The following is a 72,089-nucleotide window of genomic DNA, read 5'->3' as shown; positions in this document are numbered from 1 at the left end:
TTATCCAAAGCGATTTACAGTCATGAATTTATATTTTTGAGTAGGACTAGGCACAGACAAGTCAAATACAAGTACTGCTGTAATAGTATCCCAAACATACGTATGTTTATATTGTAATGACCTATGGTTAACTGGACTGTAGCTAATTTAAATAGAGTTACTGTTGTCACTGTATATAACAGACTTTCACAGTTTGATTATATTGTGTAAAATCCTGCATGTGTCAATATTTGATGAGTTTACTTGCTCATAGTATTGTTTAGCCTACTACATTCTTATAAAAAAAGGGTTCCAAAAGGTATCTTCGGTTGTCCACATAGGAGAACCCTTTTTGGTTCCAGATAGAACCCTTTTGGGTTCCATGTAGAACCCTCTATGGATAGGGTTCTACATGGATCTCAAAAAGGTTCTACCTGCAACCAAAAAGAGTTCTTCAAAGGGTTCTCGTATGGGAACAGCCGGAGATCCCTTTTAGGTTCTAGATAGCACCTTTTTTTCTAAGAGTCTAGTCCCTGAACAAACAATGTAATCCATTGGTGGTGTGGACCGGCACTCTGAACCATAACGTTATAAAGTCTTGGTAAACGGCCCTTCCAACAGGATTCTGATCAACATAACCATCACAATATCATACCTATGGGACCTGTGCCAGATTTAAAATGACTCCATAGAGGTTGGTAACGTCATTTTAGTCAGTTGAGTGCCACGTTAGCTTCCACACAGGGTACAGTGAAGAGCTGGTCTGGGGTGGGTGATGATGGTGGCGGGGTTAGTATACAGGCCTGTCTCCCAGTATTTGCACTGTAAGCATAGAGAGCAGTGTGATAACATCTAAACCGAGCCTCAGCAAAACACGTCCTCAACTCATCCTGATCCATGTGCCCTGGCCTAGTCATCATGTTTGTATGCTGCAACTCTCTGTGTTATGTCCCCCTGGCAAAACATGCAGTCGTGTATGGGGATATTGTGCATAGATGACTAATATGGTTCACTTGAACAGCTTTTCCTCCCTGTGTTTTATCTAATTTTACGTGCATGTGTTTCCTCCCTGTGTTTTATATAATTCTACCTGCATGTGTTTCCTCCCTGTGTTTTATCTAATTCTATGTGCATGTGTTTCCTCCCTGTGTTTTATCTAATTCTATGTGCATGTGTTTCCACCCTGTGTTTTATCTAATTCTACGTGCATGTGTTTCCACCCTGTGTTTTATCTAATTCTACCTGCATGTGTTTCCTCCCTGTGTTTTATCTAATTATACCTGCATGTGTTTCCTCCCTGTGTTTTATCTAATTCTATGTGCATGTGTTTCCACCCTGTGTTTTATCTAATTATACCTGCATGTGTTTCCTCCCTGTGTTTTATCTAATTCTATGTGCATGTGTTTCCTCCCTGTGTTTTATCTAATTATACCTGCATGTGTTTCCTCCCTGTGTTTTATCTAATTCTATGTGCATGTGTTTCCTCCCTGTGTTTTATCTAATTCTATGTGCATGTGTTTCCTCCCTGTGTTTTATCTAATTCTATGTGCATGTGTTTCCTCCCTGTGTTTTATCTAATTCTATGTGCATGTGTTTCCACCCTGTGTTTTATCTAATTCTACGTGCATGTGTTTCCACCCTGTGTTTTATCTAATTCTACGTGCATGTGTTTCCACCCTGTGTTTTATCTAATTCTACCTGCATGTGTTTCCTCCCTGTGTTTTATCTAATTATACCTGCATGTGTTTCCTCCCTGTGTTTTATCTAATTATACCTGCATGTGTTTCCTCCCTGTGTTTTATATAATTCTACGTGCATGTGTTTCCTCCCTGTGTTTTATATAATTCTACGTGCATGTGTTTCCTCCCTGTGTTTTATATAATTCTACGTGCATGTGTTTCCACCCTGTGTTTTATATAATTATACCTGCATGTGTTTCCACCCTGTGTTTTATCTAATTATACCTGCATGTGTTTCCTCCCTGTGTTTTATCTAATTCTATGTGCATGTGTTTCCTCCCTGTGTTTCATCTAATTCTACGTGCATGTGTTTCCTCCCTGTGTTTTATCTAATTATACCTGCATGTGTTTCCTCCCTGTGTTTTATATAATTCTACCTGCATGTGTTTCCACCCTGTGTTTTATCTAATTCTACCTGCATGTGTTTCCACCCTGTGTTTTATATAATTATACCTGCATGTGTTTCCACCCTGTGTTTTATCTAATTATACCTGCATGTGTTTCCTCCCTGTGTTTTATCTAATTCTACCTGCATGTGTTTCCACCCTGTGTTTTATCTAATTCTACCTGCATGTGTTTCCACCCTGTGTTTTATCTAATTCTACCTGCATGTGTTTCCTCCCTGTGTTTTATCTAATTATACCTGCATGTGTTTCCACCCTGTGTTTTATCTAATTCTACCTGCATGTGTTTCCTCCCTGTGTTTTATCTAATTATACCTGCATGTGTTTCCACCCTGTGTTTTATCTAATTCTACCTGCATGTGTTTCCACCCTGTGTTTTATCTAATTCTATGTGCATGTGTTTCCACCCTGTGTTTTATATAATTATACCTGCATGTGTTTCCTCCCTGTGTTTTATCTAATTCTACCTGCATGTGTTTCCACCCTGTGTTTTATCTAATTCTACCTGCATGTGTTTCCACCCTGTGTTTTATCTAATTCTACCTGCATGTGTTTCCACCCTGTGTTTTATATAATTCTACCTGCATGTGTTTCCACCCTGTGTTTTATCTAATTATACCTGCATGTGTTTCCTCCCTGTGTTTTATCTAATTATACCTGCATGTGTTTCCACCCTGTGTTTTATCTAATTATACCTGCATGTGTTTCCACCCTGTGTTTTATCTAATTCTACCTGCATGTGTTTCCTCCCTGTGTTTTATCTAATTCTACCTGCATGTGTTTCCTCCCTGTGTTTTATCTAATTATACCTGCATGTGTTTCCACCCTGTGTTTTATATAATTATACCTGCATGTGTTTCCTCCCTGTGTTTTATCTAATTATACCTGCATGTGTTTCCTCCCTGTGTTTTATCTAATTCTATGTGCATGTGTTTCCTCCCTGTGTTTTATCTAATTCTATGTGCATGTGTTTCCTCCCTGTGTTTTATCTAATTCTATGTGCATGTGTTTCCTCCCTGTGTTTTATCTAATTCTATGTGCATGTGTTTCCACCCTGTGTTTTATCTAATTATACCTGCATGTGTTTCCACCCTGTGTTTTATATAATTATACCTGCATGTGTTTCCTCCCTGTGTTTTATCTAATTATACCTGCATGTGTTTCCTCCCTGTGTTTTATCTAATTATACCTGCATGTGTTTCCACCCTGTGTTTTATATAATTCTACCTGCATGTGTTTCCACCCTGTGTTTTATATAATTATACCTGCATGTGTTTCCACCCTGTGTTTTATATAATTCTACCTGCATGTGTTTCCACCCTGTGTTTTATATAATTCTACGTGCATGTGTTTCCTCCCTGTGTTTTATCTAATTATACCTGCATGTGTTTCCACCCTGTGTTTTATATAATTATACCTGCATGTGTTTCCACCCTGTGTTTTATATAATTCTACCTGCATGTGTTTCCACCCTGTGTTTTATCTAATTATACCTGCATGTGTTTCCACCCTGTGTTTTATATAATTATACCTGCATGTGTTTCCTCCCTGTGTTTTATCTAATTATACCTGCATGTGTTTCCACCCTGTGTTTTATATAATTATACCTGCATGTGTTTCCACCCTGTGTTTTATCTAATTATACCTGCATGTGTTTCCACCCTGTGTTTTATATAATTATACCTGCATGTGTTTCCTCCCTGTGTTTTATCTAATTCTATGTGCATGTGTTTCCTCCCTGTGTTTTATATAATTCTACGTGCATGTGTTTCCTCCCTGTGTTTTATCTAATTATACCTGCATGTGTTTCCTCCCTGTGTTTTATATAATTCTACGTGCATGTGTTTCCTCCCTGTGTTTTATCTAATTATACCTGCATGTGTTTCCACCCTGTGTTTTATCTAATTCTACGTGCATGTGTTTCCTCCCTGTGTTTTATCTAATTATACCTGCATGTGTTTCCTCCCTGTGTTTCATCTAATTCTACCTGCATGTGTTTCCTCCCTGTGTTTTATCTAATTCTATGTGCATGTGTTTCCTCCCTGTGTTTTATATAATTCTACCTGCATGTGTTTCCTCCCTGTGTTTTATATAATTCTACGTGCATGTGTTTCCTCCCTGTGTTTTATATAATTCTACGTGCATGTGTTTCCACCCTGTGTTTTATCTAATTCTACGTGCATGTGTTTCCTCCCTGTGTTTTATCTAATTATACCTGCATGTGTTTCCACCCTGTGTTTTATATAATTCTACCTGCATGTGTTTCCACCCTGTGTTTTATATAATTCTACGTGCATGTGTTTCCTCCCTGTGTTTTATATAATTCTACGTGCATGTGTTTCCTCCCTGTGTTTTATATAATTCAACGTGCATGTGCTTGGCGTTCCTTTATGCTTTTCCTATCTATTATCGGCTACCCTCAGTCTTCAGGCTATTGGATACATACCATGTGCCATTATTTGTGTGTGTGTTTGTCTTAAGAATAGAGTATGTTAACAAAAAAGTCATTTTTGGAAGAGGGTGTTTTAATTTGTCATCTTTACCTTACTACTTTGTCATCTTTACCTCGCTTGACTGTTTCTATGAGGACTGCTGGTCTGATAGAAACCTTCAAATAGGCGTACCGTTGCTTGGTTCAAATAGGATATAAAGGATACCTCTTCAAACAGTATCTCCTCCTCACCTCGAAAAAAAACCCACTTCACCAGCACTTGCACTTGGAAATAAGCATTTTCTATGCCTGTGATATGTGGTTGTCCCACTTAGCTATCTTCAGATGAATGCAGTAACTGTAAGTCGCTTTGGATAGAGCGTCTGCTAAATGACTCAAATGTACAATGTAAGAAACTCCATTAAATACTCATATTCATGTTTACTTAGTTTCATCAAGGTATTACAAGAAAAGTGACATCCACAATCATGTGCGCGGGACAACATAACCTAATTCACTCACCACGGAATAAGGCTCAGCTGAGACATGCGCTAACAAGCCTGGATAAGAGGATTCATTTGCATGTCATTTTCATGAGATCCTGGTTAGTTGGAGAGTGCCTGGAGTGTAGAGCAGGCTGTTAGTACCAACTGTCAGGGATTCCAGGATGAACCAACGGAAAAGGGGATGTGAGAGTGAACAGGATAAGAGGCTTTGCCAGTACAAAACAGACATATTATTCCAAACCCACTAAATATATAGACAGTTTGGAACAGTTAGAGATCTGGAGATCAGGAAGAGTAGCTAACCTGTTGGAAACCACAGACAAATGCTTGAGGAGCTGATGTTATTGCTGATTTCACAAAGACCACACTGACTGAGCTTTGTTGCTTAGACAGACTCAAGTCCAGGCAATTCCCAATGAGACACTGAAAGCTTATAATCTATGTCAATGCTTTATGTTTTAAACAAAACTATATGTTCCTAGTTGAAGCTTTGAATGGATTGTAAGTTATCCTCAGTATTTAGAGCTCTTTCAGAATGCATGGTAATATAATACAGAAATTAATATCAGGTTGATTTGGTAGTGGTCATAAAACAAGTAATCAGCCACAGATCTGGTGATTTTGATTTGGTCTGTATGTTCAACACACATTATGTATTGTAATCATAGGAAACAGAAAAAGAGCCTTGTAGCTCACCACGTGTCTCTCTTCACCAAACAAGATGGCATCATACATCCTGATGGTTCAGTTGTTTTGCTCAAAGCATGCTTTATCAAAGCTTGCCAAGACTTAGTCCTTGGAAACTATTTGAAAGTCTTGAAAAGAAAGAGACAACCAGTTGAACGCTCTCTGTCACTTCCTGGTTATAGCCTAGTAACTAGTAGTACTATATACTAAGCAATATTCAGGGAGACGTGAGTTGTTCCTCACCACAGTCATGTCATTTTGGGGAAAACTCAGGGCCCAAGTTCTAATGAACGCATTGTGTCTGATGCTCAACGGAATTTAGGCTAAGATATGTCATCGAAATCATTCTTCATTGGTGTTGGTCTTCATTGGTGTTGGAAACAGTAGGGTAATAGTCGGATTCTATAGTTCAAATATAATGTCGCAAGGTAAGATCACCTTATAGGTAACCATACTCTCTTGAAGAGTCCTATAGGTTGATCCCATGGGTTTGTCCTGCCTATTTGCTGCATACGTACTTCCAGTCTAGTCTACATGCTATACTATTTAGTCAACACCCAGTGTATTTTCGGCCTAATCTCCAGACCTGGCTGCATGGCGAGTACTCCCAACTCCCTCCCTGCCTGTATCCCTACCCTCTGGCTCTGCATGTCCCGAGTGCAAACAAAAACACGTCTCTCAGGAGAAGCAGGCCAGGTGCCCTTCCAACGGGATAGATCAACAATAAAACAGGACGTGTGTGTGCTTGTGGGTGTTGGTGTGTGGGTGTGTGTGTGCATGTGTGTGTGTGTGTGTGTGTGTGTGGGGGGGGGGGGGGGGGTTGCCTCTATCAGCATGTTTTGATAAACTTTGCATCTTGCTGATAGCATCTCCAAAGCTCCTCAGACTAAGAACTGCTGTTTATTTTCCCCTTGTGTGTTTCTTTTTCATTTGATCTGCGTTAAAGCTGGGTATTAAAGATTAGCGGTCCATGTAAATGCCATACTGCATGGAGCCAACTGCATGGACTTGGTCTTTTACCAAATAGGGCTCTCCTCTGTATACCAACCCTACCTTGTCACAATGCAACTGATTGGCTCAAACGCATTAAAAATGAAATAAATTTCACAAATTAACTTTTAACAAGGCCCACCTGTTAATTGAAATGCATTCCAGGTGACTACCTCATAATGCTGGTTGAGAGAATGCCAAGAGTGTGCAAAGCTGTCATCAAGGCAAAGGGTGCTACTTAGAAGAATCTAAAATCTAAAAAATATTTGGATTTGTTTAACACTTTTTTGGTTACTACATGATTCCATATGTGGTATTTCATGGTTTTCATGTCCTCACTATTATTCTACAATGTAGTAAAAATAAAGAAACACTCTTGAATGAGTAGGTGTCCAAACTTTTGACTGGTACTGTATGTTTAAGCAATAAAGTCAGAGGAGGTGTGGTATATGGCCAATATACCACGGCAAGGGCTGTTCTTATGCACAACACAATGCGGAGTGCTAGGACACAGCCCTTAGCCGTATATTGGCCATATATCACAAACTCCCAAGGTACCTAATCGCTATTATACACTGTTTACCAACGTAATTAGAGCAGTAAAGACATTTTTTTGTCATACCCATGGTATACAGTCTGATATACCACGACTTTCAGACAATCAGCATTCAGCGCTCAAACCACCCAGGTTATAATGACATTTACATTTTTTACAAACATTGGACTAATACCAGCTTATATTTTGGGTTCTGATGGGGTACAACAATTGAACTAAGCTCCTGTGGCATTTATCCATAGCCTATTATAATATGCTAAGCATTCTGAGTTGTGGGAGGATCTTTCTTAATTTTAGGCTCAAAAGAAGTGTATCATTGTCTTACATCAGACTGGCCACTTTATATTCCACTGTTTTGTCTTTTGTACCCATAATGCTCATTGACTTGACATTCCAAAGTATTATTAAATAAAGCCCTGAGTGATTACTTCTACCAGGTTTCATTTGCTAAATCAAAAATATCATCCTGCCAACGCTACTATGACCTCAATGAAGACAATAGTTTAAACAATTATTTCATTATTGTGTCATAATTTATCCCATGATGACGTCACTCCCGCACCCCTCCAGCCATATGAAAGGGACGCTTCTAAAAAGTCATTCATAGTCCGCAGGAGGGGTTAGACTGGCCGGGTAACATACCTGACCTAACTGCCCCGTTCCGGTTCTCCCGACGGACCCCTGCTTAAATAAAAGATGGGCTTTCAACTACGACTGTTATGACTTTGACTTTTTATTGTTAGATGTTTTATAAGAGTTTTAGGCAGTTGAGTTAATAATAAATAAGTAGATAATAGCCTAATCGGTTAGGGACATACATATACAATTTTAAATAATGAATAATTGTATGCCTATCTTTTCCTTACAAATAAATAAATACATTAAAACAATTTTATATTTAAAACATTGACACATTCAATCATCAACAGTCAAGTCAGATGGATTGCACCATAATGATTTAGTTTGCGCTCATTTACAGTATAAGTCCATCATTTGGGGCGGCAGGGTGGTTAGAGCGTTGGACTAGTAACTGGAAGGTTGCAAGTTCAAATCCCCGAGTTGACAAGGTACAAAACTGTTGTTCTGCCCCTGAACAGGCAGTTAACCCACTGTTCCTAGGCTGTCATTGAAAATAAGAGTTTGTTCTCAACTGACTTGCCTAGTTAAATAAAGGTGAAATAAAAAATGATTGGTCCAACCGTTATAGGCAAATCACTATAGCTATGATATTGCACAACATTAACAGACACGGGAATATAAATGAAATAGGCTATTAGTTGATAGAGGATAATTTAGTAAGTAGTAAGGTTCTCAGTCAGCTGTCTGAATTGACCTAGAAGCACCAAAACAAACACATTCATCAGTAGTAAGGTTCTCAGTCAGCTGTCTGAATTGACCTAGAAGCACCAAAACAAACACATTCATCAGTAGTAAGGTCCTCAGTCAGCTGTCTGAATTGACCTAGAAGCACCAAAACAAACACATTCATCAGTAGTAAGGTTCTCAGTCAGCTGTCTGAATTGACCTAGAAGCACCAAAACAAACACATTCATCAGTAGTAAGGTTCTCAGTCAGCTGTCTGAATTGACCTAGAAGCACCAAAACAAACACATTCATCAGTAGTAAGGTTCTCAGTCAGCTGTCTGAATTGACCTAGAAGCACCAAAACAAACACATTCATCAGTAGTAAGGTTCTCAGTCAGCTGTCTGAATTGACCTAGAAGCACCAAAACAAACACATTCATCAGTAGTAAGGTTCTCAGTCAGCTGTCTGAATTGACCTAGAAGCACCAAAACAAACACATTCATCAGTAGTAAGGTTCTCAGTCAGCTGTCTGAATTGACCTAGAAGCACCAAAACAAACACATTCATCAGTAGTAAGGTTCTCAGTCAGCTGTCTGAATTGACCTAGAAGCACCAAAACAAACACATTCATCAGTAGTAAGGTTCTCAGTCAGCTGTCTGAATTGACCTAGAAGCACCAAAACAAACACATTCATCAGTAGTAAGGTTCTCAGTCAGCTGTCTGAATTGACCTAGAAGCACCAAAACAAACACATTCATCAGTAGTAAGGTCCTCAGTCAGCTGTCTGAATTGACCTAGAAGCACCAAAACAAACACATTCATCAGTAGTAAGGTTCTCAGTCAGCTGTCTGAATTGACCTAGAAGCACCAAAACATCACATTCATCAGTAGTAAGGTTCTCAGTTAGCTGTCTGAATTGACCTAGAAGCACCAAAACAAACACATTCAACAGTAGTAAGGTTCTCAGTCAGCTGTCTGAATTGACCTAGAAGCACCAAAACAAACACATTCATCAGTAGTAAGGTTCTCAGTCAGCTGTCTGAATTGACCTAGAAGCACCAAAACAAACACATTCATCAGTAGTAAGGTTCTCAGTCAGCTGTCTGAATTGACCTAGAAGCACCAAAACAAACACATTCATCAGTAGTAAGGTTCTCAGTCAGCTGTCTGAATTGACCTAGAAGCACCAAAACAAACACATTCAACAGTAGTAAGGTTCTCAGTCAGCTGTCTGAATTGACCTAGAAGCACCAAAACATCACATTCATCAGTAGTAAGGTTCTCAGTCAGCTGTCTGAATTGACCTAGAAGCACCAAAACAAACACATTCATCAGTAGTAAGGTTCTCAGTCAGCTGTCTGAATTGACCTAGAAGCACCAAAACAAACACATTCATCAGTAGTAAGGTTCTCAGTCAGCTGTCTGAATTGACCTAGAAGCACCAAAACAAACACATTCATCAGTAGTAAGGTTCTCAGTCAGCTGTCTGAATTGACCTAGAAGCACCAAAACAAACACATTCATCAGTAGTAAGGTTCTCAGTCAGCTGTCTGAATTGACCTAGAAGCACCAAAACATCACATTCATCAGTAGTAAGGTCCTCAGTCAGCTGTCTGAATTGACCTAGAAGCACCAAAACAAACACATTCATCAGTAGTAAGGTCCTCAGTCAGCTGTCTGAATTGACCTAGAAGCACCAAAACAAACACATTCATCAGTAGTAAGGTTCTCAGTCAGCTGTCTGAATTGACCTAGAAGCACCAAAACAAACACATTCATCAGTAGTAAGGTTCTCAGTCAGCTGTCTGAATTGACCTAGAAGCACCAAAACAAACACATTCATCAGTAGTAAGGTTCTCAGTCAGCTGTCTGAATTGACCTAGAAGCACCAAAACAAACACATTCATCAGTAGTAAGGTTCTCAGTCAGCTGTCTGAATTGACCTAGAAGCACCAAAACAAACACATTCAACAGTAGTAAGGTTCTCAGTCAGCTGTCTGAATTGACCTAGAAGCACCAAAACAAACACATTCATCAGTAGTAAGGTCCTCAGTCAGCTGTCTGAATTGACCTAGAAGCACCAAAACAAACACATTCAACAGTAGTAAGGTCCTCAGTCAGCTGTCTGAATTGACCTAGAAGCACCAAAACAAACACATTCAACAGTAGTAAGGTTCTCAGTCAGCTGTCTGAATTGACCTAGAAGCACCAAAACAAACACATTCATCAGTAGTAAGGTCCTCAGTCAGCTGTCTGAATTGACCTAGAAGCACCAAAACAAACACATTCATCAGTAGTAAGGTTCTCAGTCAGCTGTCTGAATTGACCTAGAAGCACCAAAACAAACACATTCAACAGTAGTAAGGTTCTCAGTCAGCTGTCTGAATTGACCTAGAAGCACCAAAACAAACACATTCATCAGTAGTAAGGTCCTCAGTCAGCTGTCTGAATTGACCTAGAAGCACCAAAACAAACACATTCATCAGTAGTAAGGTTCTCAGTCAGCTGTCTGAATTGACCTAGAAGCACCAAAACATCACATTCATCAGTAGTAAGGTTCTCAGTCAGCTGTCTGAATTGACCTAGAAGCACCAAAACAAACACATTCATCAGTAGTAAGGTCCTCAGTCAGCTGTCTGAATTGACCTAGAAGCACCAAAACAAACACATTCATCAGTAGTAAGGTTCTCAGTCAGCTGTCTGAATTGACCTAGAAGCACCAAAACAAACACATTCATCAGTAGTAAGGTTCTCAGTCAGCTGTCTGAATTGACCTAGAAGCACCAAAACAAACACATTCATCAGTAGTAAGGTCCTCAGTCAGCTGTCTGAATTGACCTAGAAGCACCAAAACAAACACATTCATCAGTAGTAAGGTTCTCAGTCAGCTGTCTGAATTGACCTAGAAGCACCAAAACAAACACATTCATCAGTAGTAAGGTTCTCAGTCAGCTGTCTGAATTGACTTAGAAGCACCAAAACAAACACATTCATCAGTAGTAAGGTTCTCAGTCAGCTGTCTGAATTGACCTAGAAGCACCAAAACAAACACATTCATCAGTAGTAAGGTCCTCAGTCAGCTGTCTGAATTGACCTAGAAGCACCAAAACATCACATTCATCAGTAGTAAGGTTCTCAGTCAGCTGTCTGAATTGACCTAGAAGCACCAAAACAAACACATTCATCAGTAGTAAGGTTCTCAGTCAGCTGTCTGAATTGACCTAGAAGCACCAAAACAAACACATTCATCAGTAGTAAGGTTCTCAGTCAGCTGTCTGAATTGACCTAGAAGCACCAAAACAAACACATTCATCAGTAGTAAGGTTCTCAGTCAGCTGTCTGAATTGACCTAGAAGCACCAAAACAAACACATTCATCAGTAGTAAGGTCCTCAGTCAGCTGTCTGAATTGACCTAGAAGCACCAAAACAAACACATTCATCAGTAGTAAGGTTCTCAGTCAGCTGTCTGAATTGACCTAGAAGCACCAAAACAAACACATTCATCAGTAGTAAGGTTCTCAGTCAGCTGTCTGAATTGACCTAGAAGCACCAAAACAAACACATTCATCAGTAGTAAGGTTCTCAGTCAGCTGTCTGAATTGACCTAGAAGCACCAAAACAAACACATTCATCAGTAGTAAGGTCCTCAGTCAGCTGTCTGAATTGACCTAGAAGCACCAAAACAAACACATTCAACAGTAGTAAGGTTCTCAGTCAGCTGTCTGAATTGACCTAGAAGCACCAAAACAAACACATTCATCAGTAGTAAGGTTCTCAGTCAGCTGTCTGAATTGACCTAGAAGCACCAAAACAAACACATTCATCAGTAGTAAGGTTCTCAGTCAGCTGTCTGAATTGACCTAGAAGCACCAAAACATCACATTCATCAGTAGTAAGGTTCTCAGTCAGCTGTCTGAATTGACCTAGAAGCACCAAAACAAACACATTCATCAGTAGTAAGGTTCTCAGTCAGCTGTCTGAATTGACCTAGAAGCACCAAAACAAACACATTCATCAGTAGTAAGGTTCTCAGTCAGCTGTCTGAATTGACCTAGAAGCACCAAAACAAACACATTCAACAGTAGTAAGGTCCTCAGTCAGCTGTCTGAATTGACCTAGAAGCACCAAAACAAACACATTCATCAGTAGTAAGGTTCTCAGTCAGCTGTCTGAATTGACCTAGAAGCACCAAAACAAACACATTCAACAGTAGTAAGGTTCTCAGTCAGCTGTCTGAATTGACCTAGAAGCACCAAAACAAACACATTCATCAGTAGTAAGGTCCTCAGTCAGCTGTCTGAATTGACCTAGAAGCACCAAAACAAACACATTCATCAGTAGTAAGGTCCTCAGTCAGCTGTCTGAATTGACCTAGAAGCACCAAAACAAACACATTCATCAGTAGTAAGGTTCTCAGTTAGCTGTCTGAATTGACCTAGAAGCACCAAAACAAACACATTCATCAGTAGTAAGGTTCTCAGTCAGCTGTCTGAATTGACCTAGAAGCACCAAAACAAACACATTCATCAGTAGTAAGGTTCTCAGTCAGCTGTCTGAATTGACCTAGAAGCACCAAAACAAACACATTCAACAGTAGTAAGGTTCTCAGTCAGCTGTCTGAATTGACCTAGAAGCACCAAAACAAACACATTCATCAGTAGTAAGGTCCTCAGTCAGCTGTCTGAATTGACCTAGAAGCACCAAAACAAACACATTCATCAGTAGTAAGGTTCTCAGTCAGCTGTCTGAATTGACCTAGAAGCACCAAAACAAACACATTCATCAGTAGTAAGGTTCTCAGTCAGCTGTCTGAATTGACCTAGAAGCACCAAAACAAACACATTCATCAGTAGTAAGGTTCTCAGTCAGCTGTCTGAATTGACCTAGAAGCACCAAAACAAACACATTCATCAGTAGTAAGGTTCTCAGTCAGCTGTCTGAATTGACCTAGAAGCACCAAAACAAACACATTCATCAGTAGTAAGGTTCTCAGTCAGCTGTCTGAATTGACCTAGAAGCACCAAAACAAACACATTCATCAGTAGTAAGGTTCTCAGTCAGCTGTCTGAATTGACCTAGAAGCACCAAAACAAACACATTCATCAGTAGTAAGGTCCTCAGTCAGCTGTCTGAATTGACCTAGAAGCACCAAAACAAACACATTCATCAGTAGTAAGGTTCTCAGTCAGCTGTCTGAATTGACCTAGAAGCACCAAAACAAACACATTCATCAGTAGTAAGGTTCTCAGTCAGCTGTCTGAATTGACCTAGAAGCACCAAAACAAACACATTCATCAGTAGTAAGGTTCTCAGTCAGCTGTCTGAATTGACCTAGAAGCACCAAAACAAACACATTCATCAGTAGTAAGGTCCTCAGTCAGCTGTCTGAATTGACCTAGAAGCACCAAAACAAACACATTCAACAGTAGTAAGGTTCTCAGTCAGCTGTCTGAATTGACCTAGAAGCACCAAAACAAACACATTCATCAGTAGTAAGGTTCTCAGTCAGCTGTCTGAATTGACCTAGAAGCACCAAAACAAACACATTCATCAGTAGTAAGGTTCTCAGTCAGCTGTCTGAATTGACCTAGAAGCACCAAAACATCACATTCATCAGTAGTAAGGTTCTCAGTCAGCTGTCTGAATTGACCTAGAAGCACCAAAACAAACACATTCATCAGTAGTAAGGTTCTCAGTCAGCTGTCTGAATTGACCTAGAAGCACCAAAACAAACACATTCATCAGTAGTAAGGTTCTCAGTCAGCTGTCTGAATTGACCTAGAAGCACCAAAACAAACACATTCAACAGTAGTAAGGTCCTCAGTCAGCTGTCTGAATTGACCTAGAAGCACCAAAACAAACACATTCATCAGTAGTAAGGTTCTCAGTCAGCTGTCTGAATTGACCTAGAAGCACCAAAACAAACACATTCAACAGTAGTAAGGTTCTCAGTCAGCTGTCTGAATTGACCTAGAAGCACCAAAACAAACACATTCATCAGTAGTAAGGTCCTCAGTCAGCTGTCTGAATTGACCTAGAAGCACCAAAACAAACACATTCATCAGTAGTAAGGTCCTCAGTCAGCTGTCTGAATTGACCTAGAAGCACCAAAACAAACACATTCATCAGTAGTAAGGTTCTCAGTCAGCTGTCTGAATTGACCTAGAAGCACCAAAACAAACACATTCATCAGTAGTAAGGTTCTCAGTCAGCTGTCTGAATTGACCTAGAAGCACCAAAACAAACACATTCAACAGTAGTAAGGTTCTCAGTCAGCTGTCTGAATTGACCTAGAAGCACCAAAACAAACACATTCATCAGTAGTAAGGTCCTCAGTCAGCTGTCTGAATTGACCTAGAAGCACCAAAACAAACACATTCATCAGTAGTAAGGTTCTCAGTCAGCTGTCTGAATTGACCTAGAAGCACCAAAACAAACACATTCATCAGTAGTAAGGTTCTCAGTCAGCTGTCTGAATTGACCTAGAAGCACCAAAACAAACACATTCATCAGTAGTAAGGTTCTCAGTCAGCTGTCTGAATTGACCTAGAAGCACCAAAACAAACACATTCATCAGTAGTAAGGTTCTCAGTCAGCTGTCTGAATTGACCTAGAAGCACCAAAACAAACACATTCAACAGTAGTAAGGTTCTCAGTCAGCTGTCTGAATTGACCTAGAAGCACCAAAACAAACACATTCATCAGTAGTAAGGTTCTCAGTCAGCTGTCTGAATTGACCTAGAAGCACCAAAACAAACACATTCATCAGTAGTAAGGTTCTCAGTCAGCTGTCTGAATTGACCTAGAAGCACCAAAACAAACACATTCAACAGTAGTAAGGTTCTCAGTCAGCTGTCTGAATTGACCTAGAAGCACCAAAACAAACACATTCATCAGTAGTAAGGTTCTCAGTCAGCTGTCTGAATTGACCTAGAAGCACCAAAACAAACACATTCATCAGTAGTAAGGTTCTCAGTCAGCTGTCTGAATTGACCTAGAAGCACCAAAACAAACACATTCAACAGTAGTAAGGTTCTCAGTCAGCTGTCTGAATTGACCTAGAAGCACCAAAACAAACACATTCATCAGTAGTAAGGTTCTCAGTCAGCTGTCTGAATTGACCTAGAAGCACCAAAACAAACACATTCATCAGTAGTAAGGTCCTCAGTCAGCTGTCTGAATTGACCTAGAAGCACCAAAACAAACACATTCATCAGTAGTAAGGTTCTCAGTCAGCTGTCTGAATTGACCTAGAAGCACCAAAACAAACACATTCAACAGTAGTAAGGTTCTCAGTCAGCTGTCTGAATTGACCTAGAAGCACCAAAACAAACACATTCATCAGTAGTAAGGTTCTCAGTCAGCTGTCTGAATTGACCTAGAAGCACCAAAACAAACACATTCAACAGTAGTAAGGTTCTCAGTCAGCTGTCTGAATTGACCTAGAAGCACCAAAACAAACACATTCATCAGTAGTAAGGTTCTCAGTCAGCTGTCTGAATTGACCTAGAAGCACCAAAACAAACACATTCAACAGTAGTAAGGTCCTCAGTCAGCTGTCTGAATTGACCTAGAAGCACCAAAACAAACACATTCATCAGTAGTAAGGTTCTCAGTCAGCTGTCTGAATTGACCTAGAAGCACCAAAACAAACACATTCATCAGTAGTAAGGTCCTCAGTCAGCTGTCTGAATTGACCTAGAAGCACCAAAACATCACATTCATCAGTAGTAAGGTCCTCAGTCAGCTGTCTGAATTGACCTAGAAGCACCAAAACATCACATTCATCAGTAGTAAGGTTCTCAGTCAGCTGTCTGAATTGACCTAGAAGCACCAAAACAAACACATTCAACAGTAGTAAGGTCCTCAGTCAGCTGTCTGAATTGACCTAGAAGCACCAAAACATCACATTCATCAGTAGTAAGGTTCTCAGTCAGCTGTCTGAATTGACCTAGAAGCACCAAAACAAACACATTCATCAGTAGTAAGGTTCTCAGTCAGCTGTCTGAATTGACCTAGAAGCACCAAAACAAACACATTCATCAGTAGTAAGGTCCTCAGTCAGCTGTCTGAATTGACCTAGAAGCACCAAAACAAACACATTCATCAGTAGTAAGGTTCTCAGTCAGCTGTCTGAATTGACCTAGAAGCACCAAAACAAACACATTCATCAGTAGTAAGGTCCTCAGTCAGCTGTCTGAATTGACCTAGAAGCACCAAAACATCACATTCAACAGTAGTAAGGTTCTCAGTCAGCTGTCTGAATTGACCTAGAAGCACCAAAACAAACACATTCAACAGTAGTAAGGTTCTCAGTCAGCTGTCTGAATTGACCTAGAAGCACCAAAACATCACATTCAACAGTAGTAAGGTTCTCAGTCAGCTGTCTGAATTGACCTAGAAGCACCAAAACAAACACATTTAACGTTTAAGAACATTTTGGAGATTGTTCCACAGATAAGGTGCAGGAAAACTAAAAACGGATTCACCTAACTCCGTAGAGAAATGTTCCTGGATTAACCATCCCTGAGACCGGGTGTGGTAACTCGTATGTCTTTAAGGTACAGTGGGACTTGTTGTAAAAAGGCTTTATAAATGAAAACATATAGCAATGTAGCAACCTAGTAACATGAAAGAGGGCCAACTAACTTTCTGCTAGAGAACGCAGTGATGAGTTTTGGAATCAAAAGAAGGGCATCGTCCTCTTACACATCGCTGCCCACTTTATATTCTGCTGTGTTTTGTATATTTGTTCATTTTCCCGGTTCTTGTTTTTGGAATGGCACGTTTACTGTGGCAGATTCAGCTGTCTTAATGCAAACATTTATAGGCCCATTTTGAATCTGTAGAATGACTGCTACCATAACCAATTGACTGAACATTCCAAATTACCATGGTAATTATGCATCACAAACGTTGTTATATTTATTTCTATGGTGAAGGGCCTTCTAAGGTCTAGGACAAGCCAGTCATTTTTGCAACCAAATTATTTTACTGTGCCTGGTCACACACAGACTTTTATGGTCACACAAAGTGCAACAGGTGTATTCAAAATGAGTACACTAATAATTATTTCATGGCCCCAGTTGCATTTGCAAAAAAAATGTTTCTGTATGAAATCAGTGAGCAAAATAACCATAGATAACCATAGTTGGCAATGGCTTTTACTAGGCAAAAATACATTGTATTTCTATGGTTGCAGTCCTCAAAGATGGAATTGCATTGAATCAAATTAATCAGATCCAATGATTTACCGCCCATAGTAGGCCTAAGTTATATTCTTCAAGAATAAATGAGTGCATATTATTAATTTATAAATCCCCAAATTTCAGCGATGTAGCAACTAATGATTCTAGTTTATGCAAAGCACATACAAATTAGAATTGCTGGCAATCATGTTGCTTGTCTTATATTTGACATTTTTGTTATTTAACAGACAGTCTATCCAGAGTGAGTTACAGGAGATAAGTGCCTTGCTCAAGGCAGGTGTTTCAGCCTAGCTCAGTGCTTTCTGTGGTTGTGGGGCAAGCCAGCAGAAGATAGGAGCATTGCACCGTGATTATGCAGTGTTCTGTCACTCATGGGTACACTACTTCCTGTTCAAGTGAGCACATCACAAAAAGGTGAGCCCAAAAATGTCTTACATGCTGCTACATAAATGATGCAATATGCCAGGGAGACATGTATACAGTAGGTAAGAAAGTAATACTAAGTGTATGATGTATGTAGTAAGCTGTTAGTAGCCCATGTGCCTCACCCTAAAAATTTGGTCTATTTTCACCTCGTAATTTTACCTAATGTTACTGTTCTGACTTGGTGGTGCACATGGAGTCAATAACCTGTTTTTGAGAAATGTCATAATCTAATATTGTAAGAGCTTTCATTGTCTGCTTACATGCCTCATTTATTTATCTAATGGTTCTGACTTGGTGTACAGGGAAATACTTTAAGAGCAGCCCATGTTCTGCATTCTGTCGCTGTACATTTCAAAAGTGCTGAACACATATTATATTACAGTTATATTGACCACGTCGGTTTTAGCTCGCTCATTAATGTCGTAATCGAATTTACAGAATGCCTCTTATCTGCTCATCATTCCCTTATGCCATAGTTTGTACATCTCAATTGTAATCCAATTGTCAGTAGAAACCACATTTGTTTAAGAAAGTCAGCCATATCAGCTATGTGTTTTAAAAAGGCAGTAATCGAGGCAGAATGAATTGTTTCGCTGCCAGACGTGGCTCCGCTGATAGCCAGGTGTAGCAGTGGTATAGTGCATTTTATGTATTGTTTAGTGTTGTGTTGTGTAGTGGCTTTGCTGGCATGCGTCCCACTTTCTTTCTTTTTTTGCCCCACCAAGGTTTACATGCTAAAATCACCACTGTCTAGAACTACACAATTACTAAACATTTACTTACTTTGAAATATAATAAACCATTTAAAAAAATATATATTGTTTGCCCCACCAAGATTTACATACAAAAGTCGCCACTGAGTGTGAGACGATTATTTACGCCTGCTACATTAGGTTACCCTTCATTCTGTCACAGTCCCATGTCACTGTCATCCTCATTGGCTCATGCTCTGGCTTCTAACCAAGCCCACAGGTAGACCAACACAAAGTACCAACACATGTTATTGACTATTGGGCTCCGCCCCTTACCTCGTTGTAGCCTAATCCAATCCCATGCCCTGTCACAGGTAAAACCGGCCACATATTCTCACACTACACTCCAAAAGCGAGAAAAGCCGACAAAACCCGTTCGTTCAGAGACACCTTTGCCGTGGCCCTCATCGTGCTTGAGTTTTTCTGGTGAAAGTAGACCGATCGGATTTACAGTACCAACTAGAAAGTCCAGTTCCACCAACCGAGATGTCACAGGATCATGACAAGTAAGTGTTTTTAGTCACCACTGCAAGTCCAGCAGAACCAACGTGTTGAGCTCTAACAGTTTATTGAACTTTGGTGCAAAATGACCAATGGATATTTTTTTAGGTGGTTTACCCGCGCAGGTGGATTCTAACGGAGTTTCCTGGACTGTGGGGAAGTTAACTTTTGTCCTGCCAGGCAAAACGAGTATGATTCAATCTCCTTATTTATTGTGCTTAGTGATTCAATCTCTATTTATCGTGTTTAGGATCCGTGTGAGCGCCGTTTGGGGTTCATAGCTACAAGCGCTGTTTCTCTGGTCGGGTTCCAGCCTGCACAGCACAGGTGTATATCTCGCCACCTGTCGTGCTAGTTCAGGCGCCTGTTCCGAGTAACGTTCTGCCAACCCGTGTGTTATTGATGGGCGGTTCATTATTTGATTTGGCTCACAGTTATGTGGTTAGACTTTATTTTGTTTGTCGAAAATATTCGTCTTAACCCCCCCATATTATTTTCCTAGTTGAGGTTTGAAATGTGTTATCTGATGTCCTAATCTATGGTTGTAATGGCATATCTAATCGAACATGGTACTTGAATCGAAAGAATATCATACTTTTTTGTAGGATTTTTATCTTTGCTCCAGAGTGATAATGTGTGAATGTATTTTGTCCGTTTTTGAGGGCAATGACAAGGAGACTGTTGACTCCAGTGAAATCGTACACCTTTTAGGCGTTGGCCCCTTTAGTCAGAGGAACAATGTAAGCAAGATTTTCTCCGTTGTGTTGTAGACACAGTCACTGGACGAATAATTCATGTTGACATAATTATTTAATTGATTGAGATAGTCAATACGAAAATATTGTATTAAGAAAATTGATTATAATATTCACAAATAGGCCCTTGTTAAAGAAAAATGATACAATGATAAAGACGGGCTTTTTCGTTTTCTTTTCTTAATCTCATAATTTTAAAACGTTTAATGTAGGCCTTACTGCATAGGCCAGCCTGTTTCACGTGATATCAAAATACGGTGTGAGGCACATGGGTTTCTCTCTCTTCAACCTTTCAGGAAAAACTATTTAGGCTGTTTTTATTCAGTATCCAATTTAATGATTTTTTCCACAGTGAAAACTTTTAGCTATCCTCTTTTGTTTTACAGTGGATTACATATCATCCAATTTTTCTTGGGGGGTGCGGGAATGCGGTGAATAACGGATCTATCGGGTTGCAAATCCCTAACGCCCCAATTCGACATTTTGTGAATGAAACAATTAGATATTGGATTACTAATAATACGTTTGCCTTGACCATACCGAAAAAAATTATCTGCTGTAGCAACTATAGCTTGGAAACCATCCTTACATTCTGTTTGTGCCACTCTGGAGACGCTTTTGTGTGAATTGAGGACAGAAAATGTACATGTCTCTTATCACACACTAGCCTCTATAGCATTTTGTTTGTTCATTTACGAGAGTAGATTTAAGGAATTAAACAAATAAGGCGTGTCTTTATGTCTAAGATGTCATCATTGTTTGCACTTTAAATATTGTGCTAAAAATGAAACCTCAAAGGTTCTGTTTGTGATTCAGTTAAAAACAAAGGCAAACTATTTATTAAAACAGTATTTGTGTGATCATCATACACATGTATATAACATGCCTGTTAGCCTACATTCAAATCACTGAAATAATACAATCTAATTGTTCAATAATGTAGTGCTTGTGGGCTATGTAACACCCTCTCACATTCTATGCAATAAATCTTGATAAAAATTCATTATAGGTACCAAAAATGTTGTTATTGTAATAATGGACCCTTTCTCTAATACGTAGAATCACCAATCCTGTATGCTCACTCCTATGTTCTCAAGGTAGATACAGTTTTGTTCCTTGTACGTAATCGACCATGACTGACTGACTGTCTGATACAGTACAGAGAGGATGACTGATTCTCTTTGGCATTGAGTCAGTTAAGGGCCTATGATTATGATGATGACGATGATTGTTCCAAACAGGTTCTTTAAAAATAAAACAACAACCCAGTCATATAAACTCTGGAATGTTTTACTAGATCCCTCCCTGGAGACAACAGACAGGTAACCAATAGGAAACACTTAACAGTAGACAGGTAACCAATAGGAAACGCTTAACAGCAGACAGGTAACCAATAGGTAGCCAATAGGAAACACTTAACAGTAGACAGGTAACCAATAGGAAACGCTTAACAGCAGACAGGTAACCAATAGGTAGCCAATAGGAAACACTTAACAGCATACAGGTAACCATTAGGAAACGTTTAACAGCAGACAGGTAACCAATAGGTAGCCAATAGGAAACACTTAACTGAAGACAGGTAACCAATAGGAAACACTTAACAGTAGACAAGTAACCATTAGGAAACGCTTAACAGCAGACAGATAACCATTAGGAAACGCTTAACAGCAGACAGGTAACCAATAGGAAACACTTAACAGCAGACAGGTAACCAATAGGAAACAATTAACAGCAGACAGGTAACCAATAGGAAACACTTAACAGCAGACAGATAACCAATAGGAAACACTTAACAGCAGACAAGTAACCAATAGGAAACACTTAACAGCAGACAGGTAACCAATAGGAAACACTTAACAGCAGACAGGTAACCAATAGGAAACACTTAACAGCAGACAGGTAACCAATAGGAAACAATTAACAGCAGACAGGTAACCAATAGGAAACACTTAACAGCAGACAGGTAACCAATAGGAAACACTTAACAGCAGACAGGTAGAGCATCTTTTCTCTCACAGGTAGCTGAGATTTGTTGCACAATCAACTTTCTTGTACAACAGGTCAGGAAGATAAAGAGTGATGTTGTTGATATCTCCAACCTGTTCGTCGGTTGTGAACAATGCAGTGATTGTTGCTCTGACTGTTGATTTATGTGCTGTCAGTCTGGCCTATCCATCTGATGTGAGTGACTCCCTGTCTGAATCTGAAGTGAACCAGTTAGAGAAACAGGACCATATTAACTAAATATTTATAACTCAGTCCGTCTTTTGTGTGTAGCTTATAATTATGCAACTCCTGGTTTTGACATACACTATATCTAGCTAGTACATGTTACTTTCCTTCAAGAAATGTGTCACTGCACTCCTGCTAACATGTCTCTCTCTCTCTTTCTCTCTCTCTTTCTTTCTCTCTCTCTCTCTTTTTTTTCTCCCTTCTCCGTCTCTTCTCCCTTCTCTTTCTCCCCCTCCCCAGTAAGAGGCCGGTCCTGTTGTTGCAGAATGAGCCCAGCTACGGTCAGCGTCGGCCCTACACCAACGAAGACGAGGCGTGGAAGTCGTTCCTGGAGAACCCCCTGACGGCCGCCACCAAGGCAATGATGAGCATCAACGGGGACGAGGACAGCGCCGCTGCCCTGGGCATGCTCTACGACTACTACAAGGTAACACAGGACCCAGGCTGGTCGACTACAGGCTGGTATGCCTGCTACAAGGTAACACAGGACCCAGGCTGGTCGACTACAGGCTGGTATGACTACTAGAAGGTAACACAGGACCCAGGCTGGTCGACTACAGGCTGGTATGACTACTACAAGGTAACACAGGAACCAGGCTGGTCGACTACAGGCTGGTATGCCTGCTACAAGGTAACACAGGACCCAGGCTGGTCGACTACAGGCTGGTATGCCTGCTACAAGGTAACACAGGACCCAGGCTGGTCGACTACAGGCTGGTATGCCTGCTACAAGGTAACACAGGACCCAGGCTGGTTGACTACAGGCTGGTATGCCTGCTACAAGGTAACACAGGACCCAGGCTGGTCGACTACAGGCTGGTATGACTACTACAAGGTAACACAGGACCCAGGCTGGTCAACTACAAGCTGGTATGCCTGCTACAAGGTAACACAGGACCCAGGCTGGTCGACTACAGGCTGGTATGCCTGCTACAAGGTAACACAGGACCCAGGCTGGTCAACTACAAGCTGGTATGCCTGCTACAAGGTAACACAGGACCCAGGCTGGTCAACTACAAGCTGGTATGCCTGCTACAAGGTAACACAGGACCCAGGCTGGTCAACTACAAGCTGGTATGCCTGCTACAAGGTAACACAGGACCCAGGCTGGTCGACTACAGGCTGGTATGACTACTACAAGGTAACACAGGACCCAGGCTGGTCAACTACAAGCTGGTATGCCTGCTACAAGGTAACACAGGACCCAGGCTGGTCGACTACAACTGGTATGCCTGCTACAAGGTAACACAGGACCCAGGCTGGTCGAATACAGGCTGGTATGCCTGCTACAAGGTCACACAGGACCCAGGCTGGTCGACTACAACTGGTATGCCTGCTACAAGGTAACACAGGACCCAGGCTGGTCGAATACAGGCTGGGATGCCTGCTACAAGGTAACACAGGACCCAGGCTGGTCGAATACAGGCTGGTATGACTATTACAAGGTGGCCCAAAAAAACAAGAATCGGATGAGTTATTACTGATAGAGGAGCCATGTTCACTCACAGTTATTACTGATACAGGAGCCATGTTACTGATACAGGAGCCATGTTCACTCACAGTTATTACTGATACAGGAGCCATGTTCACCCACAGTTATTACTGATACAGGAGCCATGTTCACTCACAGTTATTACTGATACAGGAGCCATGTTCACCCACAGTTATTACTGATACAGGAGCCATGTTCACCCACAGTTATTACTGATACAGGAGCCATGTTCACCCACAGTCATTACTGATACAGGAGCCATGTTCACTCACAGTTATTACTGATACGGGAGCCATGTTCACCCACAGTTATTACTGATACAGGAGCCATGTTCACTCACAGTTATTACTGATACAGGAGCCATGTTCACCCACAGTTATTACTGATACGGGAGCCATGTTCACCCACAGTTATTACTGATACAGGAGCCATGTTCACCCACAGTTATTACTGATACAGGAGCCATGTTCACCCACAGTTATTACTGATACAGGAGCCATGTTCACCCACAGTTATTACTGATATAGGAGCCATGTTCACCCACAGTCATTACTGATATAGGAGCCATGTTCACCCACAGTTATTACTGATATAGGAGCCATGTTCACCCACAGGTGTTGCGAAACTGTTCCACAACAATCCGAGCCATATAGATCGACAGCGTTGGAGAAACTAATTGAATGAAGTAGCTTTACTTCTTGCATCTGTGAAACAGCAAAAACTAGTAGTGTTGCATATGTAGACATGCTTCTATTGGATGTGGTCAGACTCACAGCGGCTGTGTTTACCTTCCCATGCAGGTGCCCAGAGAGAAGAGAACAATATCCCAGACCAAGACAGAGTCAATGGGCTCTGATGTGGATCCCAACAAAAGGTCCATGTAGGTAGAACATCCCTTTACAAACCACTGGGGAGGGCAAATGTGCTGTGTGTGCATGTGTGCATTTATAGGAACTACTAGGAATTTAGAAGTGAGAGGAATACAGGTCCTCCACACACCTCACCACACCTCGCTACACCTTACCTTACCACACCTCACCACATCTCACCTCACTACACCTTACCTCACCTTGCCACACCTCACCTCACCACACCTCACTACACCTTACCTTACCACACCTCACCTCACTACACCTCACCACACCTCACTACACCTTACCTCACCTTGCCACACCTCACCTCACCTCACCTTGCCACACCACACCACACCTCACCTCACCTCCACACACCTCACCACACCTCGCTACACCTTACCTCACCACACCTCACTACACCTTACCTCACCTTGCCACACCATACCTCACCTCACCTCACCGTTGGTTTGGTCCTTGTGATATTTCATCATAAACTGACATTTTACCTGCCGTGTTTTTTGTTTTTCTTCAGGCACTTGATGGCCCCCCTGCAGGAAGCTTCCGTGGCGTCAGTGGAGAGCAGGATCCAGTTCCTGAAGGGCCCCATCAACATCCTGCTGCCCAACCAGCTAACTGGCCAGGACAACAAGAGAGGGGTCCTTTTCCCCTCCCCGGACACCACTGTCACAGTCTCCATCGCCCCCAACTACCCCAACGTCAAGATGGAGGTGCCCTCCCACAGCTTCCACTGTGCCGAGTCCGACAGCCACACGGCAGAGTTCGCCAGGCAGCTCACACACAGCCAGTTCAGCCCTAGTACCCAGCCCCGTACCCCCGACTCCACCTTCCCAGAGACCTACAAGGATGGTTCCCAAGAGGTGTGGACACAACAACAGGAATCCAATAGCCTCTTCTCTAGTCTAAAACCCTCACCACCCTCCTCCACACCCCCTCTCTCAGATCTCTCTCTCCAGTCAGACAATAACCCTTTCACCTGAGCCTCTGCAGCTTACAACAGTGGGTCTCAGCCCTCCCTGTTTTTATTTGAACATTCCAAAATAGCAGACCAGTGTGTTATTATGCCATTGTCTGGCCCACACAATAAAGTGCTGTACTATTTCCCCCCTTCAATAGCCCAGGCCTTTATCTCTACTTTCTCTCCATTTAACCTGTAGGGGGATTACCTTGGAAAGGGATAACCCAACACAACCCCCTTCACACGGGGAGAAGAGGAAGGAGTGAGGGGAGGAGAGAGGGAGGGTAGGATGGGAAGTGGTTTGTTTCCACTTCAGTGAGAGAGAGCAAGAGAGAGAGCGAGAGAGTGTAACAGAGAAAAATAATGGTAGAGATGCAGCGAGACAGTGTAAGAAAGAAAGAAACACTAAGAGAGAGAGAGAGAGAGAGGGCTCCCTATACTCCCTGTAACCCCTGAGAGCGCTAGCTACAACCCTTGTCATGGATGCTTGTCTAAATCCAGACCCTCTCTCCCCACTTCTCTGTCCTCTTTGTGTGCCACAGGTGTTCTCCTTCCCAGGGGATCTCCAGTTACGCATGGCCTCCATCTCGACAGAGGAATGCAGCGTGTTTGACACTGTGCCGGGGTAAGCCCTCCAGCCCGGCGCCTGCCCGCTGTCGCTCGCACCCCACCATTCAGCCCCTGATAGGAGAATAACCTCATTCAGTCAGCAGATTCCCTCATGTTTAAAAGCTACAATGCCAAACGTAATGTTATCAGGGGCTCAGTGACACTACGAGGATTCGGGGTCACAATCTAACCAATGGGAAGGGACTGATGAGGGTGGTCTTATTCAAGGGGTGACATTTGCAATGTATTTCAGATGTGGAAAATATAGATCATCAATATTTGCATGCGGTATTTTCATAAATACTGAAAACACATCTAGATTGTTTAGAATAAAGATAGATACCAGATAAACATCAGCTGAATACTAGATACATCACTTCTTCCATCTCTAGGCCTTCTCTTTCCCTAGCCTGAAATCCAGGCCTGTTTTGTGCCAAACATATGACACGGAGTACAAGGAGTGGAATGTCAGCACAAAGCAGGTCTGGATTTCAGGCTACTCTTTCAAACACAAATGTAGCCTACTGTGGTTTTGTCACTAACATTTATTTCCCGATTAGGAATCATTTTGAGTACACCCTGGATGCTTCCAAGTCGCTGCGTCAGAAGACTGGTGACGGTACCATGACGTACCTGAACAAGGGCCAGTTCTACCCCATCAGCCTCAGGGAGATCGACAACAGCAAGCTGCGGCACCCCATCAGCAAAGTCAGGGTAAGACCACACCACCAAGCTAGTTAGTTGTTCTACAATAGTTCATGGTCAATAACAGAAAACCTTTAGATTGGTCCTTGTCTGTAACTAAATTTGTGCAGATAATTTGGCTAGGTCTCTCATGTTAAAGATACATTTTTTGACAGAATAAACAGAGAAATCTTAGGCTAGTTGGTAGCTATTATGCTAATAGTAGCTAATGTACTAACAAGTAGGAACTTGTTAAGTGGAATGTGTCAGTTAAGCTAGCATGATTGATGGCCCTGGGGTTGTGTGCACCATTTCAGAGTGTGGTGATGGTGGTGTTCGGAGAGGAGAAGTGCAGAGACGACCAGCTGAAGCACTGGAAGTACTGGCACTCCAGACAGCACACAGCCAAACAGAGGTGTCTTGATATTGGTAAGAGCCTATGTTACTGAAACCTACATGGAACACTAGTCCTCACAAACTCTTGAAGAAGATGCTACACCAAGACATGAAGCCTAGTTTATGGTGCAAAGCACAAGTTAGTACAAGTTTTCAACTGTTATTATCTAAAGCGAGGAAAGACAAAAAACTGGCTAAAACATGAGTTGATTTACCCTTTAAGATTGTTCATGAAGCTTAGATGTTTTATTACCTCTGGGGAAATAACAGGTGCAAACTTCACATTACAAACGCTTATTAAATCAGGCCATAGTTTTTATGTCACATAAAGTCACCGGAAGTTCTGCCTGAATGGTTCTGAATACATTTCATCATATTTACCTGACACTCTTCTTACCATACCATCCTGTGCTGTCACGAGTCACTGTTGGTTCCTGAGTTGTTGTGCAACAGTCACCCTCTATCTCCTCCCCCGTGTCACATGCTGTCTCTGTCTCAGCTCAACTCTCATGACCTAGAAGGAGAAGCAGCCAGCTAGCCAAAGGAGCCAGGCAGACAGACCCACCCAATGAGCCAAATCCTCTATGCCACCTTAAATAAACAACTTAGTAGGAGATCTAGGATGATCATGTCCCTCTTGTCCTATATACTCCTATTCTAAAAGTGAAAAATGATCCTGGATCTGATTGGTTGAACCTCAACAAACCTCTTTAGAACAATACACATGATTGGATGAAGGAGGGTGATAATTTGAGTGGATATGAGACAAGGCCAGGTTTCCTCCTATTTACATTTACTTCACCACATATCTAAATAAATTAATGTACTTTTTACTCCATACATTTTCCCTGACACCCAAAAGTACTCATTACATTTGGAATGCTTAGCACACAGAACAATTGTCAAATTCACGCACTTATCAAGAGAACATCCCTAGTCATGCCTACTGCCTCTGATCTGGCAGACTCTCTAAACACAACTGCTTAGTTTGTAAATGATGTGTGAGTGTTGGAGTGTTCCCCTGACTATCCGTAAAATGTGCTGTCTGGTTTGTTTAGTATAAAGAATTTGAAATGATTTATACTTTTACTTTTGATACTTAAGTATATTTTAGCAATTACATTTCCATTTGAAACTTAAGTATTTTTAAAACCAAATACTTTTAGACTTTTACCCAAGTATTATTTTACTGGGTGACTTTTGCTTGAATCGTTTTCTATTAAGGTATCTATACTTTCACTTAAGTATGACAATTGGGTACTTTTTCCACCACTGCCTATTTGTTAATGATACCTGTGTCAACTGAGCTTCCTGTCGGGACAATACTGCAGCCTAATTCTCTGGAGGTAGACTGATCAATCTTACTCTGCACGCACATACTGTGAAAGGAGAACTTGGTTCTGCTTGACAGAGGAAAGTGTATTGTCTCACTTGCAGTCTGACTTTGATGGAAGGACTGTGGGCGAAAGGTGACCATTGAGACAACCTGCTTGCTTTCGATTAAAGTAGTCAGTCAACAACGTAGAGGTGCCCTACTAAAACAGTGTGGTTTCTGGCATAGGGGTATAGGCCTATTAAGGGACTGATGGGATTGGTCAGAACCTAAAGTTTGGAGGCATAGTGAAAACGTTTTCTGAAGGATTAGACTCATAGTACAGCAACGCAAGACTACGAGACCAATACCACGGAGCAAGCTTTTTAAGCCGCACCTTTTGAGGACAAAAAGCTTGTTTGTTTATCAAACATCTAAGATGTGGGATGAGACCTCACCAGGGTGGGAGCACATTCTCAATGGTTGTATCTGATACAAGCTACTGACCTTCACTTCATTCTTATGCAAGGCTCCTAAAACCTTTAATTCAGCCCAGTCCTAATAATGATAATAATAATACTAATAAAATAGCCTTCCACCTCTCCATACTTAGCCCTTATCTTAGCACCCTCTCTTCATTCAATGTCTTATGTCAGTGCAAACTGTACTAACAGTCCATTATGTCTTCCATGGTTCCCAGCTGACTACAAAGAGAGCTTCAACACAATCAGCAACATTGAGGAGATCTCCTACAACGCCATCTCCTTCACCTGGGACATCAATGAGGAGGCCAAGGTGAGGTATAGGAAACGTACCTTTTGGTTATGAGGAATCAGAGAGAAAAGGTGAAGAGAGATGGAAAGATAGTTGTAAGCCTAGTTGTTTATCCCTAGAACACGTGATGATGCCAAGTGTTTCTGGAGGATTCGGGTCATCTGATCACAACTTCCTCATCAACATTCTGTGTAAATGTGGCTGAAGATTCTTCCAGAAATAGACTGCCTTCCCTTGCTCTGTAGGTTAGGGTGTGTTTTGGCCATCACAGAAAAGGTGTCAGGTGATGCAAACCAATTTGTCAGCAAGCGATCATCACATGCTTTGTCCTTTGTTTTCTTCTAAATGCCTGTTATGGAAAGTGGTCCTTTGAGTTTTGATCGAAAAATAAAGACATTTATTGTCCATTGGGGAGTTTTCCCAGTGTTTTGGGTCCTTTGGTTGCTTAGAGACCATAGTGAATAGGTACATGTGTAGGTGTTTGTCTGCCGTCGAGGCCCCATTCTAAACTCGTTCTACGTCACACCAATTGCTGAGCTAAAGTGATGCACGTACAAGGGAGGCCTAAGGATCTAGGACTTGCCTACTGCCTAACAATGGGAGTTGGAATGAGGAAACGCGGCAGGGGGGCAGAACTGGATTTGACAGCTAGCGATGGAATCCCGTCCGACCGGGTACGAGGTGACAGACATAATCCACCGTCCCTGACCAGTTTGTTGGGTTGTGAGGGATGGCGTCAACAGACAATCTCACAGACGCTTTAGCTTGCGCTTTATGTTCATGGGGTGCTATGACACTGCTACTGTTGACTGTTGTACTGTTAGCCTGGGATGCACAAACAGACTAACAGCTAGACAGTTCATCTATCCCTTCCATCTACTTGCTCTTTGGTTTTCACTGAGGGACACACACACACACACACACACACACACACACACACACACACACACACACACACACACACACACACACATGCATACATATAACCAGAGTGTGGATCTTCTCATCTCATGACCTGAGGCCTGTGTCCATAGGACCGAGGACTTCCATCCTTGTGTTTGTACTGTGTATAATCACCTGTGTCTGTTTGTTAGGACCACAGATGAGTCAGGTGTAAGGTGTCACACTAAGGATGGTTTTGTGTGTGTGTGTGTGTGTGTGTGTGTGTGTGTGTGTGTGTGTGTGTGTGTGTGTGTGTGTGTGTGTGTGTGTGTGTGTGTGTGTGTGCAAGTGCAAGATGCTTTACCTTCCCTCGCTGTGTCCCCTGATGATTTAATAACTTAGGCACACACAGTTTACTCAGAAGGAGGAAATGAAGCAAGGAAATGAAACAAGGCAGATTAGGAGCAGCCTTTCTCAAATGTTGACGCGCTTTGGGCTTCTTGACAAAACACTCTGCAATGATCATGAGAATAGAGCATTATACGATGAGATCATCTTTACTGAAGATGAGCAATTGCAAAAACGTTGAAATGCAACATACTTGCATCCGTAGCTCGTGAAACTATGTTGCACCATACATGACTTTACGTGAAGTTAGCAACATAGTTTCTTGCCACATTGGGTAACCAGCAGGCTATTTGATTAAACCAAGGATCTAATTTAGAAAACAAGTTACATTCTGCTTAAAATGAACTGCAAAAACTAGTTACTAAATAGTGACTAGGTGGCTATTCCAAAAAATGAACAGTTCAGTCTAACTACATCAAATCTGTGCAACTTGCAGTAAAGGTTTTTCAGTATAGTGGTTATATGTTAAGTAAGCACATTGAAATAGTTATTTCTCTAGAAAGCGATCTATTGAAATAGCTTTCCGCAATCTTGTTTTAATGGTTGGCAGTAGAACTAAGAGTCAACATGTAATTACCACTCTCTGCCAAAAGAGGGAGACACACACCAGTTCAGTGAAGACGGCATGTACATAACAAGGAACCAGACAAAGAGATCCTTTGCGCCTGAGAATTCAGTGGGAATGCTCTTGAATAACTATGATCTAATTTACTGTGTATGGAACATCAGTTAATGACAAAGAATGGAATTAACATTTTACCCATTTGCATTATTATTATTATTTTATTTCAAAAATCTATTTGTTTTTTTAATCTAACCTTCATTTAACTAGGCAAGTCAGTTAAGAACAAATTATTATTTACAACGACGACCTACCCCGGCCAAATCCGGACGATGCAGGGCCAATTGTGCGCCGCCCTATGGGACTCCCAATCACGGCCGGATGTGATACAGCCTGGATACGAACCAGGGACTATAGTGACGCCTCTTACATTGAGATGCAGTGCCTATATTCTGTATCCAAAATATATAAACACGGTATATCCCTGAAGTGTAAGATACAATACACTGTGCACAATCACTATAATGTTTAACATAGAGGCAATGGAACACATCTCTTTTGTTAATGTATCAAACTCCCCCTCCTCCTCCTCCTCCCTTCTGTCCGCCCCATCCTCCTATGAGCCAGTCAGGAACCACCTCCTATGTAATTCCAATTTGCATGTTATGTGTTGCTATGCACAGTTTTAATGTACCTGAATTACTCCACAAACAAAATTTTAAAAACAAAGTAATAAATCTTGCTCCTCCTCTTCCGCCTTCATCATCCTCTTCCTCCTCTTCCTCATTTTCCTTCTCCTCTTCCTCCTCCTCAGATCTTCATCTCGGTCAACTGTCTGAGCACAGACTTCTCTTCCCAGAAGGGTGTGAAAGGCCTACCCCTGAACCTGCAGATAGACACCTACAGCTACAACAACCGCAGCAACAAGCCCATCCACCGGGCCTTCTGCCAGATCAAGGTGTTCTGTGACAAGGGAGCTGAGAGGAAGATCAGAGACGAGGAGAAGAAGCAGTCCCGTAGGAAGGGCAAGAGCACCGACCTCAACACCAGTCTGGGATCATGTGAGTTCCCACACACACACACACACACACACACACACAGTCAAAGCATGTGTATACGCGCACATTTTGTGCTATATTTTTTGTAATCACACACACACGTCTATCTTGCAATGATGCACATCAACTAATCTCATTATTTGTCATTTTTGCCCCTCCATAGATGTGGACGTTAAAGTCCCTTTCCTTCAGAAGCGTAATGATGTCACAACCTTTAAGATGATGTCTGACTTTGAGACCCAGCCGGTTCTCTTTATCCCTGACATCCACTTCTCCATCTTCCAGCGCCATGTGAGTACCTAGCCCCTAAACACTGACACGTGGTCAGTTTTTCATTTGACCCTCTAAAGATTAAGGTTAGGACTTGGGAAGGGTAAGCTGATCCTAGATCTGTGTCTAAGGGTCAGCATTATGGGCCAGGTCACGGAAGACAGGGTTATGCAGAGTATAGCTACCACATAAATCATGTTAATCAGCGGTACCTGTGACATTCAAACTGATATAAAAACACAGTTTGGTTTTCCTAGTATAGTGTAGTTGTGGTGATAAGGCTGTTATCAGATTCATTGGAACAAAATGATAAACCCCAACCCTTTTTAGAATGCATTCTGCAAAAACATATAAAAAAAATAAATAATTGTTTTTATCTATGTACACTACCTTTCAAAAGTTTGGGGTCACTTAGAAATGTCCTTGTTTTTTAAAGAAAAGCACATTGTTTGTCCATTAAAATAACATCAAATTGATCTGAAATACAGTGTAGACATTGTTAATGTTGTAAATGACTATTGTAGCTGGAAATGACAGATTTTTTATGGAAAATCTACATAGGCGTAGAGAGGCCCATTATCAGCAACCATCACTCCTGTGTTCCAATGGCACGTTGTGTTAGCTAATTTAAGTTAATCATTTTAAAAGGCTAACTGATCATCAGAAAACCCTTCCGCAATTATGTTAGCACAGTTGAAACTGTTGTCTGATTAAAGAAGCAATAAAACTGGCCTTCTTTAGACTAGTTGAGTGTCTGGAGCATCAGCATTTGTGGGTTCAATTATAGGCTCAGAATGGCCAGAAACAAAGAACTTTCTTCTGAAACTCGTCAGTCTATTCTTGTTCTGAGGAATGAAGGCTATTCCATGCGAGAAATTGCCAAGAAACTGAAGATCTCGTACAACGCTGTGTACTACTCCCTTTGCAGAACAGCACAATATGCCATTGGAACACAGGAGTGATGGTTGCTGATAATGGGCCCCTGTACGCCTATGTAGATATTCCATAAAGAATACAAATAAAATCAGTCGTTTCCAGCTACAATAGTCATTTACAACATCAACAATGTCTACACTGTATTTCTGATCAATGTGATGCTCTTTTAATGGACAAAAAAAGAATATTTAAAAAACAAGGACATTTCTAAGTGTCCCCAAACTTTTGAACAGTAGTGTATATTTGCACAAGTGGTTAACAACAGCCATACATTTAGATGACATAGTAGTTATATCTATTAAGATAATATACCGTACTTGGTGCTGATTCAATCATTAAAACCTTACCAAAGGGCATTTGAATACAACTTCAACCAGCCTCTGACTACCAAAGAGTCCAGTCCACCCTCTCCGTGTCTCTTTCAGACTTCTAAAGAGCCACTCATTCTGGCAGTCCTTCACTAAATACCAGGAGTTCTTTAGAGAGTGGATATCCCTTAGGGCAATCTTACTTTAGGGTGTAGGGGCTTTTGCCTATTGTTAATAGATGAATTAGAGACCAAACCCTAGTGTTTGAAGTCTAAGCCCTGAACACCATTGATGTCCAGTGCGTTATGAGGGATCAGAGTTAAGACAGAAATTTCAGAAATGTTCCCAAAAATTCCCGAAATCCTGGTTGAAATGACAGAATAGTTTATTTTGGAACTCTACATTTATTTTATTTTTTTACCTTTATTTAACTAGGCAAGTCAGTTAAGAAAAAAATCTTATTTTCAATGGGTTAACTGCCTGTTCAGGGGCAGAACAACAGATTGGTACCTTGTCAACTCAAGGATTGAACTTGCAACCTTTCAGTTACTAGTCCAACGCTCTAACCACTAGACTACCCTGCCGCCCAACAAGGATGTGCTATGTCTATGCCATGTTATGACCTTGTATAGCCCGCCCAGCACTCCTCATGACAGTCATTCCTCTCCAGCTGGTTGGGCCAGGTGACGGGTCATTCCTCTCCAGCTGGTTGGGCCAGGTGACTGGTCATTCCTCTCCAGCTGGTTGGGCCAGGTGACTGGTCATTCCTCTCCAGCTGGTTGGGTCAGGTGACTGGTCATTCCTCTCCAGCTGGTTGGGCCAGGTGACTGGTCCCAAACCCCCACACTCTGTCAGTCGCCGCCTGCAGAGTGGTGTTCTCTGGGATGTATATATGATCACCATGGACAAGCAGCTCTTTCTGTTTTCAAGACCTATTAGAAAGAACGGACTAGTCGACTGGTGCCTGGCAAATGTCAGTGTAACTTTGTCACTATGAGATCAGAGGGTTTGTCCCAAATGGCACCCTATTTACTATGTAGTGCAGTACACTACTGTTGACCATAGCCCTATGGGCCTCAGTCAAAAGTAGTGCATCTATTTCATATATAGTGCACTACTTTTGACAAGGGCCAAAAAGTAGTGCACTATATAGGGAGCCATTTCAGACACAACCATATCATTTGTTTTTACCTTTATTTAACTAGGCTAGTCAGTTAAGAACAAATTCTTATTTTCAACGACAGCCTAGGAACAGTGGGTTAACTGCCTTGTTCAGGGGCAGAACAACAGATTTTTACCTTGTCAGCTCTGGGATTTGATCTTGCAACCTTTCAGTTACTAGTCCAACACTCTAACCACCAGGCTACCTTGGTCACACCTTATGTGGTTCCTGGCTGGTAAACAGTTTCAACTCCTACTCAGGACAAGGTGCAGGTCAAGGTGACTAAAACATACAGTGTAGACCTGCCAATTGGACAGGATACTGTAATCATGTAATATCATGGGATTGGGGGTTGGTTATATAACCTGGGAGGTTCCAGTGCCATCTGATAGGTGGAGATGTCCTTGGGATAGATCCAAAGGTTTCTAGGTGTGTGAGTCAAATTATCTTACACGGTGCTTCAACGAATCCAAACATGTTTGGAATCACTCTCATATGCGTGAATATCTCATCATTTCAATATCATTGATTATGGAAGCCCAGTGGTTTCTTAATACGGCACCTAATGCAGTATGTCTAGAGTAGACTGCACCTGTTGCACTTGTGACTTGGCTTGATGCGAAGGGGACAGGAGACAGAGGGGAGTGTAGCACACGTCTGTCTACGTGTGGTATGTCAGGTCTCTCTCTCCATTCCCCAACAACACACCTCTTCCTGGCACTAGCAGTGCTCCTAGCCACCCCTGGACTCTGAACCCTCCTTGGCTTAGCAGTGTGATATCACATGGCCCTCAGGGTGGTTGCTGGAAGCCTAGAGTGAAACATTTTCCCTAGACTTGGAAGATGGGCACAGTTGTTTTAATTCATCCCTGTGGCTCTGTAGAAAGTTAACTTTGACTGCCCCCTGTTGGCCACAGTGGCACCAGGGTCCGTTCATGAGGTTTGCGTATTTGAAAATATTATTGCTACAGAAAACGAACATGAGTGTTTCACATTGGACAAGTCCAGGTAGTCCCTCCCTGTTTCAGTCCATTTGGTGCATAATGAACATGACCCAGCTGAGCTGACTGAGTTATCTGGTTTCTGGGCCACATGGCGTTGCTGACATGCAGGGTGGACTGAGCTGAAAATAAACCTTTACTGTTTACCATTCTGATCCAGCCTGGAAGGAAAACGTTTATTTTTACACACGATTGGCATAAAATGGCAACCCAGTAAATCTCTAGCCCTCCTATCAGTTAGTGATTAGCAGGGGGACTTGGTTTCCTCTGAGAATAGACTATTGATTTGGCCTGGTCCAGGTGTTTAGTACATGCTCCTTAACTACATAGTGGAGTAGTACACACTAACAACCTGGACCAGAGCTAATATTGATTATACATTCCACAATTCCTCCTAAAATATGGACACTGCTTAGTTACAACACACGACTGCACTCTGTTACCTGTGAATGTGTTTAGTATTGATAAGACAATCAATGAAGGTATGGAAACCAGGTTGGAAGGCAAGTGGGCCAATTAAATGTATCCTTCTAACCAGGTCAGAGGGCAAGTGGGCCAATTAAATGTATCCTTCTAACCAGGTCAGAGGGCGAGTGGGCCAATTAAATGTATCCTTCTAACCAGGTCAGAGGGCGAGTGGGCCAATTAAATGTATCCTTCTAATCAGGTCAGAGGGCGAGTGGGCCAATTGAATGTATCCTTCTAACCAGGTCAGAGGGCGAGTGGGCCAATTAAATGTATCCTTCTAACCAGGTTGCACTTATCTTGTGCTGCAAGAATGGCCTTTAGGATTTATGAATTGAAAGTGTTACTCAAAATAATCTGAACTGCTTATTACAGTAATAAATTAAAGCATGCTCTCATGTTGAGGGAAAATATTTAAATCATATCCAAAACACTGTCATCAGTTTTGATTTAAGAGGTCCCTTAGGATTGTTGACACGGCCCACAAAGAATAGACCTGTTCCATATTAGATCAAATGACCTCTTTCATATGAATGACTGTGTTTTTTCACCCTTAACCCATATCATTCCCTCCCCTCATTCTCTGTTCTCTTTCTCCCTCTTCACCCTCTTTCTCCCTCTTCTCTCTCTTTCTCCCTCCATTCTCTCTCTTTCTCCATGCAGCCCTTCTCACAAGAAGATGGAGAGGAAAGGTGAGTTCCTGGAAACATTGACTTCACGCTAATTAGATTTATTGGACAAGTAGATGGAAAAGGGCTGGAGTAAATAAAGTATGGCCACTCATATGGTAGCTGTTCGACCGAGACAACCTTTAGCTCTTCCAGTTTCCACCTTCAGCTCTCCCGGTGTCAACCTTTAGCTCTTCCAGTGTCAACCTTTAGCTCTTCCAGTGTCAACCTTTAGCTACTCCAGTTTCCACCTTTAGCTCTTCCAGTGTCAACCTTTAGCTCCTCCAGTTTCCACCTTTAGCTCTTCCAGTGTCAACCTTTAGCTCCTCCATTTTCCACCTTTAGCTCTTCCAGTGTCAACCTTTAGCTCTTCCAGTGTCAACCTTTAGCTCTTCCAGTGTCAACCTTTAGCTCTTCCAGTTTCCACCTTTAGCTCTTCCAGTTTCAACCTTTAGCTCTTCCAGTTTCCACCTTTAGCTCTTCCAGTTTCCACCTTTAGCTCTTCCAGTTTCCACCTTTAGCTCTTCCAGTGTCAACCTTTATCTCTTCCAGTTTCCACCTTTAGTTCTTCCAGTTTTCACCTTTAGCTCTTCCAGTTTCCACCTTTATCTCTTCCAGTTTCCACCTTTAGCTCGTCCAGTTTCCACCTTTAGCTTGTCCAGTTTCCACCTTTAGCTCATCCAGTTTCAACCTTTAGCTCTTCCAGTTTCAACCTTTAGCTCTTTCAGTTTCAACCTTTAGCTCTTTCAGTTTCAACCTTTAGCTCTTCCAGTTTCCACCTTTAGCTCTTCCAGTTTCCACCTTTAGCTCTTACAGTTTCAACCTTTAGCTCTTACAGTTTCAACCTTTAGCTCTTTCAGTTTCAAGCTTTAGCTCTTCCAGTTTCCACCTTTAGCTCTTACAGTTTCCACCTTTAGCTCTTACAGTTTCAACCTTTAGCTCTTACAGTTTCAACCTTTAGCTCTTCCAGTTTCAACCTTTAGCTCTTCCAGTTTCCACCTTTAGCTCTTACAGTTTCCCCCTTTAGCTCTTCCAGTTTCCACCTTTAGCTCTTACAGTTTCAACCTTTAGCTCTTACAGTTTCAACCTTTAGCTCTTCCAGTTTCCACCTTTAGCTCTTCCAGTTTCCACCTTTAGCTCTTCCAGTTTCAACCTTTAGCTCTTACAGTTTCAACCTTTAGCTCTTCCAGTTTCCACCTTTAGCTCTTCCAGTTTCCACCTTTAGCTCTTCCAGTTTCCACTTTTAGCTCTTCCAGTTTCAACCTTTAGCTACACCAGTTACTTCTAAGAAAGACCCTGAGAGCTGTTTGTGTCATGGTCTATTACGTAGTTGTTAGGGTTGTTAGAGTGGTTGTTAGGGTGGCTGTTAGGGTGGTTGTTAGGGTTGTTAGGGTGGTTGTTAGGGTTGTTAGGTTGGTTGTTAGGGTTGTTAGGGCCTTCCTGCTATTTCTCTGGGAGAGGGCCTAACTGGAGTGTGTGTGTGTGTGTGTGTGTGTGCGTGTGTGCGTGTGTGTGTGTGTGTGTGTGTGTGTGTGTGTGTGTGCGTGTGTGCGTGTGTGTGTGTGTGTGTGTGTGTGTGTGTGTGTGTGTGTGTGTGTGTGTGTGTGTGTGTGTGTGTGTGTGTGTGTGTGTGTGTGTGTGTGTGTGCGCATACGTGAGTGTCTGTGTGAGTGCATAAGCGCTCTAAACCAACCTGTCGTGTGTGTCCATTGCAGTTCGGGCATGAAGAGATCGCTCTACGCCGAGGATGAGTTTGGTTCACCTTCCAATAAGCTGGCCAGAATGGACAAGCCCAAGAAAGGTATGACGTGTGTGTGTGCCTGCCCCGCCCATGCGCTGTGTATACACTACTGATAAGGTCACTGTCTAACACGAAACCAGAGAGAGGGCTAGGTATGGAGAGGGAGGAGTGTGTGTGTTATGGCTTGCCTTGAAGGCCACCAACACCCCATCACACACAAATCAAATCAAATGTATTTATATAGCCCTTCGTACATCAGCTGATATCTCAAAGTGCTGTACAGAAACCCAGCCTATAAAACCCCAAACAGCAAGCAATGCAGGTGTAGAAGCACGGTGGCTAGGAAAAACTCCCTAGAAAGGCCAAAACCTAGGAAGAAACCTAGAGAGGAACCAGGCTATGAGGGGTGGCCAGTCCTCTTCTGGCTGTGACAGGTGGAGATTATAACAGAACATGGCCAAGATGTTCAAATGTTAATAAATGACCAGCATGGTCAAATAATAGGTCTGGGACAGGTAGCATGTCCGGTGAACAGGTCAGGATTCCATAGCCGCAGGCAGAACAGTTGAAACTGGAGTAGCAGTACGGCCAGGTGGACTGGGGACAGCAAGGAGTCATCATGCCAGGTAGTCCTGAGGCATGGTCCTAGGGCTCAGGTCCTCCGAGAGAGAGAAAGAAAGAGAGAATTAGAGAGTGCATACTTAAATTCACACAGGACACCTGATAAGACAGGAGAAGTACTCCAGATATAACAAACTGACCCTAGCCCCTCGACACATAAAATACTGCAGCATAAATACTGGAGGCTGAGACAGGAGGGGTCAGGAGACACTGTGGCCCCATCCGATAATACCCCCGGACAGGCCCAAACAGGAAGGATATAACCCCACCCACTTTGCCAATGCACAGCCCCCACACCACTAGAGGGATCTCTCCAACTTACCATCCTGAGACAAGGCCGAGTATAGCCTACAAAGATCTCTGCCACGGCACAACCCAAGGAGGGGCGCCAACCCAGACAGGAAGATCACATCAGTGACTCAACCCACTCAAGTGACGCACCCCTCCTAGGGACGGCATGAAAGAGCACCAGTAAGCCAGTGACTCAGCCCCCTGTAATAGGGTTAGAGGCAGAGAATCCCAGTGGAAAGAGTGGAACTGGCCAGGCAGAGACAGCAAGGGCGGTTCGTTGCTCCACACACACCTTACCCATAGATGTGAGGCACGTGATTCCTTATTTACCCAGCCCCTGAAAACACAACAGCAGTATCCCCCTTCCCACCGTGAACAACACAATATCATTGTTCATTCTCACCTCTCTCACAATTCACACACAAGGACACGTTCTTCATCCTTCTTCAGCATATGAACACACATGCAAACACACATGGAAAACACACACACACAGAGAGCTGGGCAGTATTTCTGTTCAATTCATTAGAAATACGTATTTCATCTACCTTTGACTGTTTTGTAATTTGTATTTCATTTGCCTGTTACAATCCATGTAACAAGAGAGTACAACGAGAGTTGTAATTTTTGTTTTCAAAATACTTTTCTATACCATTTTTTTATGGTGGTTCACAATTTTGTATCCCCCTTTTAGCCTGGATTGTTGTCAGAAGTCTGATTGCACTATAGTGTTATAAGAGACTCTGTTAAATGACCTAAATGTAAATGTCAAAATGAACACTTGCAAAGCATGCTGAGTATTATTCTAAAGCACTCCGACCCCGAAACTAGGCCAATAAAAAACCCAGTGTGCTTTGCAGTTGATCATTTACATTTTGTTCATTTAGAGACGCTCTTATGCAAAGTGACTTACAAGTAGTGCATTTAACTAGGGTAGATGAAAAAACACATAGTCAGAGCAAGTAAAACGTTTCTGTAACCCTTACTGAGAATGTTGTTGTTAAGGGGGTTAATTGCCAATTGCCAATTTTTTATTTTTTTTTATACAATTTAGCCAGTAGTTCTGAAAGTAGCACCCTCATGCCAAAAGTGGCCCTGAAAATTGCACATACAGTGAGCTCCAAAAGTATTGGGACAGTGAGCAATTTATTTTTGTTTTGGCTCTGTACTCCAGCACTTGAAATCATACAATGAGTATGAAGTTAAAGTGCATACTGTCATCTTTAATTTGAGGTTATTTTCATCCATATCGGGTGAACCGTTTAGAAATTACAACACTTTTTGTACATAATCCCCCCCATTTTAGAGGACCAAAAGTATTGGGACAAATTCACTTCTGTGTATTAAAGTAGTCAAAAGTGTACTATTTAGTCCCATATTCATAGCACGCAATGCTTACATCAAGCTTGTAACTTAACAAACTTTGTTGGATGCATTTGCTGTTTGTTTTGGTTCTGTTTCACAGTATTTTGTCATAAATGACCTTCCGTTCTCAAAGCATTATTAAAACCTCTCAGGAAAACTTACAAGGAACCAGAGTAAAACGCTCTCAGAACCTCCCTGCAACCTAAAGATAAAGGTTCCTAGAACAGGCAACATTTTCACTTCTGTTTTCAGAACATTTAAAAAACGTTAAGTTTTACTGGTCAGGAAACGTATGGCTTCGTTCCCACAACCAATGTCAAATCAACAACATACTGTCCCAAGGAGCCAAATCAAATCAAATTCTATTTGTCACATGTGCCGAATAGAACAGGTGTAGGCTTTACCATGCAATGCTGACTTACTAGCCCTTTTTCTGCTAAAAATAAAAAAGGAAATAGTGCTAAAATAACAACGAGACTATATACAAGGAGTACCGGTACCAAGTCAATGTGGGCACCAGGTAGTTGAGCTAATTGAGGTAGTATGTAGATGTATACTGGAGAAAAATATAAACGTAACATGTAAAGTGTTGATCCCATGTGTTCTGAGCTGAAATAAAAGATCCCAGAAATGTTCCATATGCACAAATTTGTTTACATCTCTGTTAATGAGCATTTCTCCTTTGCCAAGATAATCAATCCATCTGACATGTGTGGCATATCAAGAAACTGATTGAACAGCATGATCATTACACAGGTGCACGTTGTACAGGGGACAATAAAAGGCCATTCTAAAATGTGCAGTTTTGTCACACAACACAATGCCACAGATGTCTCTGTTTTGAGGGAGCATGCAACTGGCATGCTGACTTCAAGATTGTCCACCAGAGCTGTTGCCAGAGAATTTGATGTTGTTTTCTCTACCATAAGCCGCCTCAACTTCATTTTTGAGAATTTGCCTGTACATTATTGTTTTATGTAACCTTTATTTAATTAGGCAAGTCAGTTCAGAACAAATTATTATTTACAATGACGGCCTACACCGGCCAAACCCAGACGACGCTGGGCCAATTGTGCGCCGCCCTATGGGACTCCCAATCACAGCCGGTTGTGATACAGCCTGGCTCGAACCAGGGTGTCTGTAGTGACGTCAGAAACCGTCTCAGGAAAGCTCATCTCCGTTCTCGTTGTCCTCACCAGGGTCTTGACCTGACTGCAGTTTAGCGTCGTAACCGACTTCAGTGGATAAATTCTCACCTTCCATGGCCACTGGCACGCTGTAGCAGTTTGCTCTTCACGGATGAATCCGGGTTTCCACTGTACCCGGCAGATGCCAGACCACATGTATGGCATCGTGTGGGCGAGCAGTTTGCTGATGTCAACGTTGTGAACAGAGTGCCCCATGGTGGCAGTGGGGTTATGGTATGGGCAGGCATAAGCAATGAACACAATTTCATTTCATAGATGGCAATTTGATTGTTGGCATGCTCTGGATCGACGTTTACGACGGTGTTCCAGTTCCCGCCGATAACCAACAACTTCACACAGTGGGACAACATTACACAGGCCACAATCAACAGCCTGATCAACGCTATGCAAAGGAGATGTCTCGCTGCATGGTGGTCACACCAGATACTGACTGGTTCTGATCCAAGCCCCTGGGGTATCTGTGATCAACAGACGCATATCTGTATTCCCATGTGAAATCAATAGATTAGGGCCTAATGAATTTATTTCAATTGACTGATTTTCTTTATGAACTGTAACTCAGTAGCCTACCGGTTAAGAACGTTGGGTCAGTAACCGAAAGGTTACTTGTTCGAATCCCAGAGCTGACTAGGTGAAAAATCTGACCATGTACCTTTGAGCAAGGCACTAAACCCTAGTTGCTCTGGATAAGAGTGTCTGCTAAAATTGTGTTTATATTGCAGCAGCGTGCATGTGTGTGTCACTATCCTGTGTCAGGTATTGGCCACATGGGACTGGGACATAGTGAGATGCTCAGATGTCCAAACCCACATCAAGGGCTTCACCACTGTTAGTTTCAGCAGAAAAGATATCTGACATTGCCAAGTTAATGTGGTGTGTGTGTGTGTGATCAATATGTCTCACTGCACGCCTCCTCTCTCCTGTGTAGTTCTGCTGTACGTGCGTAGGGAGACAGAGGAGGTGTTTGATGCGGTCATGCTGAAGAACCCAACAATGAACGGGCTGGTGGAAGCAGTAAGTTCTTACTCAATATGAACAGGAAATTAACACTGCCAGACATATGCTGTCCGTTATGGGAGGCTGGTCCCATTGCATCCCTCCAGTGACACGGTGGGTGGCACGGTTTGTGACACGGCCCACTCTGCCACACAGACTCCTCTATCCTGCAATTACCCATGTCCACTATCTTTCTCTCTCAGCTTGATGCTAATTCAAGTAGTGGGACAGACTGAGAGAGTGAAAGAGAATGAGAAAAGAGGACAGAGGCATTACCATGTGTAGGGTCTCCGCTTCTCCGTATAGTCATTCAGCCTTCCCATCACGTGGGGGTGCTGTGGTTCTGATCAGGGGGGTCTGTCTGTCTGGCTTAGTGCATTAAGACAAAGGGGACAGAGGACATCCCTTAGCAGGGGACAACACGGGCTGTGGGGAAACTAGACATGGGTCTCCAACCGCCTCCGTAACAGGCCAAATGAGTCATGACAGGACTGGACCTTGCCTCTCAACAGGCCAAATGAGTCATGACAGGACTGGACCTGGCCTCTCAACAGGCCAAATGAGTCATGACAGGACTGGACCTGGCCTCTCAACAGGCCAAATGAGTCATGACAGGACTGGACCTGGCCTCTCAACAGGCCAAATGAGTCATGACAGGACTGGACCTGGCCTCTCAACAGGCCAAATGAGTCATGACAGGACTGGACCTGACCTCTCAACAGGCCAAATGAGTCGTGACAGGACTGGACCTGGCCTCTCAACAGGCCAAATGAGTCGTGACAGGACTGGACCTGGCCTCTCAACAGGCCAAATGAGTCGTGACAGGACTGGACCTGGCCTCTCAACAGGCCAAATGAGTCATGACAGGACTGGACCTGGCCTCTCAACAGGCCAAATGAGTCGTGACAGGACTGGACCTGGCCTCTCAACAGGCCAAATGAGTCGTGACAGGACTGGACCTGGCCTCTCAACAGGCCAAATGAGTCGTGACAGGACTGGACCTGGCCTCTCAACAGGCCAAATGAGTCGTAACAGGACTGGACCTGGCCTCTCAACAGGCCAAATGAGTCATGACAGGACTGGACCTGGCCTCTCAACAGGCCAAATGAGTCATGACAGGACTGGACCTGACCTCTCAACAGGCCAAATGAGTCATGACAGGACTGGACCTGGCCTCTCAACAGGCCAAATGAGTCGTGACAGGACTGGACCTGGCCTCTCAACAGGCCAAATGAGTCATGACAGGACTGGACCTGGCCTCTCAACAGGCCAAATGAGTCATGACAGGACTGGACCTGGCCTCTCAACAGGCCAAATGAGTCGTGACAGGACTGGACCTGGCCTCTCAACAGGCCAAATGAGTCATGACAGGACTGGACCTGACCTCTCAACAGGCCAAATGAGTCATGACAGGACTGGACCTGGCCTCTCAACAGGCCAAATGAGTCATGACAGGACTGGACCTGACCTCTCAACAGGCCAAATGAGTCATGACAGGACTGGACCTGGCCTCTCAACAGGCCAAATGAGTCATGACAGGACGGGACCTGACCTCTCAACAGGCCAAATGAGTCGTGACAGGACTGGACCTGGCCTCTCAACAGGCCAAATGAGTCATGACAGGACTGGACCTGGCCTCTCAACAGGCCAAATGAGTCGTGACAGGACTGGACCTGGCCTCTTAGTTTGTCTGGGAGGGAAGTGTGAAGAGCTGGGGAGAAAATGTGGGCAAAGATACCGCACACCTCTCTTTTCTTTCCGGGTTGAATTCAGATTGTGTTTAATGTCTGCCATTCGACCTGACTAATTGTTAGAGTGGTGTATTGTGTATTTCATTTCCATTCTCTTCTTTCAAAAGAGAGACTACTGTATTACAAGCCTTTGTTGCTCCGCTTCTTCTAGATATCTGAGAAATACAACGTGCCGCTCCAGAAAGTGGGGAAAGTCTACAAGAAATGCAAGAAAGGGTAAGTTGTTCTCATCAACGGTAAATCTATTTACCATGATTTAAGAATTCTACAACAAGTGAAAGTTATATTTGTGAAGAATCAGGCCTTTTATGTATTTTACACAACATAAGACTCTGGCCATAGAAATGTAATGATTTTATTTTATTACTGTGATACTGACATTTCTGTCTGTCCCTCTGTTAGGATTCTAGTCAACATGGATGACAACATCATCAAACACTATTCCAACGAAGACACCTTCCAGATCTCTATGGAGGAGCTAGGGGGCATTTATAAACTCACCCTGACTGAAATCTGATTGGCCCAAAGGGAGGGGTGGGGAGTGATTGACATTATCACCGCTCAGTCCGCAAAGAGTGTGGCGATAGGGCAGCTTGTAAAGTTGTTGTAAATGTAAAGACTCTTAGTTTACAGATACACATGGCATTGGCCCAGGCATCAAAAATGGACAGAATGTCTCAGACATTAGCTGTATCTACAGTCCACTAGCCTGGTCCCAGATCTGTTGTTAGGCTTACCAATGATCATCACATTGTTTCGAGACAGCATAGACAGATCTGGGACCAGGTTTAAACTGTCCACCTGTCTGAGAGTCTGTGTTCTTCTTTATTTGTCATGTCACTAATCCAAGTTACAAAGCCACTGCTCTTATGCCACGATGACATTCTGTCGATGGCTTGATGTAGACTTTTCATACTTTTTTGATACTTTTGTATTTAAGAATTGAGTCTGACAAGAAGTCCTCTTAGCTATGTCTTATAGGTATGCTGAGGCCATTTGAGAATCTTTGTTTATTTGTGTGGCGTGTCTCTCAGTATCTTTGTGTTGTATATGGTATAAGTGAAAGCATCAGTCTAATAGTGCATTGCTTTTGGCATTAGCGTCATAGTGATCTGGAGATGTATGCAATCGTTTAGCCTGGTCCTCGATCTGTTTGGTCTGTCTTGCCAATTCATGTGGGGATTGTCAAGCCAGACAAGGCAAGACAGTGAAAACACAACTATCCTTATGCCTCAGGCTGCATTATATCTGCCCCCTTGGAAAGGGTTGTCACTAGTTACCACAGCCACAAAGTCCAAATTGGCTATATTGTAAAATTAATGAAAACTAAAATGCAGCTTTTTGGTCTTAATTTAAGGTTAGGGTTAGGAATAAGGTTAGCTTTGTGGTTAGGGTTAGGAATAAGGTTAGCTGTGTGGTTAGGGTTAAGGTTACGGTTCGGGTAAGGTTTAAAATCAGATTTTAAAGAAGAGAAATTGTAGAAATAGCCTGGGTTTAGCCATAACTATGACTATGTGGTAACTAGTGACGAACCTCGGAATGCCATAGTACTGAAGACAGATCTTAATCTATTAAATTAGGATATCTGTTAGGATATCTATTAGGATATTTCGCACACAAGGTGAGTGCAAACGCGTATTGTAAATAGAGAGGATGGATTGGCCTGGTTGGCTTACTCACTGTATTGATACTAAACATCCTGGCAGTATTTAGTATGTATGTAATGTACACACTACCACAGTCTGGCAGTTAGTATGATATAATCTGTGTTTGTTGCTACTGTATGTGTGTTTTGAGAATGAGCATGTAATGTATGTGTGTGTCATATGGATTCTGGATAGAAGGGAGAGCAGACATTTTCCCTCATACTGCTTTAGCATATGGCCTCTTCATAAGTATTACATGTCAAAAAATTATAATAAGATAAAAATGTATCAACCCTTCTGTCACTCAGCTATGGTGTGAATAGGATTCAGACCACAGGAGGCTGCTGAGGGGAGGACGGCTCATAATAATGGCCAGAACAGAGCAAATGGAATGACATCGAACAACTGGAAACCACGTTTAATGTATTTGATACCATTCTACTGATTCCACCCCAGTCAATACCATGAGCTTGTTCTCCACAGTTAAGGTGCCACCAACCTCCTGTGATTGACTATTAGTCTATTAGTACAAAGGAAGTGCAATAAGGCAGTCATTGAAGCTCAAACACATTCAGATGGACAGATTTTCCCTTTCTTTTCATACACATATCAGACACAGTAATAGTGTGATAACATGACATTTGTGTCCATTTGAAAAATGTGGGGGACATTGTTTTCCTTGTGTACCGTCACAGCTCCTCTTTGCACCAGAGTAGCAAAGTGATGCTCCAGCGCTTATGTATAATTTCAGCCAGTAGTTTTAAAAGTAGTGCTCACCAACCAAAACCTGTTCCCGGATATTGTCCACCATGTTATCCATTTCGCATGATAAGTTACGCCCTGCAACAATAACAAAATGCTTTAAAATGTTTTATTCGTATGATATGTTAAGTGGTTAATATCCCGGATTGTATCTTTAATGTCTATATATTTATTATGAGAATGGGAAAAAGGGTATTTTTTACCATATACACTGAACAAAAATATAAATGCAACATGCAACGTGTTGGTTTTCATGAGCTGAAATAAAAGATCCCAGATATTTTCCATATGCACAAAAAGCTTATTCCTCTAAAATGTTTTGCACAAATTTGTTTACATCCCTGTGAGTGAGCCTTTCTATTTTGCCAAGATAATCCATCCACCTGACAGGTGTGGCATATCAAGGAGCTGATTAAACAGCATGATCATTACACAGGTGCACCTTGTGCTGGGGACAATTAAAGACCACTCTAAAATGTGCAGTTTTATCACACAACACAATGCCACAGATGTCTCAAGTTTTGAGGGAGCGTGCAATTGGCATGCTGACTGCAAGAATGTCCACCAGAGCTGTTGCCACATAATTGAATGTTCATTTCTCTACCATAAGCCGCCTCCAATGTATTTCTAGAGAATTTGGCAGGACACCAAACAAGCCTCACAACCGCAGACCACGTGTATGGCTTCGTGTGGGCGAGCGGTTTGCTAATGTCAACGTTGTGAACAGAGTGCCCCATGGTGCGGTTATGGTATGGGCAGGCATAAGCTATGGATAACAAACACATATGCATTTTATCAATGGCAATTTGAATGCACAGAGATACTGTACCGAGATCCTGAGGCCCGTTGTCGTACCATTCATCCGCCGTCATGACATCATTTTTCAGCATGATAATGTACAGCCCCATGTCACAAGGATCAGTACACAATTCCTGGAAGCTGAAAATGTCCCAGTTATTCCATGGCCTGCATACTTACCAGACATGTCACCCATTGAGCATGTTTGGGATGCTCAGGATCGTCATGTACGTTCCAGTTCCCGCCAATATCCAGCAACTTAGCCCAGCCACTCCACAGGCTACAATCAACAGCCTGATCAACTCTGTGTGAAGGAGATGTGTCGCGCTGCATGAGGCAAATGGTGGTCACACCAGATACTGACTGGTTTTCTGATCCACACCCCTACCTTTTTTTATGTATCTGTGACCAACAGATGCATATCTGTATTCTCAGTCATGTGAAATCCATAGATTAGGGAGTAATGCATTTTCCAATTGAGTGATTTCCTTATATGAACTGTAACTCAGTAAAATCTTTTAAATTGTTGCCTGTTGCATTTATATTTTTGTTCAGTATATATACTGTATACATTGAGTGTACAAAACATTGTGAACACGTGCTCGTTCCATGACAGACTAACCAGGTGAATCCAGGTGAAAGCTATGATCCACTTTAATCAGTGTAGATGAAGGGGAATAGACAGGTTAAAGAAGGATTTTTAAGCCTTGAGACAATTGAGACATGGGTTGTGTGTGTGCCATTCAGAGGGTTAAATGGGCAAGGCAAAAGATTAGTGCCTTTGAACGGGGTATGGTAATAGGTACCAGGCGCACCGATTTGTGCCAAGAAGTGCAACCGTTTCCTGTGTGTATCAAGAATGGTCCACCACCCAAAGGACATCCAGGCAACTTCACACAACCGTCGGAAGCATTGAAGTCAACATGGGCCAACATGCCTGAAAAACGCTTTTGACACCTTGTAGAGTCCATGCCTAAGGGAGGGGGGGGCATAACGCAATATCAGGAAGGTGTTCTTAATATTTTATATATATGATTTTATATATATATATATACACAGTATATATATATATATACAGTGCCTTGCGAAAGTATTCGGCCCCCTTGAACTTTGCGACCTTTTGCCAAATTTCAGGCTTCAAACATAAAGATATACAACTGTATTTTTTTTGTGAAGAATCAACAACAAGTGGGACACAGTCATGAATTGGAACGACATTTATTGGATATTTCAAACTTTTTTAACAAATCAAAAACTGAAAAATTGGGCGTGCAAAATTATTCAGCCCCTTTACTTTCAGTGCAGCAAACTCTCTCCAGAAGTTCAGTGAGGATCTCTGAATGATCCAATGTTGACCTAAATGACTAATGATGATAAATACAATCCACCTGTGTGTAATCAAGTCTCCGTATAAATGCACCTGCACTGTGATAGTCTCAGAGGTCCGTTAAAAGCGCAGAGAGCATCATGAAGAACAAGAAACACACCAGGCAGGTCCGAGATACTGTTGTGAAGAAGTTTAAAGCCGGATTTGGATACAAAAAGATTTCCCAAGCTTTAAACATTCCAAGGAGCACTGTGCAAGCGATAATATTGAAATGGAAGGAGTATCAGACCACTGCAAATCTACCAAGACCTGGCCGTCCCTCTAAACTTTCAGCTCATACAAGGAGAAGACTCATCAGAGATGCAGCCAAGAGGCCCATGATCACTCTGGATGAACTGCAGAGATCTACAGCTGAGGTGGGAGACTCTGTCCATAGGACAACAATCAGTCGTATATTGCACAAATCTGGCCTTTATGGAAGAGTGGCAAGAAAGCCATTTCTTAAAGATATCCATAAAAAGTGTCGTTTAAAGTTTGCCACAAGCCACCTGGGAGACACACCAAACATGTGGAAGAAGGTGCTCTGGTCAGATGAAACCAAAATTGAACTTTTTGGCAATGTTTTCCAACAGTCTTGAAGGAGTTCCCACATATGCTGGCCACTTGTTGGCTGCTTTTCCTTCACTTTGCGGTCCAACTCATTCCAAATCGGGTGATTGTGGAGGCCAGGTCATCTAATGCAGCACTCCATCACTCTCCTTCTTGGTCAAATAGCCCTTACATAGCCTGGATGTGTGTTTTGGGTCATTTTCCTGTTGAAAAACAAATGATAGTCCCACTAAGCACAAACCAGATGGGATGGTGTATCACTGCAGAATGCTGAGGTAGCCATGCTAATTAAGTGTGCCCTCAATACAAAATAAATCACAGATATTGTCAACAGCAAAGCACCCCCACAACATCACACCTTCTCCATGCTTCATGGTGGGAACCACACATGCAGAGATCGTACTTTCAACTACTCTGCTTCTCACAAAGACACAGCGGTTGGAACCAAAAATCTCAAATTTGGAATCATCAGACCAAAGGACAGATTTCCACCAGTCTAATGTCCATTACTTGTGTTTCTTGGCCCAAGCAAGTCTCTTCATATTATTGGTGTCCTTTAGTAGTGCTTTCTTTGCAGCAATTCTACCATGAAGGCCTGATTCACGCAGTCTACTCTGAACAGTTGATGTTGAGATGTGTCTATTAAACTCTGTGAAGCATTTATTTGGGCTGCACTCTGAGGTGCAGTTAACTCTAATCAACTTATCCTCTGCAGCAGAGGTAAATCTGGGTCTTCCTTTCCTGTGGCGGTCCTCATGAGAGCCAGTTTCATCATAACGCTTGATGGTTTTTGCTACTGGACTTGGAGAAACTTTCAAAGTTCTTGAAATGTTCCGTATTGACTGACCTTCATGGCTTAAAGTAATGATGGACTTTCATTTCTCTTGCTTATTTCAGCTGTTCTTGCCATAATATGGACTTGGCCTTTTACCAAATAGGGATATCTTCTGTATACCAAGCCTACCTTGTCACAATGCAATTGATTGGCTAAAATGCATTAAGAAGGGAAGAAATTCCACAAATGTACTTTCTAAAAGGCACACCTGTTAATTGAAATGCATTCCAGGTGACTATCTCATGAAGCTGGTTGAGAGAATCCGAAGCGTGTGCAACGCTGTCGTCAAGGCAAAGGGTGGCTACTTTGAAGAATCTCAAATATAAAATATATTTTGATTTGTTTAACACTTTTTTGGTTACTACATGATTCCATATGTGTTATTTCGTAGTTTTGATGTCTTCACTATAATTCTACAATGTAAAAAATAGTCAAAGAAAGAAAAACCCTTGAATGAGTAGGTGTGTCCAAACCTTTGACTGGTAGTGTACCTATGTAGTGCCTTCGGAAAGTATTAAGACCCCTTGATTTTTTCCACCTTTTGTTATGTTACAGCCCTATTCTAAGAAGGATCATATAAAATTTAAAACATCTTTATCAATCTACACACAATACCACATAATGACAACATAAAAACAGGTTTTTAGAAATTCTTGCAAAAAAAATGAAATAACTTATTTACATAACTATTCAGATTCTTTGCTATAAGACTTGAAATTGAGCTCAGGTGCATCCTGTTTCCAATGATCATCCTCGAGATGTTTCTACAACTGAATTGGAGTCCACCTGTGGTCAATTCAATTGATTGGACATGATTTGGAAAGGTACACATCTGTCTTTATAACGTCCCACAGTTGACAGCGCATGTCAGAGCAAAAACCAAGCCATGAGGTCGAAGAAATTGCCAGCAGAGCTCCGAGACAGGATTGTGTCGAGTCACAGATCTGGGGAATAGTACCAAAACATTTCTGCAGCATTGAAGGTCCCCAAGAACACAGTAGCCTCCATCATTCCTAAATGGAAGAAGTTTGGAACCACCAAGACTCTTCTTAGAGGTGGCCGCCCGGCCAAACTCCGAAAACACACTGATGCCCTCAAATGGACTCGCCATCCTAGCCTCTCTCTCTGCCTGTCCACACAAAAGATATAGTGCTAAGGTATTGTTTGATATAGTGCGTCCAGACCAACCAGACTGGTTTATACTTGGTACTATTTTCAGACATGTTAGGCTAGAGAAAGTGCAGCAGAGAAATAGGCACACAAAGGCAACTATCACTGTCACATTAGCATTACTGTAGATATTATTCAGTACAGGGGTTCCCCTTAAATGAGCAGGCCAATGTCGGTTGGTATTGTTGAGTGGTTCGTCCTCTAATTACCAGGGAGCCAGAACCCTCAAAGATAAACCCTCAAAAGAAAAAACTACATTTAGTTTATCTTTCGAGGGTTCTGGCTCCCTGGTAATTAGAGGACGAACCACTCAACAATACCAACCGACATTGGCCTGCTCATTTACGGGGAACCCCTGTACTGAATAATATCTACAGTAATGCTAATGTGACAGTGATAGTTGCCTTTGTGTACAACGTGACTCAGACCAGAACATACCGGACCTATTTTTCTCTCCATATCCCCGGATTTCAACTGCAAGCTCTGGACATTTATACCTGGATCTCGCAGCTAGCTAGCTGCTATCCGTGTGACTATTGTCTTACGTCGATCCCGGAGCAAACATCAATTATTCCAAAGCTAGCCAGCTGAAGAGGTCCATCAGCCACTCCTGGGATACAATCACCTATCCGGACCCGTTTTACTGCCGATGCGGTGACCCACCGGGCCTTCACGACTGGACTACCGACGTTATCTGCCCGAGGGAGTTATCCAACTGGCCCCTCCATCGTGACGTTACCTGAACGCCCATCTGCGGCCCACTAATCGTCAGCTGTCTTATTGGCTGCTATCTGAATAGGTCTATCGGACCATTTTTCTTGGGTCACTATAACTATATCTATTTTGCCAATTGGATTGATCCCCTCTACCACACGGAACCCCACTAATCTACCGAAGGAAACGCACGAGGTGGCTAAAAACAGACCTCCATCCTATGCTAGCTTGCTACCGATGGCCTGGCTAGCTGTCTGAATCGCCGTGACCCCAACCAGCCTCACTACTCACTGGACCCTTATGATGACTCGACTAAGCATGCCTCAAACTAAGCATGCCTCAAACTAAGCATGCCTTAATGTAAATATGCCTTGTCCATTGCTGTTCTGGTTAGTGTTTATTGGCTTATTTCACTGTAGAGCCTCTAGCCCTGCTCATTATACCTTATCCAAACTTTCAGTTCCACCACCCACACATGCGATGACATCACCTGGTTTCAATGATGTTTCTAGAGACAATATCTCTTTCATCATCACTCAATACCTAGGTTTACCTCCACTGTATTCACATTCTACCATACCTTTGTCTGTACATTATACCTTGAAGCTATTTTATCGCCCCCAGAAACCTCCTTTTACTCTCTGTTCCGGATGTTCTAGACGACCAATTCTCATATCTTTTAGCCGTACCCTTATCCTACTCCTCCTCTGTTCCTCTGGTGATGTAGAGGTGAATCCAGGCCCTGCAGTGTCTAGCTCCACTCCTATTCCCCAGGCGCTCTCTTTTGATTGCTTCTGTAACCGTAATAGCCTTGGTTTCATGCATGTTAACATTAGAAGCCTCCTCTCTAAGTTTGTTTTATTCACTAGCACACTCTGCCAACCTGGATGTTCTAGCCGTGTCAGAATCCTGGCTTAGGAAGACCACCAAAAATTCTGAAATCTTCATCCCTAACTACAACATTTTCAGACAAGATAGAACGGCCAAAGGGGGCGGTGTTGCAATCTACTGCAAAGATAGCCTGCAGAGTTCTGTCCTACTATCCAGGTCTGTACACAAGCAATTTGAACTTCTAATTTAAAAAATCCACCTCTCTAAAAACAAGTCTCTCACTGTTGCCGCATGCTATAGACCACCCTCTGCCCCCAGCTGTGCTCTGGACACCATATGTGAACTGATTGCCCCCCATCTATCTCCAGAGCTCGTGCTGCCAGGCGACCTAAACTGGAACATGCTTAACACCCCAGCCATCCTACAATCTAAGCTTGATGCCCTCAATCTCACACAAATTATCAATGAACCTACCAGGTACCACCCCAAAACCGTAAACACGGGCACCCTCATGGATATCATCCTAACCAACTTGCCCCCTAAATACACATCTGCTGCTTTCAACCAAAATCTCAGCGATCAATGCCTCATTGCATGCATCCGCAATGGGTCAGCGGTCAAACAACCTCCACTCATCACTGTCAACGCTCCCTGAAACACTTCAGCGAGCAGGCCTTTCTAATCGACCTGGCCGGGGTATCCTGGAAGGATATTGATCTCATCCCGTCAGTAGAGGATGCCTGGTTATTTTTTTTAAAATGCCTTCCTCACATCTTAAATAAGCATGCCCCATTCAAGAAATTTAGAAACAGGAACAGATATAGCCCTTGGTTCTCTCCAGACCTGACTGCCCTTAACCAACACAAAAACATCCTGTGGCGTTCTGCATTAGCACTTATATATGCAACTTTTCAGGGAAGATAGAAACCAATATACACAGGCAGTTAGGAAAGCCAAGGCTAGCTTTTCAAGCAGAAATTTGCTTCCTGCAAGACAAACTCAAAAATGTTCTGGGACACTGTAAAGTCCACGGAGAATAAGAACACCTCCTCCCGGCTGCCCACTGCACCGAGGACAGGAAACACTGTCATCACCGATAAATCCACAACAATTGAGAATTTCAATAAGCATTTTTCTACGGCTTTTTCTATGCTTTCCACCTGGCTTTCCACCTGGCTAAGTTCAACAGCACTGCACCCCCACAGCAACTCGCCCAAGCCTTCCCCATTTCTCCTTCGCCCAAATCCAGTCAGCTGATGTTCTGAAAGAGCTGCAAAATCTGGACCCCTACAAATCAGCCAGGCTAGACAATCTGGACCCTTTCTTTCTGCCGAAAATGTTGCAACCCCTATTACTAGCCTGTTCAACCTCTCTTTCGTGTCGTCTGAGATTCCCAAAGATTGGAAAGCAGCTGCGGTCATCCCCCTCTTCAAAGGGGGAGACACACTTGACCCAAACTGCTACAGACCTATATCTATCCTACCCTGCCTTTCTAAGGTCTTCGAAAGCCAAGTCAACAAACAGATTACCGACCATTTCGAATCCCACCATACCTTCTCCGCTATGCAATCTGGTTTCAGAGCTGGTCATGGGTGCACCTCAGCCACGCTCAAGGTACTAAACGATATCTTAACCGCCATCGATAAGAAACAATACTGTGCAGCCGTAATCATTGACCTGGCCAAGGCTTTCGACTGTGTCAATCACCACATCCTCATCGGCAGACTCGATAGCCTTGGTTTCTCAAATGATTGCCTCGCCTGGTTCACCAACTACTTCTCTGATGTAGTTCAGTGTATCAAATTGGGGGTCCTGTTGTCCGGGCCCCTGGCAGTCTCTATGAGGGTGCCACAGGGTTCAATTCTTGGACCAACTCTCTTCTCTGTATACATCAATGATGTCGCTCTTGCTGCTGGTGAGTCTCTGATCCACCTCTACGCAGATGACACCATTCTGTATACTTCTGGCCCTTCTTTGGACACAGTGTTAACAACCCTTCAGACGAGCTTCAATGCCATACAACTCTCCTTCCGTGGCCTCCAACTGCTCTTAAACATAAGTAAAACTAAATGCATGCTCTTCAACCGATCGCTACCTGCACCTACCCGCCTGTCCAACATCACTACTCTGGACGGTTCTGACTTAGAATATGTGGACAACTACAAATACCTAGGTGTCTGGTTAGACTGTAAACTCTCCTTCACAACTCACATCAAACATCTCCAATCCAAAGTTAAATCTAGAATTGGCTTCCTATTTTGCCACAAAATATCCTTCACTCTTGCTGCCAAAAACATACCCTCGTAAAACTGACCATCTTACCTATCCTCGACTTCGGCAATGTCATTTACAAAATAGCCTCCAATACCCTACTCAATAAATTGGATGCAGTCTATCACAGTGCCATCCGTTTTGTCACCAAAGCCCCATATACTACCCACCACTGTGACCTGTACGCTCTCGTTGGCTGGCCCTCGCTTCATACTCGTCGCCAAACCCACTGGCTCCAGGTCATCTAAGACAAGACCCTGCTAGGTAAAGTCCCCCCTTATCTCAGCTCGCTGGTCACCATAGCAGCACCCACCTGTAGCACGCGCTCCAGCAGGTATATCTCTCTGGTCACCCCCAAAACCAATTCTCCTTTGGCTGTCTCTCCTTCCAGTTCTCTGCTGCCAATGACTGGAACAAACTACAAAAATCTCTGAAACTGGAAACACTTTTCTCCCTCACTAGCTTTAAGCACCAGCTGTCAGAGCAGCTCACAGATTACTGCACCTGTACATAGCCCATCTACAATTTAGCCCAAACAACTACCTCTCCCCCTACTGTATTTATTTATTTATTTATTTATTTTGCTCCTTTGCACCCCATTATTTCTATCTCTACCTTGCACATTCTTCAACTGAAAATCTACCATTCCAGTGTTTTACTTGCTATATTGTATTTACTTCGCCACCATGGCCTTTTTTTCTTTTGCCTTTACCTCCCTTATCTCACCTCATTTGCTCACATCGTATAAAGACTTATTTTTCTACTGTATTATTGACTGTATGTTTGTTTTACTTCATGTGTAACTCTGTATTGTGGTATGTGTCGAACTGCTTTGCTTTATCTTGGCCAGGTCGCAATTGTAAATGAGAACTTGTTCTCAACTTGCCTACCTGGTTAAATAAAGGTGAAAATGTAACAGGTGTAATGCTCCTAAACTGATATGTGTATTAGAAGTAAAGAGAGGGGCTTTTTCCAGCTCAACGCAATGTAGAATCCTCACAGACTTTAGCAGACTGGATACTGTACTTCCATGTCACCTATTGCATAACCACAAACAGCACCTGGCCCTCTGAAGTGGCTCATTATATCCTAGACAACAAGACAGACTGACAGAGAGACTTATATGGCTGTGGATGTGAATGGGCCTGGCCTGCTGTAACCAAAGCAGGATACTGTGAAATAAATCTAAATCTGGGGCTGAGTGGGTGGGTGGACAGGGCGGAGCTATACAACCATGACTGAGCCACTAACTGAGATTTCTGGGTATGAAGATAAGAGGCGTGAGGCGAGGCGGACAGATTAAGTTAAAGTTTATACACACAGCGGAGCCTAGAGTGCTACCCATGAGCACTAGGCCATCTGCTCTCTTCCACTCATCCTCCCTTTTTCTTGTCTGGCACAGGACTGGGTGGAGGAGGAACGCCCGATAAGAGAGGCAACGTAAAGTCTTTCTTGGCTGGGGTCCATAGACTGCCCTTAGAGAGTGAAAAACAGACTTGAATAGCTTGAGGGAAGTAGTGCCAGAGACTGACTGGGCCTGCTGCTGTAGACTGGTGGGGTGGGGAAGACATGGTTGCTTAGCAACTCGGTTGCATTTTTCTCAGAATGTCCTGCATTTTACCCCAGAGACTCTTTCGTCTCACCTGTTGCGCTCACAGGTTTGTTTTGAGCCACTATTTCCATGGCAAGTCATTATTTGCTAAAAAAACACATTCCGGTTCAGTTAGAACAATACCGTATATATAGCATTTGAGTTATTAATGATTACATCCTGTGTAACCCTGTCAGTCATTTTATTAATATCTTGAGTTTGTGTTTTAATTTCAGCTCTTTGGAACATATCTCAAAGAGCCAATGAAGTTGAGCAATGTCTTTTCAAGAACATGTGTTTGTTTTGCTACCAGGGGTTTGTAACCCTGGACCGCTCTACTGTGGGAATACCAAGTGAAAGCATGACTGTCTGATGTTTCTTTGTTTGGTCAAGACAGTGAGACCTCAAATGCAGGTCAACACCTCTATTTTCATCAGTGATGGTTCTGTTTTAGTCTGCGTGTTTGTGCAAAATTGATCGGGATATTTATAGGGAGTCCATTGAAGTAAACATCCCGTATCAGTTATATATTGCTGTTCAGTCTATCCTAATGTGTTGACTCATATTGAGGACTATTGACTCTGTGACAGGTCTTCATTAATGATTGGATGGTTCTTAGGCGTTTGTTCAGAGCTCTCAAAATAGCATCATAGTAGGAGAAGATTCCCGATCACAAGTCATGATTAACAACACTCGTTGAAATACTTCTGGGTCACTAATAAAGTAATCTGGAAAGAATGGTATTATTGCTAGAGACGCAAGGTGCTCTCTTTATTTCTCCCGAGTCTATACAGTATACAATTAAACAATAAGATCCGAGGGGATGAGGTATGTGGCCAATATACCACGGCTAAGGGCTGTTCTTATGCACGAGGTAACATGGAATACCTGGATACAGCCCTTAGCCGTGGTATATTGGCAATCTTCCATAAACCCCTGAGGAGCCTTATTGCTATTATAAACTGGTTAGCAATGTAATTAGAGCAGTAAAAATACATGTAAATCTTGGTGTGGCAAAAATAAAAAGTGTTATGTTTGCCAGCAAAGCCACCACAGAACACAACACTAAACAACACATTAATTGCACTATAACGGTATAACTATAACTATAACAGACGGTGCCCACAAACTGTTAGGACCTACATAAAGCTGTCCCAACAGTAGAGTCCCAACAGCAGAATCCCAACACCTTACCACTTACACCTGGCTATCAGCAGAACCTTGTCTGGCAGCGAAACAGTTCATTCAGCCTCATTTGCTGCCTCTAAAAAACATTTGCTGATATGGCTGACTTTCTTAAACAAATGTTTCTACTGACAATTGAGATGTAAAAATTATGGCATAAGGGGACGACAAGCGGATAAGAGGCCATAATTTCTATTAAGAAATTGATGAGCGAGCTAGGACGGACGTTGTCCATATAACTATTTGTTCAGCACTTTTGAAATGTGCAGCGACAGAATTCAGAACATGGGCCGTTCTTACAATGTTCTCCCTGTACCTCAAGTCAGAACCGTAGGATAAATGCAGGGGGCATTTAAGCAGACAATGAAAGCTCTTACAATATTCGATGATTACATTTCTCTAAAACAGGCTACAGGCCACATGTGCACCACCAAGTCAGAACAGTAGGCTAAATTAAGAGGGGAATAATATACCTTTTTTTTGTACCTTGTTTGCAAACTCTGCCCCATCTTCCCTGAATGATGGGTCACCACTGACTGTACCCATACTTCGAGATATAGATCAGCCCCACGTATTTCAACAAGTCCTTATGATTCAGCATGGTCTTGATAGATTGCATGAGTTAGTACCTCACCCCACTTATGAGGCCAACTCACCCTCCCCTTGAGTACCATGAAATGTTTCCCACATATGTATAATGATTATTTTGTTGCTGGTCATTTGACCTACACAAAAAACACTTACACAGAATCGTCAAACGAACCTCATTTGAGATACATTCCAAACCTGTTTGTCATGGGAAAGCCCCAGCTTTCCCCACTCACTGTTTGCATGTTTCCTTGAGGGTATTTTGGTATTTTTCATTAGTCGATTGTTGATACAGTTCCAAAAATGTTTTGCAGTTCAGCAGTTCCGTTTTGAAGTTTTGGGACTTACAAGAAGCAAAGTCTCACCGGCCACATCATCATGTGATTCATTTTGCGTCATCACGATGATGCGGCCGGTGACACTTTGCTTCTTGAGGCTGTGTCTGAACCTCTGAGGCTTACTTGGCCCTCCGCCTGACCCATATTCCCAAGAATCTCTGAGCCTATCACATAGACCCATATGTGTCCATACACAACACAGTGAGTTGGCAGTGAGGGCAGTGCTTCATTTGTAAACCAGGAGGTGCCGTGATAAAAGCTGAGTGTGAGAATTTAGCCTTTTATAAATGCATTTCATGCAATTCTATGTCATTTTACATGACTGGAGACATTGGCAGAATCTTTTATAATTTGTGAACAAGTCTTATAAATTGATATATTCCTTCTACAGCTTATTAGCATACACCTAATATGTTCCCCCTGTTGATGATGCTCATTATACATTGAGGTTGAACCAAAAGATTACAGGTAACAAATATGAAATGAAATACGAAACAATTATGTGAAATTGAATTAAACAATAATGTGTATAATGTATAATATTCAATTATGTTTCTATGATAACAATAGCATAATATATTTAATATGCAATAAACTATTGTTTTTTTTAACAGTTTCACAAATGAATTTTAATTAACTTAATCATTATGACAAACCCCTCACTATTGTCATTGGTTGCACTAATTGCACCGTTTGTCTACATAACCTGGACTTTACCCTGAGGAAGGCACAGTGATGCCGAAATGTTGGTAAATACCCATTAAAATGCTGGCAGTTTATATTTGGAGTGTGCGACTTTCTTTATTTGGATCATTTATAGTTTATTCGCCGTTAGTCAGCAGCTCCACACAAACTATTTTTTCTGGGTGTGCGCCAGCTCATGTTTTTTAATCTAGAATCTTTTATAATACCACACAAATTATCGAAATGACAGGATCATTTGACATTGACAAACTGAGAATCTGAAATCAATAAAAACGACCTTATCTTCAATCCATCAATAGGCCAGGTGTATGGAGACACATACTGTAGTCTACAATGAGAAGAGGAAATTCTAGTCCTAAAAATGCTTTCCAGTTTCACTGACTCACCCAATGATGTGCAGCTCACTCTCTGGTGATGGCCGATATGCTCGTGCTAGTGCGCTTTAAGTTGGTAAAACAATATTTGGGAAGTTGATCAAATATTTTGGTAGCCTGCAACAGACAATCTTCTCTCTTCAGCAGGAGCCATTTGCTTTCCAACCTGTGTTTCCCAAGACTGCATTTGAAATAATGTTTTGTCTGCATGCTGTTTGTTGACTGACAGATATACCGCATGTTCCCGACTGTAGGCTAGGCCTTGTAATTGGACTAAACTCCACAGTCAGGATATGTTTTTTAAAAAAGCTATTGATCCTATCTGGCTAAATTACAGGCTTTCTCAGGGTGTAGGAGGCTATTATGAATTATTTCATTTCTTTCTGAACAGATGTATTTAAATCTATCAGGGGTGCTGCAACGCTAGAGAGATGAGAGTTACAGGCTCATGTCTATCAGAGTAGAGAGATGAGAGTTACAGGCTCGTGTCTATCAGAGTAGAGAGATGAGAGTTACAGGCTCATGTCTATCAGAGTAGAGAGATGAGAGTTACAGGCTCGTGTCTATCAGAGTAGAGAGATGAGAGTTACAGGCTCATGTCTATCAGAGTAGAGAGATGAGAGTTACAGGCTCGTGTCTATCAGAGTAGAGAGATGAGAGTTACAGGCTCATGTCTATCAGAGTAGAGAGATGAGAGTTACAGGCTCGTGTCTATCAGAGTAGAGAGATGAGAGTTACAGGCTCGTGTCTATCAGAGTAGAGAGATGAGAGTTACAGGCTCGTGTCTATCAGAGTAGAGAGATGAGAGTTACAGGCTCGTGTCTATCAGAGTAGAGAGATGAGAGTTACAGGCTCATGTCTATCAGAGTAGAGAGATGAGAGTTACAGGCTCATGTCTATCAGAGTAGAGAGATCAGAAAAGAAAGTACATTTCATTCTAGTTCTGTGAGAGATACAGGCGGACTTCTCACACAGCCACACGTTGGTCTCAAACATAGTTTACAATGTTGCGCAAACCATAAACCATAACCAAAAACTACTTTTTCACATTACGTTTTCTTTGGGGGGCAGGAGAATTAACGAAGAGGCAACTCAAATGAACTTTGATCACTTTTATTATACATTTTACATTGCAAAAAGTAAAGGAAAAAATTCATACCACGAGAGGTACTGGATCCGGTCAAATAGGTTCCTGAACAAAACAGTCCAAAATTGAGAGGTGCTGGATCCTGTTCCGGTCCGGCTCAAATTACGCACTGAGGGGAGGCATTCTTGGACTTAAGTGAAAGTGCACTTGGCCAAAGAGGGAACTTCAGAGTGGGATCTGGAAAAGGCATCCATGTAAATTTGCTTAGTGGTCACAGTTGGACTATAACATGGATAGATTATTAGAGTGCACAATTAGATTCCCTTTGCTGCATAGCACCCATCTTTTCCAGTTGTTATTGAGATTGTAGGACCAAGTAGAGTGCAGTGCGTTCAGAAAGTATTCAGACCCCTTGACTTTTTCCACGTTTTGTTATATTACAGCCTTATTCTAAAATGGATTTAAAGGATTAAAAATAAACAACTGAAATATCAGATTTACATAAGTATTCAGACCCTTTACTCAGTACTTTGTTGAAGCACCGTTGGCAGCGATTACAGGCTCGAGTCTTCTTGGGTATGACGCTACAAGCTTGGCACACCTGTATTTGGGGAGTTTCTCCCATTCTTCTCTGCAGATCCTCTCAAGCTCTGTCAGGTTGGATGGGGAGCGTCGCTGCACAGCTATTTTCAAGTCTCTCCAGAGATGTTCGATCGGGTTGAAGTCCAGGCTCTGTCTGGGTCACTTAAGGACATTCAGAGACATTTCTCCTGAAGCCACACTTGTGTTGTCTTGGCTGTGTGCTTAGGGTCGTTGTCCTGTTGCCCCAGTCTGATGTCCTGAGCGCTCTGGAGCAAGTTTTCATCAAGGATCTCTCTGTACTTTGCTCCGATCATCAACTCTGGAGAGTGACCATCAGAGTGACCATTGGGTTATTGGCCAAGGCCCTTCTCCCTGACCAAGGCCCTTCTCCCACGATTGCTCAGTTTGGCCAGGCAGCCAGCTTTAGGAAGAGTCTTGGTGGTTCCAAACAGCTTCCTTTTCAAAATGACGGAGGCCACTGTGTTCTTGGGGACCGTCAATTCTGCAGAAATGTTTTGGTACCCTTCTCCAGATCTGTGCCTCGACACAATCATGTTTCGGAGCTCTACGAACAATTCTTTCGACCTCAAGGCTTGGTTTTTGCCCTGACTTGCACTGTCAACCGTGGGACCTTATATAGACAGGTGTGTGCCTTTCCAAATCATGTCAAATCAATTGAATTTACCACAGATGGCCTCAATCAAGTTGTAGAAACATCTCGAGGAGGATCAATGGAAACAGGATGCACCTGAGCCTAATTTTGAGTCTCATAGCAAAGGGTCTGAATACTTATGTAAAATATATATATATATATTTTATACGTTTTAATATATTCAAAAAATCTGTTTTCGCTTCATCATTATGGGTTATTGTGTGTAGATTGATGAGGGAAATGTTTTATTTAATCCATTTTAGAATAAGGCTGTAATGTAACAAAATGTGGGGAAAGTCAAGGGGTCTGAATACTTCCGAAGGCACCGTAGATATCAACATCTCTTCAACCTTCCACTGACGGTTCAGTTACTTTTTTGCAACTGCAGATAAAGCTTGAGTGTTTATAGGGAGACATAAGCAGCACAGATGGATGGTAGACACTACTATCTTGTTGTATTGATCCTGGTGCCAGAATCCCCTATTTTCAAAGGCCACAAACAATAAAACAGGCACTGATCCCAATACCTTGTACAAACACAAAATACTCCAATTCTCTCGAATTTCAGAGGTACCATACATGCCCAGACCGTCTCAATGGAGCTCCACTAGGGAACCGCCAAGCCTTCAAACCTGCCTCGCCACTCGCAGTTACCTAGACAACAGCAGGCAAATTTAGCAGCTAATGTGTTCATGTGTCATAGTAACAGATCGGTTTTGGCATCCAATACGCACCAATCCTGAGTGAGTCCTGTTAGGAATTGCACTGCTATGTCTTTGGGGGGTGTGTCCTGTTCTCAGATGATTGATAGACAGTACTCCCACAAAAGGAAAATGGCCGACTTGAACAGAGCCAAGTATGGAATATGATTCACCTGAAAACAGAGATTGCTGCTAAACCAGCATTTCACATTTAAATCTGATTTTGTTTGCATATTTATTTGCTGTCAATTGTGCTTATTTTGATGAATCTTGATCTTATATTAATCAATCAATGTACAATATATAGTCAATTTAGAGGGACAAATAAGCTTGGAGTCAAATCAGTCAGTATTGATAAGGGTAACACTTAACAACAACAATACACACACACAAAGAGACAACCTGTTCTTCTGTGAGCACCATGGAAAAACGGCATAGCATAAGCCAAAACCTTTTTCGAAAATAGATAGGCTAACACACTGATTGACATCAAAATAGAGCATAGGCTAACAACTTGTCAGCAATGTAAAAGGAAGTAGTACAACTAACCCCCTACCTATGCCAGGCATGGCATGGCATGGCACAGTGGCTGTGCCCCACAGGGCAGGTTGAATTCTGCATGCCAACAGGCACAGTGACAGGTCATAGGACCATTGGGACATGTGCCACTCGGTGACACGGTAGGTAGACGGTCTCACTTGCTGTTGTCCTTTCACCCAGATGCCAATCCCCTTGTGGCTTCGATGACTGTCATGACCGACTGTCAGCGTGAAATGTCATCTCTCCGAGGTATTTTAGGCAGGCCCTCCTCGGAACCTCATGGTCCCATGCCCAGTGAAGCTTCCACTAGGGGATGGGTTCAGCATTCCTCAGACACACAAACAAACACACACTAGGGCATGGGTTCAATGTTTCTCGTGGCTGCCTGTCTGAATTGACAGAGCAGAAGACAGGTGTGTATGTAGACCACAGGAGGTTGGTGGAACCTTAATTGGGGAGGACAGGCTCGTGGTAATGCCTGGAGCGGAATAGGTGGAATGATATCAAATACATCAAACACATGGTCATTATGGCCATTATTATGAGCTGCCCTCCCCTCCACTGATGTAGATTCAGGTGCTGCTGCCGTATGTTTCCTGGAGACCATAATGTTCTGGGACCCAGAGTCATACTCAGAGTTCTCACCATTTAACTAGATGTTGATAACATCTGAACAGGACATCATTTTAGAGGAACACACATTTAGTTTACTATGAACAAGTATTTCCTTTTTTATAGTACACAGCAATTAGTCATAATAAGGACTTTGCATTTATGGTCACAATTTATTTGGATAGTCCCATATAGATCATCTCCAGATGGTCATACCATCAAAAAACTATTATTTATTAACCAACTTTAGGGTATTGGTTCAAATTAGAACTCAATGCATTACATGTCATTTGTGCCTGTGGGATCAAATTTGCCCAATGGTAGTTTGTTATAATGCTGTCATGCTCAATGTTGATACCCTGATCAATCATTTTGAGGCCCCTTGTCTGTTTGTTCAGTTGAGGCATTTAATCATTATCCTCATGTTACTGCCAAAACAAAATTCCTGTCCATTGTGCCATCACACCAGCTGATTATATCAAACCCTCTCTTGACAAATCCAAACAGGTTTGATATCATTAATACACTATTTGGTGTATAGTCAGCACAAGTTTGCAATAATGCATGGCAGCAACCTGGTCCCAGAGCATTTGGTATTATTCTGTATGTAAATCTGGGGAAACTCCTTTAGTATGATATGTTATGTATGGTACGTATTAATTTGTGGATGTCCATCATCCATTCCGTATGATATGTTACAAATTCAATTTTGAATGATACGTTCCCGAGTTAGCAAAACGTACAATATGTTACACTATGTTACAAGATTTTGCAAAACATATGATATGTTACAAATTCCAATTTGTTGTGGCTAACGTTAGCTAGCTGGCTAATACTAATGTTAGCTAGCTGGCTAACATTAGGGCTAGGGGTTAAGGTTAGAAGTTAGGTTAAAGGGTTAAGGTTAGGGTTAGAGGAAGGGTTAGCTAACATGCTAAGTAGTTGCAAAGTAGCGAAAAAGTAGTAAGTATTTGAAAAGTTGCTAATTAGCTAAAATGCTAAACTTGTCCGTGATGAGATTAGAATACGCAACCATTGGGTTGCTACACCCTGACTAACCACCTCTTTTTGTTTTGGCCTTAAGTAACATTCTGTCTTATGTAACCATGCCAAACGTAACATATCATATGAATTTGAGTGTCCTGGATTTTCATGTACTATGTTACGTCTAGTCTATGAGACCAGGCTGATATCTGAGAGGTTGAAAAGTGGGGCTTGCACAAGCACTTCTGTGAGAATGACTATTTCTCTACTTGACTCTGCTCCCCTGTCCGAAGTGTCCGCATTTCAGGGCTTGGGGGTGGGAGTGAGTTATAGCCTCTGGGGTGGTATATCTAACTCTCACAGGGCAATAGCCCTCAACTCCCCCTTTCTGTGTCCCCTCATGGAAGTTCCTGAGAGGAGGAGTTATCAGGCGAGGGGAGGTGTGAGCCTAGATTTGACCAGCGTTAACCTTTCCTCCAGTTTTCTTGTTGGCCGAGTTCATACGGTTCTACCCCACTTATATCACAAACAGTTTCTGTTGCTGCTGCAGCCTCTATCTCTAGCCCTGCTCCTCCCTCTGACACCTCTCACTGCTTATGCTGTGCTGCTGGCACTGGGTTGCATTGTACAACCAAGCCCTACTCAGCCCTGCTGCCTGAGGTCATTCTTATGTGACTGGAAATGGAGCACGGCCTCCCTGGTCGCTCCTGACACACCAGGGCATTTGGGTGGGAAAAGTGGTTAATTGAACTACAGAGAGAATGAAGGTGACCGGTTTCATTTGAATCTTTTCAGAGGTTCAGAGAATGGGGAATGTAGAAAACATTTAAACAGTGTTAATTGTGTGTCAGAGATCTTAGATTGTAATCTAATTACATAGGCTACTGCAGTTGCAGAGTTTTTGACATACACTATAGTTTCTTCCATCGTGTAAACAATTTGGATGATGCAAAGTTTCGGAGATGTAGGTCAGCACTCATTTGAATTTGTGACATGCAATTCTGAGAAACCATACATATAGAGGCACAGGAGGCTGCTGAGGGGAGGATGGCTCATAATAATGGTTAGAATGGAGTGAATGAAATGGTATCAAATACATGGAAACCGGGTGTTCGATACCTTTCTATTTATTCCATTCCAGCTATTAAGCCCGTCCTCCCCATTTAAGGTGCCACCAGCCGCCTGTAATGTAGAGACATGTACAATAACTGCAAAAACAAAATTATATTTGGATATTTAATACCGTTTCGATATTACATTAAATGTGTTGCCCATGGTTAAAACACAGCTATGCTCTTGGTGCAATGAAATGTTGAGTCCAGGGCTACAGTAAGCCTTCTCTGAAGCCATATGATGCATTGTCTTTGTTCTAAGTTCATAACATATTTCATTATGTATTAGGCCTACACAACATCCTGTGATTTTGACATGATATATCCTACATACCGGTACTCTGTTTTTCCGTACCATAACAATGGGGCCCGGAGCAAAATGTTGGGCTCTATGGACAAAAACAGAGAGGCTAGGTTGTTCACAAGCTCCACCCTAGAATTCCTCTAAAGATGTTTTTTATGAGCCCATATAAACCATATGGGGTTGAGAGGGGTGGGTCTAAAAACAATATTTAACTCAAATATGACCCAACAATGTTTATATTACTGTGGGGTGTTGAATTTTCAATGTGATTTTGGATTTACGTTTGTTATATATTTTTATGCATTAGACAACCTGAGGCCTCTGAAGTTCACAATGGTCTCATGCAGTATTTGAAAACAGAAGTGTCAAAATAAATCCAACATTAGCTACATAGTAATATATATTCTACATGTAGCAATAAGTAAAGACGTTTTGTAACAGATATAATATGAATGTTACTAAGGTCTGATACAATGTTCATGTTACGCCTGCTTTGTTAGGTAGATACGATGTAACAATGGTGTAGCTTGAAATGCACATCATTAAGGTGTTAAAATAGAGCATGACGTTTTACTGAATTTGAAAAGCATTGTGATGTTAATAGCTGACAAACTACTAACTGACAAAAAACGAGAGTATTCATTGGCAAACTAAAAGCTTTAGATATCCTGTAAAAAATAATAAACATAAAAGTATGTCAAAAACATATGGGAGAAACTCAGGAGTCCCCTCATTCGGCACTAGTTCCGCGTTCAAAACATCTTGGAACTCGGAAAATACGAGGTCGAATCATGACGTCAGTGATTTTCATGTCGGAAAATTGGAGCTCTAGAAAGAGTCCCGAGTTGGAATTCTGAAATTCTGACCGTACAAATCGATTATTCCCAGTCGAGGCTAGTTTTTTCCGAGTTCCCAGTTGTTTTATACGCATTGAAGTCAGAGATTTCCGAGCTCCCAGTTGTAATGAACGCGGCATAAGACCTTTCACCTAGTTTTCAGACTTGCAGTTCATCGGGTTCTTTCTGACACCGATGACCCCTTTGCACGCCCACCAACAGCCACGCACCCTATTTCCTCCAATCGTCCGGCCACCATGCACTGATCACGCGTCGTCTCACCTGCTATTGGATAAGATCTCACACACATTTGTTTTTCATTGGTGGCATGTTGCCATCCGCCTGTGTGTTGTGAATTTTGTTTTCCTTTTTTTATCCTGATGTTTTACACAGCTGAGAGAGGACGTAGTGAAAACGAATTGAACAGCCAGTCTCTACTGATCGGGCGGAGTGACACCGCTTCTTTTGTTCCATATCCGGTTGACGCTAAACTTAATTCAAATATACCTAAACAATGCCGTTACAAAAATGTTCAGAAATTGAAGTCTCGTATGGGGTAAGAAGATTTATATTTTTTAATTAATATTATTATTTCAAGTCAACATGCGTGTTATTTCATGGCAAACGTTCGAATAATAATCGGTCAATAGGATACTGTATTTGTTTGTCACTCCAGTTTATTAGTTTCACTTTGGACTTTTTCCGTTACAATATTATTCAGTTGGTAATTGAGTCATGTTAATTATTATTGAGAAAAAAACAAGATTAATTGAGACTTATTTACATTTATACCATCCAATCATATTATCCAATGACTTCGCAATGATTGACTGTTGGTCCAATATCTTTAATTCAACAGTGCCCAGTTCACAGAATTGTGCAATAATGTAGCATTTGTTTTATTGACCTGTGTTAACGTTACCCAACGTCACCCTATGATAACCAGGTAGCCCAGTAGAGTGGTATTGTTTTGCCTAGGCGGGCTACGCTTTCACTATGTGAAACTGGTCACATTATTTGATGTTGGGAGTGGCCATACGATCACTGATAGTGTCATTGCAGACAAAGCACTTCCTGATGCAGCGTTCACACAGGGTAACATCCCCTGTGCATGCGGGTTTCGGTCTCACGTGGCCAGTGGTAGGGATACATTACTAGTTGGTCTATATTTGGCAATGGGAGGTTACTTGGCTCGTAGGCTTAGGGCAGATGGGATGTAATCTCAAAAGTCTGCTCCTTCAGCACTCTTAACGGCCACACTGTGACAACCTCGCAGCAACTGGCACTTGACATTAAGCTAATGACTGGTAAGAATAGAAACATTTCACACATTTATTTGAGGTCATTTGGATGCAAATGAATACATCTAGCTGTATGGTTTTGATTGGGTCTCATTTCCCAGTTATCGTTGTGATTAGTCCCTATTGTGACTCACCAGTCTTCTATTATACCATCATCAGAAAAACTTTCTTTCCTCCAGATGAATGGGATGGTGATGGACTATTGCGGCTCCTATCTGAAGAGGAAGAGGCACTACAGTGAGCAGTCCTCCCCAGGCTGCAGTCTGGAGTACACAGACCTGGAGGCTGCAGAGGCTCTGGTCTGCATGAGCTCTTGGGGCCAACACCGCCCCAACCCCTGCAAACCCAGACCCCTTACCCCCGCCTCGGACTCCTGCGACTCTCTTTTGCCTCCGGACCCACCGGAGCCCCCCAAAGACTTTGTCTCGCTCTCCTCCCTGGTAAGAGTGTATTCTCTATGGACAACCATAAACACCACACATCCAAAACAACCATCACGCGTAAACATCTGTGAGTCCTAGCTTTGACTTACTGTGTAAACCAGCGTTGAGACAGTGTCTTTATCTCAGGTTGGTGTGTTTGCTAAAAACTTTGCATGGCTTATAGGGGTTGGAGGGGTTAGGGAGGTTGTTGCACAGGTGTCAGGAAAGAGATAAAGAGAGAGGCGGTTTCAACTTCACCCAGTGCTCATCTCTCTCAGCTGCTGGTTGTAAAAATCACTGTTTTACAGCCACCCATCTCGAACTAGTCATTAGTGTAGTGTGCATACGTGCCTACTGTGGTCACGTATCTCTCCTAACAGCTACATTAAACCTCCAATTTGAAACAGAACACACCCAACCTAGGACTTCTGTACTAGAACACCACAGTGGCTGTACTAGAACATCACAGTGGCTGTACTAGAACATCACAGTGGCTGTACTAGAACATCACAGTGGCTGTACTAGAACATCAGTGGCTGTACTAGAACATCACAGTGGCTGTACTAGAACATCACAGTGGCTGTACTAGAACATCACAGTGGCTGTACTAGAACATCACAGTGGCTGTACTAGAACATCACAGTGGCTGTACTAGAACATCACATTGGCTGTACTAGAACATCACATTGGCTGGTCTAGAACATCACATTGGCTGTACTAGAACATCACAGTGGCTGTACTAGAACATCACAGTGGCTGTACTAGAACATCACAGTGGCTGTACTAGAACATCACAGTGGCTGTACTAGAACACCACAGTGGTTCTTTGTTCTACAAAACAAGTTCTCATTAACAATTGTGACATGGCCAAGATAAAGCAAAGCAGTGCAACAAAAACAACAACACAGTGTTACACATGGGATAAACAAACATACAGTCAATAACACGATATAAAATATGTATACAGTGTGTGCAAATGAAGTAAGGAGGTAAGGCAATAAATAGGCCATAGTGGCGACGTAATTACAATTTTAACAATGAACACTGGAGTGATAGATGTGCATATGAGGATGTGCAAGTAGAAACACTGGTGTGCAAAAGAGCATAAAAAAAACTAATATGGAGATGAGGTAGGTAGTTGGTTGGATGGATGGGCTATTTACAGATGGGCTGTGTACAGCTGCAGCGATCGGTAAGCTGCTCTGACAGCCGATGCTTGAAGTTAGTGAGGGAGATATCACCAACTTCAGTGATTTTTGTAATTCGTTCCAGTCATTGGCAGCAGAGAACTGTAAGGAAAGGCGTCCAAAGGAGGTGTTGGCTTTGGGGATGACCAGTGAAATATACAGTTGAATTCGGAAGTTTACATACACTTAGGTTGGAGTCATTAAAACTTGTTTTTCAACCACTCCACTAATTTCTTGTTAACAAATATTGGTTTTGCCAAGTCAGTTAGGACATCTACTTTGTTCATGACACAAGTAATGTTTCCAACAACTGTTTACAGATAGATTATTTCACTTATAATACACTGTATAACAATTCCAGTGGGTCAGAAGTTTACATATGCTAAATTGACTGTGCCTTTAAACAGCTTTGAAAATTCCAGAAAATGATGCCGTGGCTTTAGAAGTTTCTGTTAGGCTAATTTACATCATTTGAGTCGATTGGAGGTGTACCTGTGGATGTATTTCAAGACCTACCTTCAAACTCGGTGCCTCTTTGCTTGACATCATGGGAAAATCAAAAGAAATTAGCCAAAATTGTACACCTCCACAAGTCTGGTTCATCCTTGGAAGCAATTTCCAAACGCCTGAAGGTACCATGTCCATCTGTACAAACAATAGTACCAAGTATAAACACAATGGGGCCGCGCAGCGGTCATACCACTCAGGAAGGAGCCACGTTGTCTCCTACAGATGAATGTACTTTGGTGCGAAAAGTGCAA

General features: G+C 42.3%; 2 protein-coding genes across 5 annotated transcripts in view; both read left to right on the top strand.

Moving 5' to 3' along the window:
- The first annotated feature begins 19,300 nt into the window (after nt 1-19,300).
- LOC110498107 (grainyhead-like protein 1 homolog) lies at nt 19,301-47,211 on the top strand. Of its 2 annotated transcripts, none has more exons than XM_036955072.1 (15): nt 19,301-19,493; nt 22,716-22,902; nt 24,768-24,847; nt 25,354-25,699; nt 26,340-26,422; nt 26,967-27,120; nt 27,408-27,519; nt 29,499-29,593; nt 32,239-32,485; nt 32,646-32,773; nt 37,287-37,315; nt 39,007-39,092; nt 43,446-43,531; nt 45,416-45,480; nt 45,667-47,211. In XM_036955072.1, exons 1-15 carry the CDS (start codon nt 19,474-19,476, stop codon nt 45,779-45,781), a joined length of 1,833 nt encoding a protein of 610 aa, XP_036810967.1. In that variant the 5' UTR covers nt 19,301-19,473; the 3' UTR covers nt 45,782-47,211. The 2 variants fall into 2 exon arrangements, with proteins under 2 accessions (XP_036810967.1, XP_036810968.1); XM_036955073.1 differs by lacking the exon at nt 19,301-19,493 and adding an exon at nt 19,520-19,677.
- A 21,493-nt stretch (nt 47,212-68,704) lies between these two features.
- Nucleotides 68,705-72,089, top strand: part of LOC110498106 (Krueppel-like factor 11) — a 7,636-nt gene continuing 4,251 nt past the window's right edge. The window contains exons 1-2 of one of the 3 annotated variants that reach the window (XM_021574696.2): nt 68,705-68,974; nt 69,879-70,159. In XM_021574696.2, the coding sequence (XP_021430371.2) occupies nt 69,899-70,159 (261 nt within the window). In that variant the 5' untranslated portion in view covers nt 68,705-68,974; nt 69,879-69,898. Of the gene's footprint in view, nt 68,975-69,003; nt 69,726-69,878; nt 70,160-72,089 lie in introns of those variants that run through there. The other 2 variants (XM_021574695.2, XM_036955071.1) reach the window with 2 other exon arrangements.

Source organism: Oncorhynchus mykiss, chromosome 19 (genome assembly GCF_013265735.2).
Source record: "Oncorhynchus mykiss isolate Arlee chromosome 19, USDA_OmykA_1.1, whole genome shotgun sequence".
NCBI classification, from domain to species: Eukaryota; Metazoa; Chordata; class Actinopteri; order Salmoniformes; family Salmonidae; genus Oncorhynchus; species Oncorhynchus mykiss.
This window is presented reverse-complemented; position numbering and strand designations above follow the sequence as displayed.

Bases quoted from the DNA above. Each gene is read 5' to 3' on its own strand.
- LOC110498107 (XM_036955072.1), top strand. From the start codon at position 19,474: ATGTCACAGGATCATGACAA. The intron at 25,700-26,339 runs GTGTGGACACAA...TGTGTGCCACAG, and splicing joins ACAAGGATGGTTCCCAAGAG to GTGTTCTCCTTCCCAGGGGA. The intron at 27,121-27,407 runs GTAAGACCACAC...GCACCATTTCAG, and splicing joins ACCCCATCAGCAAAGTCAGG to AGTGTGGTGATGGTGGTGTT.